General features: G+C 45.2%; 1 protein-coding gene and 2 pseudogenes across 1 annotated transcript; 2 read left to right on the forward strand and 1 right to left on the reverse strand.

Moving 5' to 3' along the window:
• Positions 1–5,300: 5,300 nt before the first annotated feature.
• LOC136452668 (uncharacterized) lies at positions 5,301–10,113 on the forward strand (annotated as a pseudogene).
• A 6,296-nt stretch (positions 10,114–16,409) lies between these two features.
• On the reverse strand, positions 16,410–25,187 carry LOC136452669 (putative receptor protein kinase ZmPK1; annotated as a pseudogene).
• Positions 25,188–35,846: 10,659 nt separating this feature from the next.
• Positions 35,847–38,531, forward strand: LOC136452670 (putative receptor protein kinase ZmPK1). The gene has a single exon (XM_066453258.1). The coding sequence runs from the start codon at positions 36,028–36,030 to the stop codon at positions 38,434–38,436; it is 2,409 nt and encodes an 802-aa protein (XP_066309355.1). The 5' UTR covers positions 35,847–36,027; the 3' UTR covers positions 38,437–38,531.
• The last annotated feature ends 33,558 nt before the right edge of the window (positions 38,532–72,089 follow it).

The raw sequence follows: 72,089 nt of genomic DNA on the forward strand, positions 1-72,089 counted from the left end.
GCTACAAGAAGAGTTAGTGGGAGCAACTATAGTGGGCATACAAGAATCATCAATAATATCACATGTTAGTCCCACATCACATGTAATCATCACTTGCTCCTTCTTGGCCTCCTCCTTCTTGACTTCTTCCACTTTGACTTGCTCAATGAGAGAGGAGTGAGCTTTTTCAAGCTTAGAGTGAGTTTTGCCAAGCTTCTCATGGGCTTCCATTAGCCTCTTATGAGTGACATTTAGCTCATCAAAGGATTGCTCAAGAGATTTTAATTTCTTGCGCAATTCTTTGCACTCCTTTCTCTTCATCTCATTGCAAGCATGCACTTGCTCACACATGTCCAAGAGCTCCTCCTTGGAGTACTCCTCATCATCATCATCACTCCTACAAGCATCACTTTTGCATTCATCATCATCACTCACATCATATTTTACCTTGGTAGGTTTTGCCATGAGGCATGTTGATGGAGTGTCGAAGATGGAGGGCTTGTTGTTGATGGTGATGCTTGCTAGTGCTCTCTTGATAGATTTCTTATCATCATCACTAGAGCTATCACTATCTGAAGAGCCATCACTATCCCATGTGACTACATAGCCTCCACCCTTCTTCTTTTTTTGGAAGGTCATTCTCTTTTCCTTCTCCTTTTTTTCTTTCTTATCCTTCTTGTGCTTCTTCTTCTCATCCTCATCATTGTCACTATTGTATGGACAATTTGCTACTACATGATCGGGGCTCTTGCAATTGTAGCATCTTCTCACATACTCTTTTTTCTTGGTGTGATCTCTTCTCTTTCTTGCACCATAGCCCTTCTTCTTCATGAACTTGCCCATCTTACACACAAAGAGAGCCATAGCCTCATCATCAATATCACTTGGATCTTCATCATCACTTGATTCTTTCTAGGATTTACCCTTTGTTTTTATATGATGATGAACTAGCCTTGAATGCCATGCTTTTCTTCTTCTTATCCTCTTCTTCCTTCTTGTCCTCCTTGTCATCCCCCTCCCTTTCCACACGGTATGTCTCTTGTGTCATGACATCACCTAGTACTTGGTTGGGGTAATGTCCTTCAATCCTCCTCTTATGATGAGCAATCTTAACATCTCAAATCTTGGAGGTAAGCACATTAAAAATCGATGGGAGCCATCATCATCCTTGATCTTCTCTCCCAATACCTTCAAGTCGTTGATAATGACTTGCAATCGATGGAATATCTCTGGGATGCTCTCATCATCCTTTATCTTAAAACTTATCAACTTGTCCTTGAGGATGTACAACTTGGCACTCTTCACCGCCGGTGTACCCTTATATGTTTCCTCCAATCTCTTCCACACCTTATTTGCTCTATCACAATCCTTGATTTGCTCAAACACCTTGGAATCAATGGCATTGTATATAGTGTTGAGAGCCATTGTATTGCATTGCTTGTTGATCTTATCTTGATTTGTTGGATCATCGGGATCAATGATAGCATAGTCATTCTCGATCACTTCCCAAACTTAATCATTGATTGAACCAAGATACATTCTCATCTTTCTCTTCCAATAACCATAGTATGTGCCATCAAAGAATGGTGGTTTGCCCCCCCCCCACATGGTTGAACACAACTTGAGCCATAATTTGACATCGAGGTTGTTAAGCCTTTGATCAAACGGTGACCACAGCTCCAATACCACTTGAAAGGTCCTAGTATGGCTAGAGGGGAGGGGTGAATAGCCTATTAAAAAAATCTATAAATCAACTAGAGCAATTTGATTAGTATGACAAATAGCGTAATACAAACTTGCTCTAGCTCTACAAGGGTTGCAAGCTACCTATCCAATAATTCTAGTTGCAATGATTACTTAGGCACACAAACTTGCTACTCTAAAGATCTCAACTAGATGAATGTAAACAATAAAGCAAGCTCTCAATTCTAATTACTCTAAAGAGCTTGTATCAACTAGTTTATAAGAATGTAATCAAGTAAGTAGGGTGATTATACCACCGTGTAGGGGATGAACCAATCACAAGATGAAGATCAAGCCAATCACCGGGGAATGCAAATGACAAGAGACAATCGATTTTCTCCCGAGGTTCACGTGCTTGCCAACACGCTACGTCCCCATTGTGTCGACCAACACTTGGTGGTTTGGCGGCTAAGAGGTGTTTCACAAACCTCGTCTACACGATAGGACATTACAAGAACCGACCACAAGTGAGGTAACTCAATGACACGAGCAATTTACTAGAGTTACCTTTTGGCACTCCGTCGGGGAAGGTACAACTCCCCTCACAATCACCGAAGGCGACCACGAACAATCACCAACTCGTGCCGATCCTCCACCGCTGCTTCAACCATCTAGGTGGTGGCAACCACCAAGAGTAATAAGCAAAATCCACAGCGCAACACGAATACCAAGTGCCACTAGATGCAATCACTCAAGCAATGCACTTGGATTCTCTCCTAATCTCACAATGATGATGGATCAATGATAGAGATGAGTAGGAGGGCTTTGGCTAAGCTCACAAGGTTGCTATGTCAATGAAAAATGTGCAAGGGAGTGAGCTTGAGCCGGCCATAGGACTTAAATAGAAGCCCCCACGAAATAGAGTCGTTGTATCCCTTCACTAGGCACACTACGGCCTGACCGGACGCTCCGGTCAGACTTGACCGAACGCTGGCCCTTAGCGTCCGGTCGCCCGATGGATGCCACGCGTCACTAGCTTCAAACACTGTTCGTCAGATTTCAACGGCTACGAAGCTGACCGGACGCTCCGGCAAAATTGACCGGACGCTGAAGCCCCAGCGTCCGGTCGTTTCCAATAAGCTCCCCGAGGCGTAATTTTTCGACCGGACGCGTCCGGTCCACCTTGACTGGACACAGACCAGCGTTCGGTGCAATACCCTAGGTACTGTGCAGACCCGTCAGTTTGACTGGACGCAAGCTGCCAGCGTCCGGTGCTTTCAGACCCAGCGTCCGGTCAGTTGACCGATGCCAGCATCTTTGCAACCAACTCGTTTTTCACTTCTAACTTCTTTATCCTTGCTCCAATGTGCCAACCACTATGTGTATCACCTTTGCACATGTGTTAGCATATTTTCACAAACATTTTCAAGGGTGTTAGCACTCCACTAGATCCTAAATGCATATGCAATGAATTAGAGCATCTAGTGGCACTTTGATAACCGTATTTCGATACGAGTTTCACTCCTCTTAATAGTACGACTATCTATCCTAAATGTGATCACACTCACTAAGTGTCTTGATTACTAAAACAAAATAGCTCCTACATTTTATACCTTTGCCTTGAGCATTTTGTTTTTCTCTTTCTTCTTTTCTAAGTTCAAGCATTTGATCATCACCATGCCATCACCTTTGTCATGATCTTCGTCATTGCTTTATCACTTGGAGTAGTGCTACCTATCTCATAATCACTTTGATAAACTAGGTTAGCACTTAGGGTTTCATCGATTAACCAAAACCAAACTAGAGCTTTTAAGGTGTCCACTAAGTGGCACCAAAAAAAGGTAACTTACTATCCTACCTTTGCTGAAATTCTTTCACCATTGTTAACTAACTTAATGAAATTGCAGGAAGAGGACAAGAAAGACAAAGACCAAAAAAGGGTCAAAGAAGGGTGCTGACAAGGAGTATGAACCTGCTCCAGCTAGTGAAACTACAGCAGCACTACCTAAGCCTTCACCAGCTCCACTAGCAGCAGCACCTGAGCCTTCACCAGCTCCACCAGCAATAGCAGCACCATCACCAAGGACTCCAAGAACAAGGGCAGCAGTAGCAAGGGAAAGAGAGGGAGAGGAAGCAGCAATAACAGCAAGGTAAAATCTGAACCTAAATTGTGACTCAGGAACTTGCCATATTGACAACAGCTCACTAAACCACTTTCAAATATAGGAGGTTGAACTTGGAAGCTCCACAACCCCTTGAAATGATCATTCCAGAGGCTAAATCTCTGTCAAACCCTGCACCAGCCAAGAAGATGACCCCGGAGGAAGCAACTAGCCACAAAGGTAAAGAAGTCTTCTGCCAAGAGAAACTGATGAAGCAATGAATCCTTGTGATCCATACTTTTAGAACTTTGTTACGTCATTGAAAGGTGCATGAACAACTTGTTATGGTATTGTAAGTTGAATGGATAACTTGTAATGTATTGCCTTATAGGCCTGAACAACTTGTGATTACTTTGCTAGGGTTGTGTCATGTATGCAGACTGAACTTGCTATGTTTGTATCATGTATGCAGACTGAACTTGCTATGGTTGTTAAGAGCATATCAGTGGTCTTGCAGTGATGATTTTTGGATATCATGTACAAGTGGAATAACAGAAACAATATTCCATTAACCATTCAACATTTTCACACATATATGCCCACTGATTGGTCAGACTCATACTAAAACACAGAGCTCATTACTCAACTAAGATACAGCTTGAAGTAGTTCAACTAACAAACAAGGGAACTAACAACTAGTGAAACATACATAGCTCCAACCACTACACCAGCACCCATGATCAAGCTCAAAGCCTTCACTGCACCAACTAAAGCATCCAGCTTCACCTCCATTGAGTTCTTCTGCACACGCACCAGTGCCCTTGAATTAGCTTCTTCCTCTACTGCGCCATATTGTTCTAGATTCATCACAATCTTCCTCTGGTCCACCAATATAGCCAGGTACTCTCGCTGCCACTCAAAAAACCTACAAGATCCTAGAACCTAAACACATGAAAACATATTTGATGTGACAATCGATTCAAAACCCTAACAAATTGGAACCCAAAGAATGTGGCTTACCCCTTCCATGTTCCTGGGACATTTGAAGAAGACACGGCCCTTGTTGCCTTTCTCATCTGTCTGGGCCATGAGCTCGAGCACCCTCTACAGCCCACACTCCTCGCACATGATGAGGGGGAGCCCTGTCTGCTTCTCGAGTGGGTACTCCCCTATCCTATCCGGCAGCTGCGGACGCCTATTGCGCGTTGATGAGCTCGCTCGACGGGACATGACGGCTAGGGTTGGAGAGGGCAATGGAGGGAGGGGCGGCGATGACAAGGACGGGGAGACGAAGGAAGAAGAAGTACGGAGAGAACCGTTCAGACTGAGCAGATGGGAGGAGATGACGCCTGTTAAGCAATACATGGCAGGGGCAGAATGGTCTTTTGCCTTCGGTCTTCGAGCGTCAACGGCCTGTTCCTAAGCTGGCTAGCTGATTAGCATGCCACGTCAGCAAAAATAGAAAAAAAAAATACTAGATGAGTTATTATTTTTTAGAATATTTTTGTACGGCACCGTAGAGTTGGCAATCAGAGACGGCCTCCGTAAGAGCGGGATGTCCCCTGAACCCCCGTCGACTCATCGCCGTCGTCGTCTCGCGGTGATGCCTCCGTCGAAGCCCAAGCGGCGGCGCGGCGGCGCCTCCTCCCGCGGCCGGAAGAAGCAGAAGCGCCTCGACGCGATCCGCGACGTCGCGCCGCCGCCACCTCCCCCGGCGCCCCTGGGCGGCGTCGGCGGCGGCGACGACTCCGACTCCGACTCCGACTCCGACTCCGACTCCATCCGCCGCAGCAAGCGGGTGCGCCGGGCGCCGGTCGTCCTCGACACGTCGCCGCTCCCTTCCCCACGCCGCAAGAGGCCTCGCCGCGGCGGCCGGGTGGGCTCGAGCGGGAGCTCGCGCAAGGGGAGCCGGGGCAGGGCGCGGCACGAGGTGGATGCCCGAGGGATGGAGGAAGAGGAGGATGAGGAGGACGAGGACGATGAGGGGAGCGTGGTGTGGCGTTCGCGGCTGAGGGATAGGGTTAAGGGGAAGGCCAAACTGGAGGGGCGGGCAAGGAGCCTGTGGTTCGAAGATGAAGAGTACGGGGAGGAGGGAGAGGGGCAAGGAGAGGAGGAGGAGGAGGAGGAGGAGGAAGAAGAGGCCAGGATGGTGGTGGTGGACGTTCGCGAGAGGGCCGAGGACGATGAGGTGATCAAGGAAAGTGGATGTTTGCAGTTGCAAGGGAGGGAAATAACAGATAGAGAGATCAATTTAACAATCGATTTGAACTTAGACACACATGACACCGTGGAGGGTGACAATGCAGTAGAAAAGGAAGAGGGAGGAAAAGGAGAGAAGGTTGGGGAGGAAGAGGTGGTGGCAGAGCAAGAGCAAGGCGAGGAGGGGCCAACAGTAGGCACTAGAAATGATCTAGAAGAAGGCACGGGAGGGGAAACGGTGGTGGAGGAATGTTTGCAGCAGGACGAGGAAACTGGAGGGTTGGAATTGCCTGTATCGAGAGGAAACGGTAGTGATGAACTACCTTGTGGTGAGAGCAATGAGGAGGTTAGGGCCAGCAATTCAGGCAGAATTGAGCAGCTTGACAAGAACAGTGAGAATACTGCAGAAGAGAGCAACCTTCCAGCTGAGCAGCAAATGGAACTGCATCCATCTAGTCCTGGTGTGCAAGATGAAGAAGTCAAACGGGATGGACAGTCGGTTCATTTCCAAGATGCGGTATTGGCTGAGGATGGTCCAAAAGAGAGGATGCGGAATTCCTCGATTTTAGCTGAAAACCAGGGAGTTAAGGTGGTTAAAGAAGGGAGGAAGTGTGGGCTCTGTGGTGGAGGGACTGATGGGAGACCACCTAAGATTGCATTGCATGATTCTGTTGACAGTGAAAATGAAGCCTATGAGGGGGCTTTACCTTCAGAGGAGCCCAACTATGATATGTGGGATGGATTTGGTGATGATCCTGGATGGTTGGGAAGGTTGTTGGGTCCAATTCATGACCGCTTCGTGTCTGGGTTCATCAGAACTGTGCTGTTTGGAGCCCCGAGGTCTGTACCTGCAGTATATACTCAAAACTCTTATGTTTCATTTGATATTTCTGCAAGTTGCTCCGATACATCTTATTGTTGTAGTTTGGTACCGTTGTACACAGGCAACAATGCTCTTGTCAACACTCTCAGTTGTCATTGTTTAAATTTCTCAAATAGTAAGCTGCACTATTTTGTTATGGTCTTATGGATCAACATTGCTTGCTCTGTATTACTGCTGCTGAATTCAAACAGAATGTGTTGCAACTTGCAAATGGAATAATTTTAATCATTCACTGTACTGCATGCTAGTGATACCGATGCAGGGTACTGTTGTCTGAGAATCCATTCTTATCTCCAAATTTCAGGTTTACTTTGCTGGTTTGGGCTGTCTAAGAAATGTAAGAGCTGCGCTTTGCCGTGGAAGGCTTCTCAAGTGCAGTCGATGTGGCAGACCTGGAGCAACTATCGGGTGTCGTGTTGATCGTTGCCCGAAAACCTACCATTTGGTAATTTAATGGTTCTTAAACATACTCCCTCTCTTAAACATACAATGCATATTTGTTTTGGAAAAGTCAAAGGTTATGAATTTCAAACAATAATTAATTAATACTCCCTCCGTTCCAAATTATAAGTCGCTTTGACTTTTTTGGTACATCAATTTTGCTATGTATTTAGATATAACGTATGTCTAGATATATAGCAAAATCTACATACCAAAAAAGTCAAATCGACTTATAATTTGGAATGGAGGGAGTAACATTTATTAGTATGCTTTTGTGTAATTATACAATTCAATTCATATTTCAAAAATACTTTCAGACTATATTGGGTTTGTGGCTATAAGTGATACAATTTGTAAGAAAACTGTATTGTGTGTTCATTGGACAATCAAACAGTGTTAATTGGTTGCAAGGTCGGTAGCAGATGAGGCTGCACTGTGGTTTTCAGCTGGAGCTCCAAGCTGCTGTTCATGGGTTAATCCAATAGTGTCTCTTTGTTGTTTGTTTCATCTGTTTGTGTTGTGCCTCTTGTAAGGAATATATGTTTGAACTAGTTTGTATTTTTTTTCTACAATGAAATGGTATGCAGCTCTCCTACGTATTTGAGAGAAAAAAGTGAAGCAGTGGGCAAGGTCTATCATTGAAGACTGAGTAAAAAAAAACATGCCTTGTATTGTTGAATGGAGGGAGTACTTTAGCTGTTTAGCGTGCTATTATTGTCCTAATATTTAGCATTTTCCATGTGTAGCCTTGTAGTCGAACAGAAGCCTGCATATTTGATCATCGGAAGTTTCTTATAGCCTGCAATGATCATCGCCATCTTTTCCAACCCCAAGGAGATAAGTATGTTGAACTACTGAGGAAAATGAAGATAAAAAAGATGAAGGCAGATATCAGAAAAGTGTCACACGATGCATGGAGAAAAGACAGAGGCTGAGGAGAAATGGTTAGAGAACTGTGGGGAAGATGAAGAGTTCTTGAAACGTGAGGGCAAGAGGCTAAACAGAGATCTTTTGCGAATTGCACCTGTTTATATAGGAGGAGGCTCTGAAAACGAAAAGTCATATCGCGGTTGGGAATCTGTTGCTGGGCTAAGTGATGTTATTCAGAGCATGAAGGAGGTGGTGATGCTACCTCTTCTCTACCCTGAGTTCTTTAGTTCTTTAGGTCTTACTCCTCCGAGAGGTGTTCTGCTTCATGGCCACCCTGGTACCGGTAAAACACTTGTTGTAAGGGCACTCATAGGGGCATGTTCTCAAGGCAACAGAAGGATTGCTTATTTTGCTCGAAAAGGTGCTGATTGTTTGGGTAAGTATGTTGGTGATGCCGAGAGACAGTTAAGACTTCTTTTCCAGGTAGCTGAGCGATGTCAGCCTTCTATCATATTTTTTGATGAGATAGATGGTTTAGCACCTTGTAGATCCAGACAACAAGACCAAACACATAATTCAGTTGTGGCAACTTTGCTCTCATTGCTTGATGGTTTGAAATCACGAGGCTCAGTCATAGTGATTGGGGCTACAAATCGCCCTGATGCTATTGATCCTGCCCTTAGGAGATCAGGAAGGTTTGATCGTGAGATATACTTTCCACTACCAACCTTTGATGATAGATCTGCTATTCTGTCATTGCATACAAAAAATTGGCCAAGTCCTATTTCAGGTGCATTCCTGTCATTTGTTGCTAGCCAAACTGTTGGATATGCTGGTGCTGATCTGCAGGCAATTTGCACACAAGCAGCTATAAATGCTTTAAAAAGAATCTGCCCATTGCATCAAATTTTACAATCTGCTGAAAAAGGAGTTCCTCATGGGCGAGTTCCTCTACCAACAGTTCTTGTTGAGGAAAGAGATTGGTTAGCTGCTCTCGCAGCTGCTCCCCCACCTTGTTCACAAAGGGAAGCAGGGATTGCTGCAAGCGATCTAGTTTCCTCACCTCTAGATTCCTGTTTTGTACCAAGCCTTCTTAAACCATTGGTACACCTTCTTATTTCTATGTATTTGGATGAGCGTGTATGGTTACTTTCATCCCTTCTTAAGGCATCTGGCTCTATAAAGGAAGTGGTGTTCTCATCCATGGAAAAGAATACTGTACCCCGCACTTTATGGCCAACTTGTCTTAATTCTTTGATGAACCAAAAAGATATAGCAGATAGAATTGGAACAATCTTGTCAAGCTGTGGTCTTGTAGCTGCACAACTAGGAAATCATGGTTCAATGTTGCTAAGTGATGTTGAAACACAGGAGAATTTTTGTGGCAGCAGATTAAATCCCACTGGTTTGCATGTGAAAGGAGGGCTACCACATAAGTTATCAGGCTTTCGAGTTTTAGTTGCTGGAGCACCGAGATCAGGCCAGCAACACCTAATTCGTTGTGTTCTTCATGGTTTTCTGGGCCAGATTGTAATACACAAGCTTGACCTTGCAACTATGGTCCAGGAAGGAAATGGTGATATCCTTAGCGGGCTGACACAAATTCTTTGTAAGTTACTATGTTTCCCTTAGTTTCTTTTACTTTGGAATTATTCACTACAAAACAACAATTGACACTTCATTTATATTTTTCATGTAAAGCTGGTGACAATATTTTTCACCTTAACATTTTTGTTTATTTACTTTATGCTGTCTATGCATGTGAATATATATGATGAGGTGATGACTACGAATGTGAAAGTGAATGCCTATGAAAAGAATCTTCATACAGGAACCAAGTATAGCTCGATTCAAGCTTTAGTTTAGATTTAGTTGGAGATACATTTTGTTGTTGTAAAAGCTGATTACCTAAGGACCTACAATTAGATGAAGTTGGAGATGCATGTATACTATTTTTATTTATTTATTTTAGTTACTTGAGTTTCCTCTTTTTTCTTTGAGAGTCTCTTGCAGACTGGAAATTACTTGCATTCATTACCTTTTTCCCATGCGTTTGGGTTTAGTACTGTGTATCTCATTTATCAATTTTAAAGAAACTTTACATATGCTTTGAAGACTGATTCCCCACACAAGTTTTGATGTTTTTATTGGTTTAGTTGAATTCTGACATATATTGCTATATCTGGCTCATGTGGCTCCTGCACCCTAGCCCTACAGTGGTTCTGGTATGCTGCCACATATGTGTTCCCAACACTGACAGGTTTATTGTAGTTGGAGTTGAAGAAATGCATAGGTTGACCACACGACATGAGAAACAGCAACATTGTATGGCTGTTGATATAGTGGTGATACATTAGTTTAAAATCATACAATACAACACAGCAACAAATTGACCCGAGGCCTTTTTATTTTCGCAAACAAGGAAAGTGATTTTATTCTTGTTCCTTTCCTAAGCATGCAAAATATGACACACACATGCTCTGAAAATTAACGCAGCACATAAATTATGATTCTTTATGGAATGAATGAAAGACCAACCTACATCTGGCTTGATGTAAATTTACAGACTTAGTTTAGCTTAACCATTGCCGACGGTGGAAAAGGCACGGCACCGGAGGAAGCGAAGAGGACGCGAAGGGAGGTTATGGGAGCGGAACTTGCACCTGGCTAAGCCTGGCTCCAGGAAAACGGATCGGGATGTTGTTCTTTGGGAGCCAGGCCAAGTGGTGTATGGCGGCTAGGTTTAGCCAGGCTAAAGCCCAACTACAGACAACCAAACAAACCTAAGTTGGCTCCAGCAGGCCAGGCCAAGGGTTGGGCACCCAACCAACACAGGTCTATAATGTTTTTCTCTCACAACAAATCAACGAATAATACTTTTCAGCCTGACTTTTTAGCGAAACGAACAGGGCCGAATCTAGATGAACTTTTAGACCATGGAATCAAATAGGGCATAAGGTATAGAAAGAGGAATAAGAAGGGATAAGAATAGTTAAAACTGCCATAACTTGGGATGGTGGTGGGGTAAGAACAGTTAGGAAGCATAGGGCAAAGGTTTGGAGAAAAAAAAAGATAATCTCAGCGAAAATAGGTCAGAATACTCCCTGTATCTTGACAAAGGTAGAGTGAGAAAAAAGTTGTTTCTCTTGCAGTTATCGTGAATTGTACTATTTTAGGGCCACTTACGGCACGATCTTTTGGTACGTCCAAGCAAAGTAGTACATGTAAACGATAAATTTGGATTGTACCAACACGACATTAACACGAGTAGTAGATTGCACCGTGCCTAGAATCTTGGCTACATGGCACGACCTACATCTTAAATTGTACTTTGTCCAACATGACATGAAATTATACCATTTATTGCACTTTTGCCTTTCTATAAGGCCTAGTGTAACAACAACTATTTAAGTAAATAAACATGGAATGTGTTTTTGCACACGGAATGTCTAGCCATTTGTTAGTTTTTGGAAAGACAAATGTTAGAAAAGCATGCTCAAAAGATGTGACTGAAATGAGATATATGTATGTTCCTTTTCATTGTTACTTATTAATTATGGTTGCTACCCAATAAGCTAAGTAGCAACATTGCTTTTATCGAGCACAAGATTTAGCTATATAAATTAAATTTTAAATATTAATGATTTTATAAAAACGGTGGGGGAGGTGGTGTTTTCTGCTGATCACCACAGCTAATATTGATATAGGATGTCCAATTTCTGTCAAGGGAGGTGGTGTATCTTATTGTACTATATATGAAAATAAAAATCAAATAAGTTTTTGTGACCTCTTGAAATCCCCTCGCTAAAGTTACCCTCAACACTGTTTATTAGCTGTGTAGTTATTTTTTTTTTAATTTTAAAAATGATTTAATAAAATATGTACTTATTCTCTTGTGTATGAATTCCGCGCGTGCATGTTCACTAGTAATAGTAAACTAGACACTTTCGTCCACAACATCCTACAGAATAGCCATGAAGCACACGACCGGATCTCGATAAAATTAAACTATGCAAGCTGATAAGTGGCCCAAGAAGATTAATAGAGTATCACCAAGGATTTGGCTGGCACGACATAAAAATGGGGCGATGGACCATGGACCGTGCGTGCCAAGAAAAAGGCTTGCCCGTGTGCATAGGAGTCATAGCCCGAAGCAGCACCAAGCATGGGCACTGTTGAGGATTTGAATTCGCCGGAAAACACAACCCCCGAAATTTCAGAGTTGGTCACCAAAATTTTATGTCAAAGTTTGCCTGCAAGATTCAAGAGCGAAGGATAAATTTTGACTTCGCTCGAAACAAGCAAAAGAGGCGAATAGATACAAGAGCGAAGACAGATTTTGGACTTCGCTCAACCCGCGAAGTCAACAAGATTCAATACAAGAACTCTTAAGTTGGAGGACGTGAAGACATCCTTGATGAAAATAACTTTGAAGATTAACAAGACGACATGAAGGCCCCGTTCGCTGGTCTGAAACTTGGCTGAAAAATACTGTTTTGGCTGAATTGTTGTGAGAGAAAAACATTGTTCCGGCTGAAAAAAGAAGCCGAACAAGTCATTTTTAAGATAAGCGAACGGGGCCGAAGAATGAAGTTTCGAAGAGTAAAAAGACAACTTCACCCTTGTAGTTTAAAGGAGTTGTATTGATTACAGAGAGTGGTAGAGTGGTCATTTGTATTTAAATTATGAAGGCTAGGGCCTCTATAAATACCCTCTCTGACATGTACCGTACGATCATGAAATAAATACAATATTGCATTTGTGTTCAACTTGATGTTTGTGTGAACAAGTTTTACCCAACCGGCACAACCTAAGAGCATCTCCAATAGTACTTAAAAAGCTAATGTCAAACAATTAGTTTTTTTAACCTTTCTCAAAACCTATAAAATAAAATCTCTTTTGCTTACTTTATTTCCCAGTGTACTATCAAATTTGAAAATCATGGCAGATTAAAAAATAATAGCAGCCAGAAATCCAATTATAGGGCTGATCGCGGCCGTGTCAGGAAAAAAATTCACCGCAGCAAGTCATCCTGCGTGACCTTGGGTAAAAACAGCACAGTTGGAGGGAGAAATTTGGAAATTTGCCCTCATGGCAGGTGGGCTTCGCCCAAATGCCATCAAGTTTGTGGGTTTTGCTGAAATGCCCTTATGAAACAAGTCCAACACGTTATAATGCCATTTTGAGATTTAAATCTATTTTTAATATTTTTCACCTAAAATTTTAGCCTGAACTAACCATTTTGCCACTGAGCTCGTTGATCCCTGCCCTCTCATCTCTCCCCCTCTCGTTCTCTTGCTCCCGTCGCATCCCCTTCCTCCCTCTCTCGAGGTGGCGCAACGCGGGTGGCCCTCCTCCCCTCTCCGTCTCCCTCCGTCTCGATCTACCACCGGGTCGTGGCGCGGCCGGCGCAGGGCAGGGCAGAGGCATGGCCTTGCAGGCCAGTCGTCCTCATCATTCCCCCTCTCCCTCTCTCCTGCTGTGGCCGCTCATGGTGCTCGTGCCCGGTGCCGGTGGGTCTCGGCGGTGTCGCGGTTGGCACAGAGCAGTCTTAGGTGCTTCCGTTTCTTCTTGTATTTTGGGATTTTGCTTTTGCCTCTCTGATTTGTCCATTCGATTTCTTCGATTCGTGTTTTAGGGTTTGACCTAGAATGCCTGTTGTTCCAATGTTTGCCTTCTCTGTGTTTATCTATAAAAAGGTTGGCACCAATTGGCAATGACACTACCAATTCGTGTTCTAGGGATTGTGTCTATGATTTTATTTTTGCAGCTTTTTTCTCAGTTTTTCCTCTCCCGTTCTTGCTTCGGTTCTTCGTTTTGAGATCGATTTAGTTCGTTCTTTTTTGCTCAGATTCATGCTATGACATGCGTTGATGCTACCCCTTAAGTGAATTTGATTGAATCGAGTCGAGCACGGAGAAATTGAACGAATTTCGTTTTTGGGGAGTTTTTCGTGTTCTTGGCCGTGATCTAATTTTTCTAGAGTTTGGGTTGAAATTGGGCGATGATCTCTTAGAGTATGCTCACCAACTCCCTTGTGATGGCCTGTGAAAAGTTTAGTCACGATTTGTTTTGATTTGGTCCAGTTTTTCATCGATTTTGTGGCCGTCGGTTTCCTGTTCTAGATTTTTCAGAGTTTGGGTTAATCCCAAGAGATGATTTGTTGGGGGTGAGTTCGTAGGTAGTTGAAATTCTCGCAAAATTTGGGAGCGAATCATGGAGTTTTGAGTCGGATTTCGTTGATTTTGTTGTCGCCCTTTTTCTGTTCTTGAAGGCATCGGTCTCCTGTTCTTCTGCTTGCACACAAGGTCGGACAACAGGGCCAGCGTAGTGCGCCACTCGTCCTTGGCTAGCAGTTCCGATCACTCACGTGCAGTAGGCAGGCAGCACCTGTTGTTCTTCGTTTCTTCCCGCTTGTTTGTCGTGGGAGGCCGAGCAGCAGGAGCCGCGTGCTTCCAGCGCTAGAGCAGCGCTCGGTCTAGGTGGGCACTCGCCCAAGCGCCCACGTCCAGCGACCGGCCGCTCGCCCAGGTGCTCTGCTCAGCGGTGAGCAGCTCCACCGCTCAAGCCCCTCTGTCTCCCACCGTCTCTCTCTGTGCCCAGCGGCGAGCAGCACCACCGCCCGCACTTCTCTCCATGCTCGATTCTGTTCGATTGCATCTACTCGCTTTCCCCGGTCGCGGACAGGGGTAAAACGGTCACGCCTGGTCAAAAAAGATGGGGTCAGAAATTTACAAAGTTGGAAAAAACACGAAATGACAAAATAGCACGAAACACATCTTTCATAAGATTATTCTGAGGAAGCCCACAAACTTAAAAGCATTCTAGCAAAAACCACTCCTCGTGAGGGCAAAATTCTCATTTTCCCGGTTAGTGGTGAGGACTGAGGAGGCCCACCTAATCGGCCCAGTTGCCACTAATCTCACCATCCAAAGCAGCCCTCAACTCCAACGACTGCGGCGAGGGACCTTCGATCTCGCCGTGGCCCGACGCGCTGCCGCTCGTCCGCCGTCAGCGCCCTCTCGTTCGGCTCGGCTGCATCGGCAATGCTCGTAAGCCCTCTCGTCCAGACTTCCACTCTAACTTCCTTGCCTCCCCTGCGTTGCTGCTGCTGATGGCAGTGCGCTTGTAGATATTGCCCAAGCTCCTATGGAGCAGCGCAATGTCACGTTAGCTTAAGGTCCATTTAATTTCGAAACAAAATGACCCCCGCGCACTCGATCAATTTAGAGCTATAATCAATGCTTTTTTACAGATTCAGGCGATAAGATTGGTGTCAGACGACGCTTGTCGTAATAGTGCCTTCTGTATACCTCGATTTTCTCTAGTTTGAGAAAAAGAAAGGCCATCACTTATTTGTTTTTTTTTTCCGAATTCAGAACTGGATCAATTATCTTGCTAGCCTGCTAGGGTTGGCAGTAGCATTTGCATCCGTGCAGTGATGGCAGTAGTATTTGTACCCGGAAACTTTGTAGGTGGTACGGGGATGGAGTATGCGGTTGGTGACTCAACTTCAATAAAAAAAAAACTGGACCTACGAGGGTATGACCACCCCCGGCATTGCATTAAGAAGAAGACCTTCTCACGTAGGCCCAGTGAGAACAGGCCGGTCCTTAGGCTTGTGCTTTGGCGTGGGACAGACGAAGGGATTTTTTTAACCCCACACTAACCCAGGACCTAAGGAGTGCCGCCGGGATGCTCTAACCAGTTGGACTAGAGGCCCTTTGACGTGACTCAACCCCAATCAATGATCGAGAAAAAAATTGACAGCGACCGCAAGGAGGTAGGCCCGATCTGCTGCTTGACAGCGATGGCGACAGTAGCTGGATCAATAGGATTCGCCGCCAAAACAGTGGCGCTGTCCTGGCAGAGATTTTCTCTCTCCGGGGCACGCAGTGCAGAAGCGAGTGGCGGCTAGGGTTCATATGTGAACTTAGACTCGTGATAACATGTAGGAGGAATATAATTGGATGGAATTGAATTGTATTGCCGAGCCTCGTGGGTGGATTATATTGGAGTACTCCACTTATGGGGCAAGACACCTCTCTTAGAGATAAGGCAAGCTGAGATTACATCGTATTTGGAGATATCCCAACATAAACACAAATATCACAATTTGCCACGCTTTACCATATATTTCATAAGTCAGTTTAGTTCATCTTAAATCATTGTTCCTGTAGTAACATGGTCAAAGGTACACTTGGCATGAAACTTGTTATTCCTGCCGCTCAAATCTTTGCATCTGTTGCAAGTCAATATGAATAAGCAGGATGGTAGTCGTCTTCATCATCACATGACATGAGCACCTTGACAATTTCATCCATCGTGGGCCTCGTGCGTCTTTCTTCGAGGCATGAAAAGGCTATTTTCACCATTGCAATTGCTTGCTCTGCATGAAAGTGGCCGTACAATCTATCATCAACAATATCACTGACATTCCCGGTAGATAGAATATGTTTAGCCTCCTGGACAAACTTCAGAAAATCTATTTGTCTTTCATCTAACATTATGCCACTTGAAGCCCTGATTCCAGTCACAATCTCCAGAAGCACGGCCCCATAGCTGTACACATCAACCTTTGCATTGATTGGCATATTCAGTGCCCATTCTAGTGCCATGTAGCCCATCGTGCCTCTCATATGGGTGAAATTGAAACTAGTGCTATCTTGCTTCACGAGCTTGGCCAATCCAAAGTCTGCTATCTTGGCTTCGAAATCTCGAGTTAGAAGTATGTTTTCTGGTTTCACATCATAGTGAACAACCCACTCAAGGTATTCATGATGTAGGTAAGCAAGGCCTCTTGCTGTGCCCAGTGCGATCTTGTATCTTTGGCTCCAACCAAGCAGGCTTTCAGTAGTTCTCTCACCAAATAGGTACTTGTCCAGTGACTCATTCTCCACATACTCATATACTAATAACCTCTTTGTCCCTTCTGAGCAAAATCCCCACATTCTGACTAAGTTTATGTGATTGATTCTTCCAATAAGGGTCACTTCTGCCCAGAATTCTTCCTCTCCCTGGCGAACATCTGTAAGCTTCTTTACTGCCACTATTTTCTTATCTTCAAGCACTCCCCTGTAGACGATTCCAGCGCCTCCTCTACCAAGCTCTTCTTTGAACTTTCCAGTTGCTTCCCTCAATTCCCGGTATGTAAATCGCCTGAACTGGTTTGTAACCAGCTTGTACCCATCCTCCATTGATTTGGGTATGTTATGCTTCTTGAAGAAAAGGTACCAGCCTGTCACAATAACAAGCAACTCTAGAGCTCCCAGTATTGCAGCAGCAAAGACATAGAAGTATGTCCAATTTATGCTGTCCTTCTTTATTCCGTACATACTTGCTGATCCTAGCATAACCTCAGAACCTGCGGGTCCACAGGTGAGGGTTTTTTGTTTGGAGATTGAGTACGTCGAAATGTTAAAACTCATTGGTACTTTCATATAGTTGTCTCCAGGGAAATATGGGAACACCTAACCATGGTAGAGTAAATCTTTAGTGTAACACCAACCATCCCCACCCTTGTATGTGAAAGACAAGCAGGTGCTGCTGTTCCAGCAGATGTTCCGGCATGCTTCGAATGGGATGGACTTTGATAGGGTTTGGATCCCTACCGGTGCGAGCTCTCAGATTATATGAGTGTGTGGAAGGAGGACAGGGGAGAAGTCGCGAGGCACGGCGTCGGGGCGCCGTGATCGCCCGCGCGAGAAGAGGGAAGGAGGCGGCTAGGGCTTTGGGGTCTCCCAGCTCCCTAAGGGAAGCTGAGAATTATGATTCTCTTCTTAAAGTCCAATCGTCTTACAAGTGGCCTATTTATATGAGTCCTCTAATAATAGAAAATAAATAAGGATAATAATATGGGCTTGGAGCCCCACCCCTGCGCCTAATCTAGCCACTAATGGGCCTCCTCCTCGTGTACGTCTTGTCGGTCATAACATCTCTCCCTACCTACGCAAACAGCTCGTCCTCGAGCTGGAAGTCGGGAAAGTGGTCGCGGAAGTCGTCGAGAGACTCCCAAGTCGCATCTTCATCGGGCAGGCCGCGCCACTTAATCAACACGCGCCAGACGCCGCGGCACTGCTGTTTCTGCAGTGCCCGCTCAGGATCCTGCAGGACCCGACCATCCAGGACCGGTGGAAGAGAGGCCGGGGCTGCCGGAGGATCGCCGCGGTGCTTCTTCAACAGCCCCACGTGGAACACGTCGTGGATCCGTGCTCCGTCGGGCAACTGAAGGCGGTAGGCCACCCGCCCAATGCGCTCCAGAACCTGAAACGGACCAACATAACGGGGCCCCAGCTTGCGCCTGGAGCGGGGGTCCAGGGACTGCGCCGTCCTATGTAGCAGGCGCAGCCAGACCCAATCCCCGACGATGAACTCAACATCGCGGTGATTGGCGTCGTAGAACCGCTTGGAGAGCTGCTGCGCCTGCAAAAGCCGCTGACGGACCTCGGTGAGGATCTCATCCCGGCTACGTAGAAGAGCGTCCACCGCGTCCGTCCGCGCTGTCCCCGGAGTGTATGGCAAGAGGGGCGGCAGTGGACGACCATAGACCACCTCGAACGGAGTGGCGCGAAGGGCGGTGTGGTAGGAGGTGTTGTAGCAGAACTCCACCCAAGCGAGCCAGTCCACCCAAGCACGCGGCCGATCACCCGTCACACAGCGCAGGTACATGGCCAGCACCTTGTTCACTGCCTCGGACTGACCATCTGTCTGCGGGTGATAAGCCGTGCTCATGCGCAACTTGACGCCGGCCATCCGGAAGAGGTCATGCCAAACATGTCCTGTGAACACGGGATCCCGGTCGCTGACGATGGAAGAGGGGAACCCGTGTAGCCGGATGATGCCGTCGAAGAAGGCATGCGCGACGGAGGTGGCGGTGTAGGGGTGGCCGAGCGCGATGAAGTGCGCATACTTGGAGAAGCGGTCGACCACCGTGAGCACGACGGATTTGCCTCCAACCTTGGGAAGACCCTCAACGAAGTCCATGGAGATGTCCGCCCACACCTGGGATGGCACCTCCAGCGGCTGCAGCAGGCCGGCCGGCTGCAAAGTCTCCGTCTTGTTGCGCTGGCAGGTCATGCAGGAACACACCCAATCCTGCACCAGCACACGATCACCGGGGATGTAGAAGTCGGCACGCAGCCGGTGGAGCATCTTCTGCACGCCCTCATGCCCCACCGAGTGCGCCAATTGCAGCACCTGGTGGCGCAAGTCGCCGTGGTCGGGAACGTAGAGGCGATGATCATGCAGCAGCAGCCCCTCCTCCAGGCGCCAAGGCCCCTGCAAGGTACCGGCCTCCAGGCACTGGCGTAGGAGCACCGCGTCCGCTGCGGATTTCGTGGCGCGGCGGATGTCGTCGATGAGCGCAAAGGAGGGGCCAGAGGTGGCACACATGGCCGCCCCCTCCCCGCTGGCCGCCCTGGAGTCCAGCTCGACGTCACGGCGAGACAACACGTCCGCCACGGTATTAAGGCGCCCCGGGCGATACTCGACGGTGAAGTCGAACCCGAAGAGCTTGCTGATCCATTGGTGCTGAGGGACGGTCGACAAGCGCTGGTCCAAGAGAAACTTTAAACTGTAATGGTTAGTGCGAATAAGAAAGTGGCGCCCCCACAGATACGGGCGCCAGTGGCGCACGGCCTGCACCAGGCCGATGAGTTCCCGTTCGTAGGCCATGAGCTTTAGGTGGCGCGCGGCGAACGGCCTGCTGAAGAAAGCGAGAGGTCCCGCGCCGTGATGGAGGACGACGCCGAACCCCACGCCTGAGGCATCGCAGTCCACCATGAACAACTTGTCGAAGTCGGGCATCTGGAGGACGGGTCCCGTGGTGAGGGTGCGCTTGAGCGCCTGGAAGGCCTTCTCGGCCTTCGTGTCCCAGACGAAGGCATCGCGGCGCAACAGCCGCGTGAGGGGAGCTGCGATGAGGCCGAACTCCCGGATGAACTTCCGGTAGTAGCCGACCAAGCCCAGGAAGCCCCGAAGGCCCCGGACAGACCGCGGCATGGGCCACGCCTCCACCGCCGCCACCTTGTCAGCATCCATGGCCACTCCATCCACGGAGATGACGTGGCCCAAGTAGGCAATGGAAGTTGCCCCAAACGAGCACTTCGAGCGCTTCAGGTGGAGTCGGTGCGCGCGAAGCTCGTTTAGGACAATGGTGATGTGCTGCAGGTGCTCCGCCCACGACGAGCTGTAGATGAGGATATCATCGAAAAATACCAGCACAAACCTTCGCAAATAGGGCCGGAGGACGTCGTTCATTAGGGCCTGAAATGTCGCCGGGGCGTTGGAGAGGCCGAATGGCATGACCAGGAACTCAAAGTGGCCGTGATGTGTGCGAAAAGCCGTCTTAGCCACATCGTCCGGGTGCATCCGCACCTGGTGGTAGCCCGAGCGTAGGTCAAGCTTGGTGAAGAAGCGAGCCCCATGGAGCTCGTCGAGCAGCTCATCCACGTCTGGAATGGGAAACTTGTCCTTGGACGTCTTGGCGTTGAGGGCACGGTAGTCGATGCAGAAGCGCCAAGACTTGTCTGCCTTGCGAACGAGAAGCACGGGCACCGAGAACGGCGAGGTGGTAGGCCGAATGATGCCCTGGGTGAGCATGACCTTGCACTGTCGCTCCAGCTCGTCCTTCTACAGCTGCGAGTAGCGATAGGGCCGCACGGCGATCGGAGGAGTGTCCGGTAGTAGATGTATGCGGTGGTCGTACGGCCGGGCTGGCGGTAAGCCCTACGGTGATGAGGACATCACTACTTCATCGCATACAAGCCAAGTAGAGGAGGAGGTCCAGCATGGGCGTCCAATTCATCTTTTTCATGGTGGAAGCCGAGTCCAGCTCAAGTTCGAGTCCGGTTCGGGCTCCAGGACCAGTCTGCCTTAAACTGGTCACCCAGGACGCATCTGGACTCCGTTTTCGACGATCCACATATGGATGGAAAGCTAATTGGATAAGGAAACCAACCCAATTGGTTTCACGGCAAAAGGCCTTCGGAATCAATGGGAATCGTCGAAACAAGTCAGCATCCAGAATCTATCAGGGTGCTACGACACCGTCTTTTGGTCCGTTGGACCGTGTATCGTGTTTGGGCCCATTAGGGGCCGCGTCCAGGGGGTGACGCCCAAGACTCTATAAATACCAGCCGTCGCTCTCCTTAGGGTTTGGGTTTTGTTTAGTTCTTGATTTCCTCGTGAAACGGACATCGTTTTGCTGCAACTGTGTCGCTAATGCTGCTTGCTGTGAACCAGGGCCCTAGTTCTTGATCTTGTTCGCCTGTGGCGATTAGTCCTTTCGAATAAAAACTTGAACTCCTTCTCGTTATCATAAGCCTCATATTTATTTGCAATTTCAGATTGTGTTCATCCTGTTTTTGCTTGTGTTCTCGATTCGCTTGCAGGAAAGCCTTCTCGGTGAGGTCAATCGCGTGGTGTAACAGTTGCGGGGGTCCGAATCAATCTTGTTTCGAAGCCTAGATCGTGAACGCCGAGTCTCCACCAATCGACGCTATCATACCTTTCGGAAGATCGGGCCTAGTCTACATCATATGGCTCCTCAAAGATGGCGTTGTGCTGCTGCAGGAGGCGCTCCAGCAGCGGCTACTGAGAGTCGGTGGAGGCAGCCACCAACTGTAGGTGATGCGCGGCACGCGCCGCGCTGCCCGCGCCCACGCCAGAAGGCCATCGTCATGGCTGCGAAGTCCCACAAGATGGGTCCTAGCGTCCGTAGGAAGTCGGCGCCGAGGATGAAGTCAAAACAGCCCAAATCGAGGCCAACGCAGGTGACGGCGAACTCCTCGACCCTAATGGTGATGGGGACATTACGGACGATACCCTCGCACCGAAGGCGATCACCGTTGGCAACTGTGATCCGCAGCTGCTCCCCGCCGGTCGGTGCGAGGCCTAGGCGGTGCATGGTGGCGTCGGGCAGGAAGTTATGAGTGGACCCCGTGTCCAGGAGGGCCACGAGCTGCTCCCCTTTGACCCTCACTGGCAGCAGCATTGTATTCTCCATCCGAATACCTGCAAAAGCATGGAGAGAGACGACGAGGGCGTTAGCATGCGTCTGCTCCAGGGCGCCTAGGTCCTCCTGCTAGATAACATCGTCCTTAGCCTCGGCGGCTACACCGTCGTTGTCGACGTAGTCCGCGGCTTCCAAATAGAAGAGGTGCTGGCAAACGTGGCCAGGGACATAGGGCTCGTCACAATTGTAGCAGAGCCCTTGTCGACGGCGCTCCAGCTGCTCAGCTGGTGTGAGGCGACGAAACGGGTGCGCCTCCGGTGCGGCGCTGTTCGCTGGAGGTGCCTGGGGTGCGCGCGTCGGCGGTGGCTGGCCCTGTCGTGGAGCCGGTCAAACCACCCGTGGTGGTGGGAGCTGCTGGATGGCCGTCGCGCGACGCTCAAACGCTCGGGCATAGTATATGGCCGCCTGGAGATCCTGGGGGCCTCGCAGCTCCACGTCCACCCGGATATGGTCTAGCAGGCCGCCCACGAAGAGCTCAGCCCGCTGGCGAGAGGAGACGCCAGGGCATGGCATACCAGCGCCTGGAAGCGGTCGGTGAAGTCCTGTACTGTGGAGGTGAAGGGCAGTTGACCGAGCTCGGCCAGGCGGCTCCCGCGGAGCAGAGGGCCAAACCAGAGAAGACATAACTCCTGGAAACGGTCCCATGGCGACATGCCACCGTTGTCCTGTTCGAGGGCGTAGTACCACGTCTGGGTAGCCCCCCGCAGGTGATGCGAGGCCAGCCATGTCCGTTTGGTGGCGATCGTACGCTGACCCCTGAAAAACTGACCGCACTGGTTGAGCCAGTTCAAAGGGGTCAACGGAGCCGTCGTACGTCGGGAACTCCAATTTGGAGAACTTGGGCAGCGGCGGGTCCTGGATAGCGGGCATAGTTGCCCCGCCAGGCATGGGCGGCCCACCAGCGTTGTCGGCCGACGAAGACGGGGCGAAGAACGACGGCATGAGACTGCCGCCATGGAAGAGGGGGCCGTCCACCCCACCATAAAGGACCCCCGAAGCCGGGATCCCGCTGTGCGCCATGGTGGCGCTTGACGTTGGATGTGGCGGCAGGTGCGGCTGGGTACCGGTCCCCGTGTAGACCGGCTCCAAGGAACCGGCGACCCAGGCGGGCAGTGGGGATGGCGATGGGGGAAACCAAATTTTCTGGATCGGCACCCCCTCGGAAGACGTCGTCGTCGTGCCCGGGGAAAAGGTCGCAGCAGCGCCGGGGTATGACATAGGAGGCGCGATGACCCCCGTCGAGGGCGGTGGAGGCAACAGCTGCTGCTGCTGCGGCGGCGGATAGGTGAATTGGGACGGCGGCAGCGGCGCATAGGGGCCTAACAGGAAAGCTCGGATGCCCGCAACGGCCTGCCCTAATTCCAATATGGCAGCCGTCATCTCCGCCGGGGTGAAGACGAGCGGCGCAGGGTCCGGCGGCGAGGAGGCTGGGTTAGCCAGCGCCCCAGAGGCGCCCTGCGCGCCCACAGGCTGGAACAGCGAAGGGGAGGACGATTGTGGAGGGTGGGTGGTGGTAGACAGTTGGGTGGAGGGCGGCGGCGGGGGGTGGGATGCGCTACGTTGAGGAGAAGACATGATCGATCCTGAGCAAGCTGATACCAGATTGATAGGGTTTGGATCCCTACCGGTGCGAGCTCTCACATTGTATGAGTGTGTGGAAAAAGGACGGAGGAGAAGTCGCGAGGCACGGCGTCGGGGCGCCGTGATCGCCCACGCGAGAAGAGGGAAGGAGGCGGCTAGGGCTTTGGGGTCTCCCAGCTCCCTAAGGGAAGCCGAGAATTATGATTCTCTTGCTTAAAGTCCAATCGTCTTACAAGTGGCCTATTTATATGAGTCCTCTAATAATAGGAAATAAATAAGGATAATAATATGGGCTTGGAGCCCCACCCCTGCGCCTAATCTAGCCACTAATGGGTCTCCTCCTCGTGTACGTCTTGCCGGTCATAATAGACTTATTGGAGGATAGATCAAAGCCATAGTAATCAGCATGAGGTTGCTCAATAAATGTAAATTCCTCATGTGCTTGGTTTCCGTCAGTCAAGAACATTGGTTTGCATCCTTTGTTCCAATTTGTTGGATCAACCATCTCATAATCTGGGGGACATCTACATCTGAGGCCACCCAAGTAATCACAGAGCCCATTCTTTCCACATAGTCCATGCACATAGCACATCTGTATTACAGCTTGCCCCGTGATGTCCCATTTCCCTGTTGATGCATTCAAGCTGTACATTCTGAAATTGCCATCATAATCAATTGTGATCCTTCTCTTGATTCCTGGACCTGAATCTGAAGCCTCTATCTTAAACCCGTCACTTGATATGAAATTACCCATGTCATCTAGAACTGCTATCCTGGTGCTGTTAAACCTATTGCGGCCATTTTTTTTAGCGTCGTAATCCGGACTTGGCCAGTAGATGCTTGTGATCTCTGGGCTGTCATACAACATCCGTAGGACATTATCCTTGTCGAAGTATAGGTGATGGTAACCAGAGACTAACCTTGTGTCCTTTGTCAGGTTCTGCCCCGGAAGCAAGGTGTCAGTTGGCGAATCGAAGCTCTGCCACACGATCTTGTTGCTGGAGTCACTGAACACAAGGTTGCCACTGTCGAGGAGGGTGACTGTCGTGTGCTTGCCTGACGATGTCTTGCTCTCCCACACCGTGGAACCATTGGTATCTGTGAGGATCAGGTTGCCATCGCGGTTTAGCGATACCCTGGAGCCGTATTTGTTCACGGGAGAGTATCCTCCTCTCTCTGCGGAATAGGGATTCGCTGTCCAGACGACAGTTCTCTCGGCGACACTGGTGGTGTACCAGATGGAAAAAGGTGAGAGCATTCGTGCCAGCCTCATGGAAGCCGCAGGAGAAGTAGCGTCAGGCGAGAGGAGGATGACCTTTTCATGGTCCTCTCCTCTTATGTGTGAGCCGGTGGTCATGATTTACCATGGCGAAGCGCCAAAGCAAACCGGAAAGGTCAGCAACGGAAGAACGGCGAGGTAGAGCAGCTCAGCCATTCTTCTCCTCAGAGAGCTTGGCAACGGAGGTAGAAGAGGGAGAGGTTGGTAGCTTTAACTCTGGTTGTAGCAGAATCGTCCGAAATAACATGCTTTTGAAGGTGTTCGTCTTCCACTAAATACTAAACATCTCGAAAGTTAGCTATATCGGACAGTTCCGTCGAGCACACCCCACGGAACCACAGAAGAACTCGAATCAATCCACGTTTTACCTATAGAATCTAACAATGAGTACGAGCTTACAACACTTAGTCCATTTTATACCACAAGAGTTCTTGAAAATTATTTATTACAATACCAGAGTTCAGAGTGCGATAATTAAACAACGGAATGAAAATAAACATCTAGCGAAAACGATATAAGGATCCGTTTATGCTCACCAGAAGAATCCTCTACGTAAGAGCTACTCCTTAAGTTACACCTGCAACATGATAAAATAAACCCTGAGTACATAATGTACTCGCAAGACTTATCAAACTAGTGGGAATAATTTTCTGACTCCAAGGAATATGATAGGCAATATGGGTTTATTGTTTTCTTTATGTTTGCAAAAAGCATTGCTAGAAGTACGTCTTTAAGATCAAGTTTAATTAGCAGTCATGATTACTTTATTAGCTAACCATTCTAGGTTAACAACAGTTCTACTTTCAAGTAAGGGTTGAGCAATCAGAACCAATTTACCATCTTTCATATTTCAGTTCTTACTACGGTGCTAGACCATAGCCCAGTCGTACCGTCTCACGGAAACGACGATTCGTGAGCCAATATATCCCAGCTAGGTACCCCGAAACACATGCTCCATTTGTACCTCAGGCACAAACAAGACCAACCCATTCCACTCCTGTCATGGGGTCTAGGTCTCAGTCTAAACTTGGACTCCAAACCCCCACACTTGAGACCCGGTCTCAATATAGTGCTTAGACCTTCACCTTTTTCCCGCCTCTAATCAGTCGGTCCGGAAAGAGCCGAAACCCACGACAAGAGCGTAACGAGCCTTCCCGCTCCCATAAGCAAGTATGTGCTCAGGATAATAAGTCTGTGACCTGACTACCATCCACAGCAACGGACGGTCCTCAATCGACACGGACAGGGAAAACAGTGTAACCAAGCTGAGCCCTATGGCCGCGGGACACAACTCGTCATACCCACCATAACCCATACATATCTCTGCCCAGTCTTCATTTTCCTTTCATCATTTTTATCATGGGAGTAGTTATAATAATCACCTATTGTGAGTAACAGCAGGTTACTCACGCTGCCAAAAATCTAAGCATAGCAGCTACTCGAACCTGTACTAGTAGGACGCACAGGACAATTATATCTATGCAGGTGGTTTTTATAAGATTTCTGTAACGTAAATGCACATAACATATATATACAGTGATTATAAAAAAATAAGGGGTTATGTACTGGGGCTTGTCTTAGGTAGGCGCGGTGTCAACTGAGTCAGTCGATGGCGGCTCCGGGACCGCCTCCTGCACGAGAATCTCCTCCTCGTACTCCTCGACGATCTCCTCGAACTCGTGCTCGTCGGTGGTCACGATCTCTGCCGACTCGTTCTCTATATACATGCGATGACGATGATGCAACTATTTAGTATTTAGGCAACAACAACTCTTAAAAATAGAAATATGCATATAAAGCTACTAAGCTAACTCTAATGACTAAGATACTAAGCTAACTATCATCTTTACCAAGCAAAGTGTTGGGTTCAACTAACAAACCCTTAGCTTAACAAATTAAGGATATATCTTTATTTCTACTAGTGATTGAATGTATATTGAAACAAAGATCATTTAACTACCCTAATGCTTAGTCTATTCTAAGGCTACAAAAATTACAGTGAGCACATAATAATACAATGAAGCTACCATAAAAATTTTAGGACTAAAGCTATCACCGATTTATCACAAAAATTCCTACAATATTTAACCTAATACTATTAAGCACTCTCAAATGACTTAATAGCCCCTAGTATCAACATGTATATGCATACATTAATTACACCAACAGATAGATCACAATTCTAGGAACCTAACCAAATTTATTTCATAATTTTTAGGCAGATACAAGATTTTATATTTAATTAAACAAAACTGGCTCTCGAATAAAAATATAAAGCTATTTCTAATTCTTAACGAAAAAGAGAAACCGAACTGGCCCAGCGCGGCCCACACGCGTGGCCTGCGTGACCCAGCGCGCGCGTGCGCTCACGTGGTGGCCCATAGATACGGCCCACGCGGACACCGGCCCGCGTCAAGGAAAGCCTGCGTGCTGGCGATTTTGCAAAAAAGACCTCGAACTCCTCCTAATTTATAACTAAGTACTAACACTATTTTCTCCTCTCTCATACCTTCTCATTTAACCCTCTGACCTTTTCCTAATTCACCCGCGCGCACCCCCAATGACTCAGCGCACGGCGGTGCGGCGGGCGATTACACGATGCAACAGCGCCGGCCACCAGAGGCTCGCGTTGGCCCATCGGTCGGGCCGACCTTCGACTACGGTCCAACCACCTACACCAAGCAGCAACGCGGGGCGGCGGAACGCGCTGGAGCGAGCTGGAACAACGCGCGGCCATCCGCGGCGGCGGCGCACTCGCTTCGATGAGCTGGGGCTGCTACGGACCTAACTGGCAGCGCGTGAGCATCAGGAGGCTACCATGGGCCAGGACGAGGTGACGGTTGGAGTGGAGGATGGTGGAGGAGGGGTGGCCACGTGCGGCCGAGCCGTTCGGCGGCGCACCGTGGTGGCGTGGTCGCGTCAACAGCGACGGAGAGGCGGTAGCGGTTCCTCTGGCGTGCGCAAGGTGGAGAGGGAGGCAAGGCGAAGCTAGTGGTGCAGGTGAATTGGACCGAGGCGGACGGTAAGGAGACTGCCCTCGTCCATGGCCGATCGTGGCCTTATCGGCACGACGACGGGAAAGCTCCAAATTAGAGCTTGGCAGTGCATGCTTCATGGTTGGGTGGGGTTGGGTAGCTAGAGAACTCACTAGCGGGGTTGTAGACGGGCGAATTGATTGGAGATGACGTCTCGCTGTCTAACGTGCTGGCGCGACTCCGACGGCGACAACAGAGGGAAAGAGGGAGACGGGTCCGAGCTTTGGCCGTCTCACCTTGGCAGCTAGCAGTCGGACGGACCCTGCGACCGTGTCTACGCACTCGCTACGCGACACGCGACCAGACCACGTGCGCGCGCAGGGAGGCAAATGGGGGCGCAGCCTGCACGGCCGCAGCGCCATTAAGGCGAGGCGACGGCGCGAGCGCAGTCGGGACAGCCCACATGCACGCGGTGGCAGAGCGAGCGGTAGCAGCGCAACACGGTGTCGTGGTGCAGGGCGGGGCAAGCGGCAGCAGCAGCGGCTCCGTGCGGTGGGGCCAGCGGCAGCCGGGCCACAGCCAGGCCAGAGGCAGCCATGGCCGGCCACGCGCGGCAGTGTGCGCACACGCGACCAGCGTGGTGACGCCGAGCGCCCGAGCTTGGTGACCGCGTCCACCCGGCGAGACAACCCGAGAACGTGTTGTGCACGCATTTTAAAGCAGCGCCTATAACAACTAAACGGTTGCTCTTAAGCCTAAACCATCTTCACCATGCTCAAGAGAGCATATCAGGCTACCAACCCAAGCTAAAACACGACATCATCTCTTAACTCGATTTCACAAAATAAATTGCCAAACATGACATTGTCTTGGTGTATATATATACTTAAATTCTTCTAAGTCCTTGAGCTGAATTTGATTTCAAGTTTTATTTTTAGGCTATTAGAAAGGTTAGCTAGCAATGTTATTTTTTCGTAGCAAGTATTTCATTATCATCTACAAAGTTTGTACTTCAAACTTTATTTAAGTATCACACACATGTTCTATTGTATTTTTGTTCAATAAAAATTGGTTTTTCACCCTACTTAACATGAGTTATTGAATAAGTTTCCATTTAATATTTTTATTGGTCATTTTAGGCTACAAGAAATTCATCAACACTTTCTATCACATGTATTATTATATAAACATGATGCTCATAACATGATTTAGTAGTTTGTTTAGGACGTAACATCGAGGGTGTTACACTGGTTTAGCTCCTTGCAGTTTAACTAGATGATGACACGCATCAGTGCATATACTATCTTTGATGCCGACCTCAACTAGTTGAATACTGAGCGCAGAAGGCAAAAACCGCTTGCGGATCCAGGTGTACACACTGTATTCCTGTGCAGTTTCACTTTGGTTTTAGATGATGTGAACTGATGGGACCGTTTGTGCATTTGTGGAAGAGGACCAAGACCGCAAGCTGGAAAGAAGACAGAATAATTGTCTAATAGGCTGGTGGTTTATGTTTTTGAGAGGATATCCTTCAACCTGTGGTTTATGTGAATTCGAGTGCCCTGACATTTGCATAAACCAAAATTTTTTACCAGACGATTAAAAAAAATGTTTATCAGAGTCAAAGCTAAGAGGAGTAATTGCGTACCGTATTGTGTGTGTATTTTATCACCAAATGTTCGATACAGTAATAACAAATCAACAGGTCAGAACTCGCCCATGTCACGTGTTTAATATTTGATCGATTTGTCGTATAGCCAACTAGAATGCTGCAATTGCTTGGAACCCTAAATTTGTTTCTTCTTCTTCTTTGATGTTAATATAATGTTATGTTCATCTCGTGACCCAAGTCGTATTGTTCGAAGCCATTTTCCTGGGTTAGTACTGGGCATCTTGGAAGAAGACGAAGATCCGGCTTCCCCGCCGTTAACGCGTGCGCCGACAGCCTCGTGCGGAAAAAAAAGTGAAACTCACATGTTATAAAGCTGTATGTTTATCTATTAGTTAACAGAAGCTAAGGACAACTTGAACCGTCTTGTTTTTCCCCCAGAAAATTCTGGAATCCACGGTATGCGTTGCGTTTGTTAATCTTTGTCAAGATGTCGTTCATCTGGAAGCCGTGTCAAAGTGTAGTTAGGGTGCCTTATTGTGAAAAAAATCATAACTGAAAGATATCTTTACGATCTGGCCGCATTGCTTCTAATTTGACAGAACTTCTCAACTTACTGGTCCACATTATTTTCCTTTAGTAAGCCTTTACTATAAATAATAAAGCACCCAGTCATCTTCCTCTCCACTTCACCATGTCATTATCTCTTACCCATTGGGCATCTTTTCTCTTTATATTAGATTTTTTAGATAATGGAATAAGCATCCGGCTTCATACTCTTTATATTAGATAGATAAGGATCCTATGGGCAGCATCTTAGAAAGAACAGTCGACGATTTTGATGCCCTGGTCTGGTCCTGCAGGAGCAAACACAATCGAACGAATATTGGGAATGGTCCTCCTCTGCTAGGTCACACCAATGATACTCCTATGTATCTTGGCAAAAGAAAAAAAAAGAGTGCATACACCTATGTATCTTGGCAAAAGAGAAGAAAAAAAGAGTGCATATATTTCTCAATTAATCACAGTACAATCACCTACTACACATCCACAGGCGTCGGCAAGGTCTAGTCTAGCCATGAATTGCATCTTCTTGACCTGTTTCACGGCCATAAAACTGTCACCGAGTCCGTCGTTTTCTTAAAGAGTGCTCAGCGCGGGCTTAAGATAATTGCGGTTGTTGTGCCCAAGGTTATTCTATCACCGTACCGGAGCATTTCTGTTGTGAACAAAAACAACTGGCCATGACCTTTTAGCATGCGCAACTTATTAGTTCACATTTAGATTTAGCTAATTTTGGTTTTCGGCATCTGTCATGACGTTGGATTATTCTTTTACTCGTCGCCGCGGCAATGGGCAGTCAGAACCAGCGGCCTCCATTTGAAGAAGGCGACGACCCGGTTCCGGACCTCCCACGAGACGCATGGCTTGCAAGTGGTAATATATCTCTTTGTTCTCTTGATTGTTATTAATTGTGCATTTAGTGATAACATTAACCGCATCATCCCTACCTGTGCCTGGTCCGGAACAAATAGTCTAGAAGGGGCGTCACCGTGCACGACCAAGCGACGCCAACAGACCAACCACGGTCAACCTGTATTGTATGCTTCCCAACCATCTCCCTCGACTATTAACCTCGTCGACTTTAATATTGACGGAGAAAAAAGTCGACTAGGAAGACACTCAAACTATAGGAAAATATAGGAGTAATAAAGAAGGCTAAATAGATTTTTTTTGAAACTAGGCTAAATAGACTCTTTAGAACTAATTTTTCTTTTCTTTTAGTGGATTAACGCTAATTTTGGTGAGTGCGCCTCCTGACGGTGTCGCCGTGCCGAGCCTCCTAATTAATTTGCAGCCTAAAAATTCAGCGTTTTCTCAGGCCTGGCCTAGAAATGTAGCCTCAGCAAAGGCCCAGACTTGTTTGAGCTTTTCCTTTCCAGGCCGTGCCACCTACGTCTAGACAGGCCACAAAATTGGGCCTATACGTTGCTTCGGTCCTCTTAGGCCTTTTGCCCATTTTTAGGTCGTGCGAACCACTAGCTGCTACGGCTCCATCTTGTCTGGCGCCTCGTCGGTTGCTACTTGCTAGCAGAAAAACGACATCTTTAAAATTTGATATCTTATTCAAACCATTTAAATCACCTTCCCGAGCGATTGTTAAGGTGGTTTCATCTCTTTTAGTTAAAATTTCAGTGCTGGGTCATTTCTGTAATGAGGGCGAGGAGTTTGTTTCTAGCTCTGTGCGACAATATCTCAGTAATTGTTGCTAACGATTTGTTAGCCAATGAGTAATGAATTGATACCTAGTTTAAAAAAAAACGGTAAATAGATAACAAGATTTGTAACAAACCATAAAAAATGTCTCTAAGCCTCTATTTTTTGAGAAAAATCCTAGATTAGGATAAAAAAACACATATAAAATCTCACAAAAAATCTCTAGGAGCTACCAAAAAAATTAGGTCTAGTAAAATGGAAAACTATCTAGAAAAATTAAAAGTCCCAAAACATTATAATTGATGTATAAATATGTTTTAAAATTTTCACAAAAAATATGAGATGGAACTAACAAGGATGCAACATACATTTAATGTAGAATACATTTAGCAAGACGACATATTTTTCTAGATACCTTTTCCTATTTTTCTAGAAATAAATATAATATTGGAAGCTTTTAGATATATTTATATTAGTTCCAAATATATATTATTTCGATTTGTCATGTCTCAGTCAATCTCTATGTTTTTTCTTGGTATTTTTAGAAGCTTAGAGACATTTTTGTGGTTTAAATATCTTATATGATATTTTTGGAGCTTTTAAACTAAAAAACATGATACCACCCTGAAAACAAATTCTAACCAGGGCTAGGAGGTAATTTGAATAGTTTTAAAAGTTGAGTAGGTAAGATGTCTGGTTTTAGGATTCAATATAAAAAGGAAAAACTAGATGATAACGATAGTTTATCAAGGTAAAGTGAACATTTTCTAATTGCTATACTCCTATACACGTTTTTTGAGTGGATCACTATCTTTATTCATTCAACGAAATATAGTTACAAATGGCATCGGGAGGCTGTGGGCTAAGGGAGAGAGAGCGTCTTCCTTTTTTTTCTCCACATGGGCCATGTCTTGTTTTGCTTGGCCGCCTTAGTGTCTCACGTAAACAAATGTGCTCGCAGCGGCTTATGGCAGCCGCAGCAGCTGTTTCTTTTTCTTTTTTCTTTTTTTAGTTTTTATCAGCAAAAAAATATTTTTTTGTGAAGTTAGAACGCTTTTTTATTTAATACTATAAAATGAGCAGGGTATATGCTTTTTGTAGTAATCTAGACAAATGATCGGTGGAGTTTTGGCTGACAAGAAGGAGCGGCTAGGCCCCTATCATTGGTAGAACTGTAGAAGGAGCTTACTGTTTGTTGGACCGGTGGTTTTTACGATTGATAAGTTGGCTCATGTTGTTTTGTTATGAGAGAAAAATAATGTACCATGACTGATAAACCGAGCTGATAAGTTCAAGCGAACAGGTAAAGTGAAAATTGTTCATCTGTTAAAAGAAAATTGTTAAAGCCCAATGAAAAACGTTATCCTGTTATGCTGGAATATTTTTCTTTTCCGCCCGAAACAATTTTTTCTAAACATAGAACATTTGTCTCATGAATCTAATATAATGTTTCAATAAAAAATATTCTCGCTTCAAGAGAAAATTGATATAGGTTTCAAAAATATTCTGCCATGACCCATTAATTCTTGGTCATTCTGTAATTGCTGATGATTCAGCTATGTTTGAGTAATGAAAATCCCTATTTTTCCAAAAAAAAAAAAAAAACTCATTGGAAACCCCATGCGCCAAAGGTACTGGATTTGACAAAACTCCTAACAGGTATAATAATAAGCCACCTCAGCAAAATCCTAGGTGAAAGAAAGAGAGTAAATCGGTTGACTCTTTCGTCGACCGTCTCATCACGCAAGCCAAGACAGCAAGCGCCGAGCACGCGACTGGTTGGCGCCAAGCTAGGCGCCTCCGCATGAGTTTGTGGACCCACGGCCGCACATGGCCATTGCCCAGCCTCGCCCATGCCGCATAAACTGAGATGAGTTTGGAGAACAAGCAGATAAAGGAAGGACGGGCACAAGTGCTGGGCCCACATAAATAAAAAATGTCTTTGAAATTTGTGAAGAGACTAATTGGCGTATGAATAGTCTTTTAAGCTAGTCTTAAGGTGACATGGTTGAGCTATTAGGCAAGCTTATTGGCCCCCCGTCCGTTCCCAGGAATGATGCATATGCAGAATTTCTGGCCTAAATTGTTAGTTAATTTATATAAGCTCTGGTGTTATTTTGCCCTAACTGAACGAGACCTAAATGAAACTGGACTAGAGGGAGTATTTAGCCTTTCACTAGCGGTGATACAATGTGTTTCTGTGTACCGAGGCGCATGTACTAACTTGCTCAGCATATATGATCGGCTGTACTTTTAGAAATATTAGCCTGTTCGCTGTGGCTTTAGGCCTTGTTCGCTTCGATAAAAAGACAAGTTGAAAAGTACTAGCCGTTGATTCATTGTGAGAGAAAAACACCCCCCATATACAGCCACAGCAACTGCTTGTAGTTATTTTGGCTGCCGTATGTATTATTACATGAACTAAAAGCCTGCAGCTGCAGCGGTTTAAAGCCGCAGGGAAGATTTAGTAGTACCAGATGACATCAAGGCCTGCAGGTGCTCTAACACGTTCACACGTGGCACGCTCGCTAGAAACACATCACATGTCTAGGCGTCTGGAGGTTGGGAAAAAATTACAAAAATGACGCTCGAAATATTGAGGCCTCGAGGGTTCAGCATCGTGAGAGAGAGCCGGCCGGCCTCTCATCCACACACCGTCGAGACCGGTTTCATTCAGAACTTGATATAAAGAACCGTCTGCACTAGTCCGTATACATGGCGTAGGAGTTCTGCACAGAGTAAAGGTCATCTCCCCAAGATATTTAAAACCATTCCTACATTTTTTTTACGTTTCGCTAAAATTTAACTACCGCTAATGTTGATTTACGGTGAGAAAAAAACAACGTTTATTCGCTGCAGTGTTGAAGCAGGTGCAAAAACAGTTTCGCTTTCTCGCTGCCTAGCTGATGGTGATACTCCTCATTTATTCATCATTCGTGCATGTACGGATGTACCCTCCTAATTGCTTTAGCCACCACTTCTCTCTCCTTTTTTTCTTCCTCGCATGTGTCTTCTGCCGACCGTGGCCGCCTATAGCCGAGCAGTACGGTGACGGGGCAATGAAAAAACCCAGAAATCGGATGACATGGCACCAATTTCATTTTCTTTAGAACAAAATATTGAAAATTATTGGAGGAAGGCACAAAATTGGCTTCAAACTCATTTTGCCGCGTTGCTAAACTCATGGTTTTGCAACTCTTTTTTTTAACAGCTCTTTATTTTACAAGGTCCATAGAAAATGGGCAATGAAACAGACACCTGATTCAAGAAATTCATCGCCCGATAGCTCTGTACCACATATTCATATGGCGGTTCGTACCAATCAGTAGGAACCTAAACATAGCGCGGAAACACAACTCCAGCTCGCTTTTGCACGCAAAAATTGAAAATAGATATACTATCATAATGATGTTAATATCTGGGGATATTGGCAACGTCATGCATGATATACACAAGTTGCTTGGTCAGAACTCAGAAGTCCATTATAAAGATATAACCATCACTGTCACCGTAACGAACAGGGCACTGCAACTGGTAGGCGGCAAACAGCTCTGGCCCCTGCCTGTACAGCTAGCAATGCTCAAGTGAGTCTCAACACGACAACACGTCCCCCTCCCAAAAGGATGGTCATAGCCTCGTTGAATAAACAATAGGCTGATATACCAAATCATTCTTGATTTCTCACTCATGAAAGAACGCCCAAGAAAACAAATATACCATCACAAATATGATGATGTTGACAAATATGCGTAGCTTGTCGGTTGACCCCAACAAACTTCTGTTGCCAGTTCGAACGGCCGGCATCTGATTGATAGCCCAGTGATATCAAAACTATATATTATATAAGAGGAATTGAAGGGCCAAGATATTTCGTTGAAGCGAAACACCTGAAATGGATAAAAGGTAAACAGATTTATTTGCATTCAGACCTCAGTGACTCAGTCAATCCAACCCATCAACCTTAAAAGAAGAGGGGCTTAGAAAAATTACATAATTCTGTCACATTCATCCCTTTCTATTTTTTCTAAGCCGCCATGAATGACACGTTAGATAACCAGTGTGAAGAAATACCTACTGTTCCTGGCTCAGGCGTACAAGTTGCAGCATCCGTTAACGTTTTGACTTTCCGAAGGCAGCCGGCATCACAGAAAGTGGGTACTGAAACAAGACAAGATAAATTCAAGATCCATCATAAATGGAGGAACCATACCATGCCTCAAGAGTAAGACCCCGAAACATGGCCAGGTTCCTCTCTCTATTCCTTCTTCCCTTGCTCACCCTTCTTCCATCCTCACATGCTTCACCCCAGCAGATGCTATACACTGGTTCATCCTCACTGGTAGAAGACTACAAACAAAGTTTCCTTACCTCACCCAATGCTGATTTCTCCTGTGGCTTCTATGAAGTTGGAGGGAATGCTTTCTCCTTCTCTATCTGGTTCACCAACACCATGGAAAAGACAGTCGTGTGGTCTGCAAACCCCAAGTCCCCGGTGAACGGCCGTGGCTCCATGGTTTCGCTCAACCATGGTGGCAACTTGGTCCTCACTGATGTCAATGGCACCGTGACATGGGACAGCAAGACAAGTTCTGGTAGGGGCACAGCAGTTGCCCTTCTTGATACGGGCAACCTTGTCATCAGAGACTCCAACGGTGCAGTTCTATGGGAAAGCTTTTCTTCACCAACTGATACCTTGCTGCCTTTTCAGCAGCTCACCAAAGCAACACGGTTAGTCTCTGGTTACTATAGCCTGTATTTCGACAACGACAATGTGCTGCGCCTCATGTATGATGGACCAGATATATCAAGCATCTATTGGCCAAGTGCAGACTACAGTGTGTTCCAAAATGGGCGAACAAATTACAATAGCACAAGGGTTGCGGTCCTCGACGCTGAAGGTTATTTCCTCTCAAGTGATGGGCTGAACATAAAGTCATCTGATTGGGGTATTGTAATCAAGAGAAGGCTTACAGTTGATTATGATGGAAACCTCAGAATGTACAGCTTGAATGCATCTAGTGGGAACTGGATAATCTCATGGGAGGCCATAGCAAAAATGTGCGACGTGCATGGGTTATGTGGACAAAATGGGATATGCCAGTCCTCGCCCAGATTTCATTGCTCATGTCCACCAGGACATGAGATGATTGATCCACATACTTGGAACAAAGGTTGTCGGCCACAATTCAGCAAAAGGTGCAACAACACAGAAGAGTTTGAGTTCATCAAGCTCCCTCGAACTGACTTTTATGGCTTCGATCTGACCTTCAACCAGTCCATCTCACTTGAAGAATGCAGGCAAATTTGCTTGGATGCCTGCTCCTGCTCTGCTTTCACATACAAGAAGGGACCTGGATTTTGCTATACTAAAGCTGTTCTCTTCAATGGGTATAGCAACCCAAGCTTTCCTGGTGACAACTATATAAAACTACCCAAGAATTTGGGCATATCGACATCCTTAGTCTCCAGAAAGTCTCATCTCATGTGCAACCGGAATATTCCTGAAATTATAGAAGGATCTGCAAGTATGTACGGCATGAACAGTGTCGATAAAAATTGGACAACTTATTATGTGTTTGCAGCAATACTGGGAGCCCTAGTACTGCTCTTTACTAGTACAAGTTGGTGGTTTCTTTCCAGCAAGCAAAACATTCCCAAGTCAATGGAGGCAGGCTACAGGATGGTAACAAGCCAATTCAGGATGTTCACACACCGCGAGTTAAGGGAAGCAACTGGGAAGTTCAAGGAGGAGATTGGAAGAGGGGGCTCTGGAATTGTTTACAGAGGAGTACTTGAAGATAAGCGAGTAGTGGCAGTGAAGAAGCTAACAAACTTCTCACACAGTGAGGAGGAATTGTGGGCAGAAATGAGTATAATTGGAAGGATTAACCACATGAATTTAGTAAGGATGTGGGGGTTTTGTTCTGAGGGTCAACATAAACTACTAGTGTATGAGTATGTGGAGAATGAATCACTTGACAGGTATCTATTTGGTAATGTAAGTAGTGAGAGACTAATTGCATGGAGCCAACGATTCAAAATAGCTTTGGGAACAGCAAGAGGCTTGGCCTATCTCCATCATGAGTGCCTTGAGTGGGTGATCCACTGTGATGTAAAACCAGAGAACATACTCCTGACCCGAGATTTTGAAGCTAAGATAGCAGACTTTGGACTAGCCAAACTCTCAAAGAGAGGCAGCTCAAGTTTCAAGCTCACACACATGAGAGGAACAATGGGGTACATGGCCCCAGAGTGGGCGTTAAACTTGCCAATCAACGCAAAAGTTGATGTCTACAGTTATGGTGTTGTCCTTCTTGAGATTTTGACAGGTACTAGGATATCAAGTGGGATAACTGTCGATGGGATGGAAATCGAACTTAGACAGTTTGTGCAGGTCTTGAAGCAATTTCTGGAGAGTGGAGATGTGAAGGATATAGTTGATCATAGACTGCAAGGTCATTTCAATCCTGAGCAAGCAATGGTAATGTTACAAGTTGCTATAGCTTGTCTTGAAGAAAGAAATAGCAGGCCTACAATGAACGATCTTGTAAAAGAGCTCTTGGCATGTGCTGACCAAGATGATCACCCGGCCTACTCATGGTGAGTTGCAATAAGCAATCCTGTTTTGGTTTGCAAAATGAAGAATTGAATTCTCGAGTAGTATTCAAATTAAGGAGTATTTGCTAGAGAAAATGAGTCAGTCCTTTTGTTGTATGAATCCTTCTATGGACAAATTCAGATCCTTCAATTGCAATGGTTCAATGGAACCCTGAAGCATTTTTTTTTTACTTCGCACTTCTGGTAAATATTACCATGGGTTGATCAGTTGGGTCTTTATGCACAAAGCTTCATATTTAGTTTGACTATATACAGTGGCGGATCTACAAACCAGGCGCACGGGGGGGGGGGGGGGGGGGGGGGGGGGGGGGGGGTGCCTAAATAATAGAAGGCAAGAAATCTTACTAGCCCTACACTAGTAGATGCAATAGATATGACAAATAACACAATCTTATAGGTTTGACACAAGGGATAAAATCATGTATTGCTTCTATTATTGCAAGTTATAAGCTTTGCCGGCAAGCTGCTCCTGTTGCAGAAGTTCAGAGCTCATAACCGAGCTTGAGGTCCCATGTTCATCAAATAATTTCTCCTAAATTCACATATACGTTATTCAATCTATTTTAAGCAATGTGTTCTGGACATAAATGTCTACAGATCTTGTTTGAGGACATGGATCAAAATCTACACGGTTTAGAAGTTGCAGAGCTCAAATACAACTAAAACACTGTAAATTTGGTAACAAATTCAGAGTTCAATCTTCAGCTGTATAAGAGATTCAAGCTGACGGATTTTAATATAACTCAGTATCTCACTGTTGAAGCTGATATGTTCAACGATCTAAATATGATCTAAAATATCATGATTTCATATGTGAACGACTCAATCGGTCTTAAGCTAAACTATTCCAGTGTTCCAAATAAATCAAGGCCGCGGGCAGAGTAAAAAAACTACTTACGTAGCAGTCAGCAATGCCTGTAGCAAGCAGCAGGCAGCAGGCAGCAGGGCGCCGCGGGGACGGGCCGGCCAGCCGGCCGCACGCGGGCGGCGGGCGGATTGGAGGCCAGTCGCGCGGCTGCTGGTCGGGGCGCGGATGCTCGGTCGCGGTCTCGCGGAAGCCGGACTGCTGGAGGCGGAGTAGTAGAGATGAGCGGCCGGGCGGCTGCCTGTTGGAGCGCTCAGAATTCGGCCGCCGTTCGGGAGTTCCTCCGAGTCGGGAGCTGGAGAGGCGACGTGCAAGATTCAGCGGCCTGCGGGGCTGGTGGGCTGGTGGGCTGGAAGGCTGCGCGTCGGGGAGGGCTGGTGGCTGGCTCTGAAGTGCTACCCCTTATAATTTTGGGCCGCGCCCCGGGCTGCAGCAGCCCCAGCCCGGGCCGCGAATCCGCCCTATACCTCATGGTGTCGCAGCTCGTGAATTTTTCTCGTGGAACCACGTGGTCCGTATCATATCTAGGTGCTAAATAACGACCACGGATGAATGGATGATCTGATATAACCCAAACCAAAGACATGGTAGCTTCGGTACAAGGTTTTCGTTACGAGGGCAGGTTTGCGTCACGAGGGCATGCAGAATCATCCAATCCTACATCCTGTTCGGGAGGCCGTATCGTATCGTGGATTATTTACTGCTAGCTGGTTTGGTGTGAGAGAAAAACACTGTTCCTATCTGGAAATTTACGATCGTTTACGAGCAAGCTCCTAGTACCGAAGCTAGCCCAAGTGTTTGGTTTGGGTCATGTCATCGATTCATCCGTCGTGGAGTCGTTCTGTGTAGCACCTACGGATACGGACCATATGGTTCCGCGAGAAAGGTTCGGACGAACCCATGCTAGACCATTCTAAACCAGAGGTGGAACCAGGGGGCTAGCAGGGGCGGTGCCCCCCCCCAACACAGTACAAAAATATTAATACCCCTATAAATATTCATTTTACAGCATAACAATGCATCAAATTAGCTGTTTTTATGATAACCTTGTGATTTTTCTTTTATAAATACTAACTACATATGTAAAAATATTAAAAAATTGTTAAGAAATACGTTTAGGCATATATTTATCACTTTTAGACATGTCATCATATTTACCCGGCCCCCTTAATCAAAATGGCTGGGCCTCTGATCCAAACCAAATTCATTGCTTGATCGCACCGCTGCACTGGGCAGATCCCCGCTCGTGACGCCGCAAGCCACCTCCCTGCTTGCTCGCACCGCCGCATGCTGTGTCAGGCACGGTTTCTCCATGCTCGCTCCCTCTACCGTGCTTGGGCAGATCCCTGTTCGCGTCGCTCGCTAGCCAGCCAGCTGCTCGTGTTGTGCCACGCTGCCACCGCTAGCGGATTTGCTGGGGTGTGGAGGGGGATGGAAACAGGAAGTGGAGTGGAGATAAATAAAAAGGTATAATATTTACTCGATATGCTGACATTTGAAAAGCTAGACAGGGTTTTAATGAGCTTAAAATAAGAACAAAAATTCTCACTAGCTAAAGTGTGCATTGACAAGAGATATTTTAGACCATATTGCTATATTTTAGATTCAAAAACCTCTACTATTTGAGGTAATCAACGATCTTTTCAGCTTGAATTATGTTGCTCACTAACTGAAGGGTGTAACAGAACCAGCCAAATCATAAGAACGTAAGTACAAAAACAATCACCGAAGCGATCAAAATTCCTGTACTTAAGCTCCCATAATCCCGGTAGTCCGGAAATCACGAAGGATTTCAACCAACTCGACATGCAAACCAAGACCATAGTGATTCAACACAACATATCATTCGTTACAACATTTCACAAGTAGCATTCGGATTACATCCATCAGAGTTCAAATAAATATTACAAACCAAGTTTGAATTTACGGAAGCAACATAGTTTAGTACATAACTTCATAGTTTCAAATACATTGCCAGACGTCAGTCGTGTCCCACAAAAGCATAATCAGGTACAAGAACTAGTAGAGACCGCGTCCAACGGTCTAGTCTTCATCCCCAGCCGAGAGAAGGCAATACTTGCAGCAACCAAAGTAGAACTGGTCATCTGCAACAGGTGGGAGATAAACCCTGAGTACGAGAAGGTACTCAGCTAGACTTACCCGTCAAAACCAGAAATAAAAGACACCAAGGATCATGTAAGGCTTATGTGGTGGGCGAGCTTGACACAGTTGCATAAAAGAGCTTATGATTATACTAACCAATTTAAACTTAGCATTAAGCTTATCATCATTTACCTGTCCACTAGATTAGCACCTGTACTAGAGCACTCACTTATTAGGAGCAAACAATATTAACCATAGCAGGTATAATAAGGCTGTCATCATCATATCATCATTTCCGAACCATTAGGTTATTTAGTGTATCTACTTTGGAGATAAGTCCGTCAAGTTCTCACTAACTGGGAGAGACGACGACTCGAATCGAATTACAACTCAGCTAAGGGGGTATTCCTAACTCTCACCCTGGCATACTTTGCAAGAGTAGCCGTAGGTCACCTTTGGAACAACTCAGGAATCAAATTCGCGGGTTCGATCAGCGCCAGCACTCTCGAGAATTACCCTTCTGCCAGGATGATCAGGACTTTTAAATCACCTGCCCTTGGACTCACGCCTACGGCTCCCTTCCGAGGCACACTTTATACTTATTGACTCCCGGCCTGAGGTGAGCTACTCGGCTTCGTGGTCGGTTTCCAGACCCGGCCAACTAAGAGAGAGGCATGCGTTCAACATGAACAGGAAAGGCTCCAAGATTCAGTCCTTAAGCAACACAGACGGAGTCACTACAAACCGGCAAGCCTCCGCCCGGTCTTCAATTCAAATTAAGACAGGTTCTTTTCCACGATAGCAAATATAGCCAACCGTGCCATATGTATATCCCTATAGCTCGCAGGTGACAGGAAATCACCTGACTTCTACCGCGTTAAAGCAGGGCTAAGCACTACACGAGCCTGAGCTACATAGGATTCAGGGTATCAATATCTAGACAAGGATTGAATAACAAATACAGCAAGTGTTTGCATCCAACACCTAAACTTAATGCAACAATATACATATGTAACAATAATACTTTAATTGCATTTCGGAAATTAGGAGGCTTAATATGCTCCGGGGCTTGCCTTTCACAAAGTTGCACGGACGGTGATCCGGGCACTCAACGGCGACCTCGTTTGGCACTTTGCCTGAAGGCGACACCTCCAGAACTTCCGGTGTCGGCTGCTGCTCGCTCGGTTCCTCGAATTCCAGCAGGGACACTCCTTCCGGTACACCTATTGCATGCCGATGCACAAGATAAATATCATGAATGCATAAAGAATGACATGATGCTCATGATGAATGAATCATAGTAAGTGTTTAACGAAAACATCACTGGACACTTGTTTACCGAATAAAATAACTCTATTCAAATCACTTTAAACATGTATCTAACTTAACTTAAAGAATAAGATTAACTTACCTAACTTGCATAACCTAAGATAAAGATGTTCATCTTTAGTTAAAGGCCTAACACTTAGGAACATTACCACAAACTTAGAAATAGTAAAGGCATACTTAAAACAACAGTTAAAGTTTCATATGCACACGGGTAGTTCCTTAATTCAATCATAACCAGAGTTCTACAAATCCAAATGACTTGCATGAGGACATTCTGGAAAGCTTATGAAATTCTCTACAAATCATTTGTAAACATCAAAGCATAATTCTTACATTAACCAATTTGAATTCCAGTAAATCTAGAATCTGTCTAGAAATGACATGGTTACTAAATTAATTATTTAATGATGATGTAAAAGCATAATTGGACCAAACCAAGTTTACCAACATGTTTTACATACCAGAGAAACATTAGACAGTATAGTGCCAACTTCTAAATAAATTATTTAATATCCTTTTCAAATTTATTTAGTTAATTAGGTGATTAAAGCAATATATAGTAAAACTATTCAGAAAAATCTACAAAAATGACAGTAACTATCTCATGCTTCACATAGACTACCATAAAAATATCAAAGCCATTGAGCAAGCAGAACTTGTTGTACCCAAAATAACAGGTGGCTTGTCTATTTTTAGCATAATTAGGAAACCCTAATGAAAAGTGTCAAACAATAGATTTCACATTTTTCCTAGCATCATTCTAGCATAAGAATAGCACTCACCAAATTTTACCTTTACTGGATTTATAGAAAAATTATGAAAATTCACACAAGTATCAATCAGTGATAAAAGAAAAATCTATAACTCAAAAACCATACATGCAATGACTCTCAAATTTTAACCAGAGTCTCTACTAAGCTAAACTAGCTTACCCACAAAATTTCATAATTTTTGGATCACAGTAACTCAAGATACAATTCAAACAAGTTTACATGCATTTGAAAACACATTTCAAGTCCCTATTTAATTCATCCAAAATTTCTACAACATATGCTCATATCATATTTTTCTTAAATACTAGACTTCCTCAAGATCCTAACAAAATTAGAAACACTCAATTTAGATCTACCAAACTCAAGATATGGATTTCACAAAATTGCATTCAAATCTGTAAAAATGAACTATCTTTCTTATACACAGTCGCTGACAACTGGGGTCCACCGGTCAGCTGGGCCCACGTGTCATAGACACAGAAACAGAGGAGCTGACGCGGACCGGCGCGGGAACGGCTGAGCTCGCTGACGGCGACCTTCCCGGCGAGACCAACGACACGACGAGCATCACCATGACATTGCGCACCTAGAGAACTACCTAACAAGACCTATCGTCGGAGCTCAAGACGACGGCGGCGACCATGGCGGCAAGACAGCGTGGCTTGACAGCAATACGCCGGAGCCGGCCACGATGACTCAATCAAGAGCTACGACGAGCTTCTACCTACGACGGTGGTTCAATAGCACCAACTAGCGTGATCGGAGGTAGTTGGAGGCGGTGTGGCCACGGTGTCGGAGTGAGGCGGCATACACCGGTGAGGTCCGTGCGCGGTGCTGTGGCTTACTGAGCGCTCCTAGCTAGCCAACGTGGACGCGGTGGTGCGGTAGGACCACGGTGAAGCTGTGGCAGAGATGGAGGAGGGACGCGGTGCGCTTCGGCCAGCAATGGCGACGGCGGCACTGCAGCGGCTACTGCGTTGCTTGCTATGGGCGAGCACGGAGGCGAGGGAGAAGGCAGGAAACCGAATGAGAGCGCGGGAGGGAGCGGGCGAGTGCGGAGCGTGTAATGCCATGCTGCAGCTCGACGTGGCCTGAGCGATCAGGACGCCGACGACGTGTGGCGCCACGCGGCGGCCGAGCTCTGAAACGGGTTGGCACTGTAGACTCCATCAGTTAAGCCATCAGAGAACGACAGGCTGACCTGACGACGCAACTTGAAGGCGATAAAACTCTTAATCCGTAGATCCTAAGCGTATACAATCTGAACCAAAGTTATGGCCCTTCATACCATCTACAATATCTGTTAAAGGATCAATCTCTAATTCACAACCAAAACGCAGTAATATCATGCCAAAGTCAAGCCTGCGAAACTGGAAAACGAGAAGAACTTAGAAAAATTCCTAAGTGTTGGAAATTGAGTTTTTTTCAGATTTTTGTGAGCTCAAAATGACTAAGCTATGCACAAAATTAGCTCAAGACCCAAACATAAAAGTTGTTGATCTACTCAAATACTACAACTTTGTTTAAAGGTTCACTGCCATGCAAAGGTTCTATCACCTAGTTCAAACTAGGTCAAACATGGCACTTAAAATAACGTCATACACCATATCAATGACTTAGAGACTAAACTAGACTTAGTCATGAATACCAAAGTGGTTCCTTATGCTACTCTAAACATGTTTAAAGCATTACCAAGGTTCTACACACCTTTCAAACATTGGTCACACAAGAATCAAGCACTGTAAGTACTGAAACAATGAAAAGCCAATGAAATGTTACATTTGTTTCATAGTCCTGTTTCACATGTTTCATGATCTTGTTGCATAGCTAACTAACCATGTTTAACTAAAGTGAGTTGCACATGTTGCACACTTTTCATTTCATAGAACAACACACATAAAATATACAATATGTTGCAATGTTTCAAAAACATATTTCATGCGATATAAGCTCATAAATGCATGAATGATGCTCATGATCATGAATGCTCAATGATGATTGTGATCATGAAATGTCAAGGTTAAGTGCATGCTTAACACCGAGGGTGTTACAGAATGGTATCAGAGCCGACTCTCGCAGTTTCACGGGCGCGTGTGTCGCAGTTGCGCAGGCATGGTGCGCATGGCTGGCGTGGATCCAGCGTGGTCACACAGCAAGGCACATGCGCTGGCTCTGGATACACGGACGTGGCCAAGAGAGTACGCTCCTGGCTTGTGATTGATCGACGAGGACGTCGATCTCTTAAGGGGGTGTGGATGTAACATCCTGGCCCAGGGCTTAACAGGATTAATAGGATACTCATACCAATAAGTTGCAACTTCTTTTCCGGAAGTCCATATGTAAATAACTCTGAGGTTAAGCGTGCTTGGCCTGGAGCGATGGGTGACCAACCGGGAAGTTCTTTCTGGGTGCACACGAGTAAGGACAAAGTGCGCAGAAAAGACCTGTGTTGGTCTATGAGGACAGTCTATATCCTAGAGAAGCTGTCAGATGTAAGCGGGCCCGGCCTCTGGTTAATGAGAGCAGACGTGCAAACTCATGGCAGAAATGACATTATAAAACATAAAGCACACCTGTCAATATTTTGGGGTGGGAGTGTTAAAACGACGTCTAAAAATCTCAATGGGGGTGGGAGTGATAAAAAAGATAAATAAGCAATTAAGTCTATGGTTTTGATTAACTTGGTAGATAAAAAGGTATAATATTTTTTAGATAGGGGAAAGAAAATCCGACTTCATCCGCTAAACAGAGTAAAAATCAAATTAACTTATTACAAACTCACACCACACGTCTACTTGAGCTTACAATGTAAACATGACTTAGAACTCAATTCCAGAAACAAAAGGCCATCCATAAAGATGCGAAGAACCACATAGCTGTAGTCCCCATTTTGCGACATGCCTCCAACACATGCTCCTTCTCTAGCTTACACCGTTGCAATAATGCATTCCCCTAAATAGTTCCCGCAAAAAGAGTTTTGCCAGATAGACTAACAAATCACTATTGCACCTGTTAGGAAAAAAAAAGATCTAAATGCTTATCTTTCCTAGGATATACCGGTCATCAAATAATAAGGTATGAACATTTAATGGAGGTATAGTCGAGAAATCGTCAAATGATTTCTCGACTATTAAAGAAACAACAAGTTGTACCTTGATCTTTTCTAATTCTTTTTAAATAAATTATCTTTTGTGAGAATGACCCTCTTTAAAGAACCAAAAAACATTTTATTTTTAGAGATGTCTTTAGTCGTCAAACTATTCGTGAAACTTTGATCTTTATTGACAAGGAATTTATACATAGAGTTTTAATAGTTGACTGTTTCTCCAGTTGTGAGTCAAATTTCTCCCATATCTGTGCTCGTTGAGTTGAAATTAGAGTAGCACACTTCATAACAAACTTGCTTCAAGAAATATAATCACAAACGGCTACGGGCTCAGATGATTATGTAATATACATATGCCGCCCATAGCATTTTATTTTTATTTTTTCAGAGACTGAGAGCGCGCTGCCGCCCATAGCCATCAACAGGAAGTTAGGAAGCTAAAAATAGGGAAAGTTTGTTTCTGCACTCTAAGAGTAGATAAACCATCATGACTTTATTAAACATTTTTTGGAGAATCTCAGTGGCAACGTCATGATAGTGTCTGGTCAGAAGTTCATGCTAAAGATTATCATAGCTACACCATCACAAAGAGGCAATGGCTAGGCCATCTCCGTCATCGTACCTGCTCTTCTCATTGTCTACGTTTGTTTTTTGTCTTGATTCTTGCCATTACAAAGATCACGCTTTTCTAAGTTATATCACTACAGTTTATCATATGGAAACACTACCATTTTAATTCATCATATACCAGAGATATACCATTGACTATGCCTGTTGTGACCTTTATTTGGAACTACTACAGATGTTCCATATGGCCCAAAATGCCTCCGTTATACTCCCGCTTCCCTATCTCTGAGTCTTTATTCCCTACGTGCCACTGAAACAGTTTGTTGACTATTGTATCACTGCTTCAAACTCATATGGCCCTTGTGCCACTATTGTCGGCTTCCGTCTCATTTTAACGGGTTGTTGGATAGGTACATAATGAATTGCTGACAGTCTGAGCAAACGGGGTTGGAACATATGAACCCCTCTGTCCTTGCAGAACCCAATCAGAATCCATGCTCGCCTAGTTCTTTAGTGTTTGTTACGATACTACTACAACTACTATATCATGTATGGTTTGGAACTGGTAATCTGGAGTTACAGACTCCGGTGATCAAGGTTGCCGCCGGCCGCCCTCTAGCCGCAGCTAGCCAATGTTCTCTGGCAACAACCAAGACGAAAGACAAGTTCAACTTCCCCTCTCAAATATATTTGTTACAGCTGTGCTGGGCAGCGGTACTCCGGTTGCAACAGGGCTTGGTTCCTCAGGTGCGCCATTCTGGGCCGACGACTCTTGGGTTGGGCTTCTTACTTCGCTTCTTCCTTGGGCTCTTGGTAAAGACGGGTGCAGGCCTTGCTATCGTAACATCTCCCCCTCCTTTACCAACGGCTTGTCCCCAAGCCGTGAAGTCAGGATAGAGCCTGATGATCTCGTCTTCATCTTCCCAGGTGGCAAGAGCTGGTGGCACATCACGCCACTTAATCGGCAACTGGCGATGTAGACGGTTGGAGCGTGGATGCATCCTTTCATCGAGTACTTGCTCCGGAACCTGTACATCAGGAATGTCTGAAGGTAAAGGTGAATGTTCAGGCTCGACAGTACCTGTGACTTTCTTCAGTAAAGACACATGAAAGACTGGATGCACCGTAGAATGATCAGGGAGCTTCAACTTATAGGCCACAACCCCGATCTTGGCCTCAATCAGATAAGGACCAAAGTAGCGGTATGATAGCTTTGGACTAAGCCATTGCACCACTGAGGATTGAGCATACGGCTGAAGTTTGAGCCAGACATAATCTCCAACCTCAAAAGAACGTTCAGTTCTATGTTTGTCAGATTGAGATTTCATACGCTGCTGAGCACGTACCAGCTGTTGTTGCAACAGAGCTTGAATAGTTTTCCTTTGATTGAACCAGTCAGCCAGATCAGGAACAAGAACATCCAGATTTGGATCAATGCCAAAGTGACGTGGGGTATGAGCATACAACACCTCAAATGGAGCATGTTTCAATGCTGAATGGTAACAAGTGTTATACCAATACTCTGCTAAGTGTAACCATTTGGCCCAATTTCCAGGACAAGAGTGAATGAAACATCTTAGATAACCTTCAATGCATTGATTAACTCTCTCAGATTGGCCATCACTTTGAGGATGATAAGCAGAATTCATGGCCAACTGAGTACCAGAAAGCTTAAATAACTCTTTCCACAGGAGACTGGTGAAGATTTTATCCCTATCTGACACTATAGCAGTGGGCATTCCATGCAGTTTATAGACATGTTCCATGAACAGATGAGCCACTTGGAGTGCAGAAAATGAATGTTTAAGCTTGATGAAATGAGAATACTTAGAAAATTTATCTACCACCACCAGTATGCAATTGGAATTAGAAGAGATTGGGAGACCTTCGATGAAGTCCATGGTGATAACCTTCCAGGTCTGATCAGGAACAGCAAGGGGTTGCAATAATCTAGGATAGGGAACCCTTTCAGCTTTTGCTTGTTGACATGTAACACAAGCATTGACAAAATCCTTGATAGATGTCTTCATTTTAGGCCAATAAAATAGATTCTTGACTCTCTGATAGGTAGGGATGAAAACGGATCGGATACGGACGGATATCACCGATATTACATTTGTTTTAATATTTCTGTCCGGATTCGGATTCAAATACGGATAGTGTCAACTATGTCGGATAGGATACGATTGGATATCGACATCATAAATATGCGATTTGAGTATTCGGATACGGATACGGTATCGGATGTTGGATATCCGGACTCGGACACGGATAGATCTCAACCCCTCTAAACGGATTCGGTTTTTCAAATACGGTCGGAAAATATGCGTACCGTTTTCATCCCTACTGATAGGTAACAAGGAACCAGAGTGTCCTCCAAGGGAACTGGCATGGAACTGGTGAAGTGCCTTGTTTTGTAACTCTTCTGAATGACCCAACCAGATAGCAGATTTGTACCTGATGACTCCTTGCTGCAAAGAGTAATGGCCTTGGGGGCTCTGTATGGCCAAAGTAGACAACAGTTCCTGAGCATCTTGGTTGTCCTTATAGCTATCTTGTAAGGATTGAAACCAAACTGGTTGAGCAACAGAAATTGCTGACAGGACAACATAAGTGTGAGTAGCTCTGGACAAGGCATCTGCGGCTTTGTTAGTGTCATCTTTTTTGTAACAGATTTTGTACTGATAGCCCATCAGTTTAATCATAGCTTTCTGTTGCCAATATGAATGCAGCTTTTGATCAGTGAGGTGTGTCAGACTTCTGTGGTCAGTCTGGATGATGAACTCAGCAGGCTACAGATAAGCTTTCCACTGGTCAATAGCAAGCAAGATTGCTAAGCTTTCTTTTTCATATGTTGACAACCCTTGAGTTCTTAGGCCAAGAGCTTTGCTCATATAGGCTATGGGGTGACCTTGTTGATGCAACACTGCACCAATACCACAATCAGAGGCATCAGTCTCCACTACAAATGGTTCATTAAAATTTGGCAATGCAAGTACAGGTGCTGATACAAGAGCTTGTTTAAGAAGTTGAAAAGCCTTGAGAAGGTCATTAAGAGGCCTTGCTATGATGCCAAAATTCTTGACAAAATGCCTGTAATAGCCTGCTAACCCCAAGAAACTTCTTAGCTCTTTAGCAGAAGTAGGAGAAGGGAAATTTTAGACAATAGCAACCTTGGAAGGGTTAGTAGCTACTCCATTAGGACTTAAGACATGACCCAGGTAATGAAGCTGTTGTTTGGCAAAGGAGCACTTAGAAAGTTTAACCTTAAATTGGTGTTGCTACAACAACTGAAAAACTTGTTCCACATGTTTCAGATGGTCAGAGTAGTTACTGCTATAGATGAGAATGTCATCAATAAATACTACAACACACTTCCTCAGCAAAGGTGCAAGTATGTAATTCATGATAGCTTGAAGTGTTGAAGGGGCACCTGTCAACCCATAAGGCATAACCTTGTACTCATAGTGACCATGATGAGTTTGAAAGGCAGTTTTGTACTAATCTTCATGTTGCACAAGAATCTGATGAAAACCAGACTTAAGATCCAGTGTGGTGAACCATTGGGCTCCATGCAACTCTTCAAACAATTCATCTATTATTGGCAGAGGATATTTGTTCTTAACTGTATAGGCATTGAGTTTTCTATAATCAACACAAAGTCTCCAATCTCCTGTCTTTTTCTTGACTAAGAGAGCTGGTGAGGCAAAGGGACTAGAGCTTTCCTGTATCATCTTGTTCTTGAGCAGATGAGCCACCTGCTTCTCAATCTCGTCTTTTTGAAATGGTGTGTACCTATAGGGCTTCTGTCTAAAGGGTTGTGCACCAGGTATAAGAGGGATTGAATGTGTATGAGACCTAACTGGTGGTACTCTAGTTGGTTCAGCAAAAAGTTCCACATATTGATCAACTAGCTGCTGAAAACCTTTAGGCAGAGGTACAACTTGAACATGTTCTGAATCTTCCACAGCATAAACCTGAACAACACCCCAAATTGCCTCATCCTTTTCCAAAGCAATTAACTGATTGGCAGTAATTTTAGAAGGTGTCGGGTTCATAAACCCGGGGTCCCTCGCGGACTGGCTTCCCAACAAAGGCTCGGCCCAAGCAGATAATGCACAACTCATGGGCCGGCCAAAGTACCTAAACAACAGGTCAGAGGGGCGATCCAATCTCCGACCGGAAGGCCTGGCCGAGGAGGAATGGCACCCGCTTCCAACTCCGGCCCGCCTCTTCAACCGGAGCGCTCGCTTCGGTCTCCAGCCCACCTTCGAACGTGTCGCAGAACCGACCAATTTATAAGAGCACAAGTACAATGTCAGTCTGCAAGCGGTCGCACTGTCATACTTGAGCCCATATAAATCCGGTAGTCTATCGAGTACCACGACGGGTCTCGATGAACGATCCACATACAACCAAGATCGTACATGATTCAACATATATGTCATATATTACATAAAGTTCACAGATACATTTCCATAATCAGATTATGGATAAAGTTATTACAAACCAAGTTTGATAGATAGTAGAGGAAGCAAATTAAAGTTTAAAAGTAGCATTTGACAACATAGTTCAAATACAGTGCCAACACATGATCATAATCCACAAAAAGCATAATAGAGGGATTATTAAAGATGCTTGCCCAAGGCTTACTCCTCATCCATGGTGGGATAGAAGCAACTCTTGCAATATCTGTGATATACTGTGCCATCTGCAACAATGGGAATGAAACCCTAAATATGAGAATATACTCAGCTAGACTTACCCGTCATAAATTAGAAATAAATTGACTCCAAGGATCATGCACGGCTTTATAAGTGGAGGTAGCTTGACAACATTTTACATAAAAAGCGATTAACTCAATTATACAATTATACTTCGGTCATCAAGTTAATTATAGCTATTCATCTCTAGATTAACAACTATCCTGTGCCAAACATGTGGTATATCATTTTAGAGCATACAATAGTAACCATAGCAGGTGTAATAATTCCATATTTATTATCAACTTTCATAATACCATTACTACGATGTTGGGAGTAGCCAAGTTTCATACTATCCGGGAGAGACGGCGATTCGAATCGATTTCAACCAGCTGGAAATTTATTCCTAACACAAACCCACACTTCCCCCATCGAGGTTGCGTCGGGTCATCTTTGGTACAACTCAGGTACACATTTTGCGGGTTCATACAGCGTTGCGCAATCAAGGACTGACGGTAGCCAGGTCGCTCAAACCATGCCTGCCCACGGTCCCAGACCAGGTCGCTCAGGTCATGCTTGCCCACGGTCTAATGATCCGCTCCCCATAGAGGGCACACAACAGAACGAGACCCGACCTGAGTTGAGCTACTCGGCTTCACGGTCGGAACGAGTTATCCGGCTAGCTAAGTGAGAGGCATGCGTTCAATCTTGTCAGAAGCGCCAACAACGGTACATTCCTTAATCTACATAAACGGGGATAGATCCACACCCAAGACCTCCATGTCTTGTTGCTTCTCTATCGACATCCCACCCAGTCTTCATTTATATTACCCCATGGTTCTTTTCCATGATAGCAAATATAGTCAACCGTGCTTCGATATCCACCTATATCTCGTAGGTGATAGAAAATCACCCGACTTGTACCGCTCTAAGCATGGCTAAGCATATATTTGATCTTAGACCTACATAGGGTTAAAGGTGTATTTCTGGACAAGGAAATTATATGCATCAAGTGGTTCCAATCAACTCTTATAACCTAATGCATCAATCATAAAGGACTCGAGTAATATTTGGTAAAACACTGGGAGACTTAGAATGCTTCGGGGCTTGCCTTTCAGAAAAGAAGTGGGGCGATGATCAGGGCACTTAGGGAGCTCTTCTGGATTCTGCTCCTCATCTCCAGGAGCTATGGCTTGAGGATTCTCCTGCTGGTCCCCTTCCTCTTCTTTGTTGAATTCCAGCAACGTTATCTCCTCGGTCGATCCTATATGCATGATTATGGAATAAGATATTACGAATGCATATATGACGACATGTATAATATGATAAGCAGTGATGAATGCATACTTGTAAGCATTTTCAACAGCATGGTATTAAGGTAATAACAAGTACATCCTAATTTACCGAGTAGGTGCATATCTCTTCTCTATTACTTAAGCAAACACTCATGCGACTCATTTACCGAACTACAAAACAGCAGCTACTTGTTTTAACCATAACTGGAGTTATATATATCAAAATCATATGATTATGGACATTCTGGAAAGCTTATGAAATTGTCTACAACTTTCTTTTAATACTCTTGGTGTGATTCAATAGTTATCTAGGTCAAACAAATCAGTCAATCCAATCTGTCTAGAAAGTAAATATTTTAGACAACAAATTTGTAACAGCTAGAACTCTAAAACCCTAAGTCCTATGACTGTGAAAATTTAACACAAGGTAGATTAGTAAGTTATCTACAACTTTATTATTAACAAGTTTTACAGCAAAGACCATTATCCACATGAAATCATCCATACAATGAAAACTATACATGCAGCCTTGTATTTGAATTATAAAGGGATAATTAGTTAGTTGTATACAATCAATTGCTTCTAAGCCTTATTATTGACATCAACAATTACTATGCATCATAAGAACCATAGAAAATATCATGGTCAATCCCAATCTATTTATTTAAATGCCTTTATTAAATTAGGTAATTAGGGTAAATAACAAACATACACAAAATTTGCACAATAATTTCTAATAAAATTACAGTATCTTCCTGGTGCTCACAATAGACTACTGTGAAAATTTCATACCATTCGGACATGTATAACATCCTATACAAAAATGACAAGCTAGCAAGGGTTATTTTAGCAAAAATAGTTAACCCTATAGAAAAGTGTCAAATAATAGATTATATATTTTTCCTAGCTTTATATTAGTGACATACTACTGTACAAAAATTTGCATGGCAATATGTTACATATTTTTATCCCTACACTTTTCCTCAGAAAATACCATTTATTAATAGATAAATAGAAAGATCATATTTAAATCAAGTTCACTGCAAGTTTAATATTTTTCCTAGCTATATCATGTTCACACAAGACTAAAAAAATTGGAATCACAATTTTATTATTTTTCTAATTCAAGATATCTAATTTACAAGATTGTAAACATACAAAAAGCACCCATTTAACTATATTTAAATCACCATGAAAAATACCAAAAAATACACATTTAATATTTTTATAAAAAAATACACTTCCTAAGGAACACAACAAAATTTGGTTCACCAAAAATGGACATCTAGAACTCAACTTATCTTTTTTCAAAGTTTGCATCAAATCTGAAAATAAATGAACTATCCTTCATCTCAAAGTCACTGACAACCGGGACCTGTAGGTCAGTTGACCCCACACGTCAGCGACGACAAAAACAGAGGAACGCGTGGGACGGCCGGAGTTCACCAACGACGGCTTCTTCGACGATGGCACCGGAACTACGGTGCCCCCCACGACCAGGCGCACACACTATGCTAGCTATTTGGACGGATTAGCGAAGCTAAGCTCGACGGTGGTGGCCATGGCGATGCGGAGGAGTGGGACGACGGCGATACGCCGGCGGTGACCCTGATGACTCGATATAGGGCTCAGCCAAGCGTCTACAAGCTACGGTGAAGCTAGCTCACCAACTATTACGGTGACTGGCGGTCGAAGGCAGTGCGGCCACGACGATGGAGTGCGGCGGCGGAGCACCAGCGAGGCCGAACGCGGCATAGAAGCCTTACCGTGCACGGAGAGCGAGCAATGCGAGCGCGGTGAGACGCTGGGATCACAGAGAAGTTGCTGCGGTGGCGGAGAAGCGATGAGACATGGCGTAAGGCGAGCGAGGTGGCCGACAATGGCGACGACGGTGCTGTCCGCTGCTGCGGCTGCTGCGGGTGGGTGAAGGAGGAGGTAGAGAGCAAAATGAGAGCGTGGGGAGGGAGCAGGCGAGTGCTGGGCGCGATGTAGTGTGCTACAGCCTAGCCGATCAGACCGGCGGCGACGCGCGGCCTCATCGCCTCCAAGCGGTGGCCAAGTGCTGGAGTCGGTCGGCCACCGAAGCCAAGCCGATCAAGCCATCAGTGTTCGACAGGCCGACCTGATGATGTGATTTGCTAGCGATCAAACTCTTAATCCGTAGCTCCTAAGAGCAAACAATCTGAACAAGAGTGGTAGACCTACATGCCAGCTAAAATTCTTATTTAAGGATCAAGGTCTAATTCTAAATGGTTAGTGAGTAAAATCATCTCAAAGTGAAGCCTGTCAAACTGCAAACGCGAAAAGGACTTAGCAAAATTCTAAGTGTTGAAAAACAGTGAAATCTTCATTCTTGTGAGCCAATTTCAAGCATGTTAGGAGCTGAACTAGCCGATGACCCAAAAATAAAAGTTGTTCCTCTCATCAAATACTATAACTTTGCTTTAGTGAACACATCCATGCAAAGTATCTATCACATAGTTCAAACTAGGTCAAACATACTACATTCAAATAATGACTAACACTTGAACTATGACTTAGTGACCAAACTTGCCCTAGTCATGAATACCAAAGTTGTTCCTATTGACATTCTAAACATGTTTAGGGTATTACTATGGTCACACAAGCATTTCATACATTGGTTGCATAAATTACTTCACAGGTCAACATGCATATTATCACTTAGGAGCTTAATTAGACAAAGTGATCTACATGAACATTGTTCCATTAGTCATCCTAAGTGTAGCTAAGTTGTTTTAGTGACTAACATCAACCATTTACATATATTCACTCATGATCATAACCATACATACAAGGAAACATAAAATAACAAGCATGTTTCAATCATATGTTTCAAATGTAAAAGCTTATATATGAATGCTTGATGCTCATGCTCATGCAATGTAGGTCAAATTATGCAAGCCTAACACCTAGGGTGTTACAACCTCTCCCCCTTATAAAAATCTCATCCCGAGATTTGTAAGACCTACCATTCTTGGAAAAAGGCGGGATAAACCTCACGTAGATAATCCTCTCGTTCCCTTGTGGCATCTTGTTCACTGTGATTATTCCACACCACCTTATAGAACTTAATGACCTTACTCCATGTTACTCTTTCTATCTCTTCTAACACTCGGATTGGTTTCTCTTCATTGGTCAAATCCGATTGGAGCTTCATGTTGGTGGGTGCAATGGCTTCCTCAGGTACACGAAGACATTTCTTTAACTAAGAAACATGGAAGACATTGAATATGGCACTCATTTCTGGTGGAAGTTGTAACTTGTAAGCGACCTTCCCTTTCCATTTAGTAATCTTATATGGCCCTACATATCTAGGCACAAGCTTCTTTTCACTCCAAATCTATGTACTCCTTTCATGGGTGACACTTTTAAGTATATATAGTCTCCCACTTCAAAAGTCAGTGGTCTTCTCCTTTTATCAGCATAACTCTTTTGTCTTGACTGAGCTGCTTTCATATGCTGTTGAATAATGCGCACTTGTTCTTCAGCTTCAGTGACAAAGTCAATGCCAAAGTACCTTCTTTCACTGGGCTCAACCCAATTCAATGGAGTTCTACATTTTCTACCATACAATGCTTCAAACAGAGCCATCTTGATGCTTGCCTGATAACTGTTGTTGTAGGAGAACTCGGCCAAAGGTAGCCATTTCTCCCATGAACCCTTGGAAGATATAACACAAGCTCTCAACAAATCTTCTAAGATCTGATTCACTCGCTTAGTCTGTCCGGATGTTTGTGGATGGTATGCTGAACTTCTGATTAGCTCAGTCCCCAAAGCCTGGTGCAAGTGTTCCAAAAAATGAGCTATAAATTGTGGTCCTCAATCTAAGATTATGGTCCTAGGTATCCCATGTAGTCTCACGATATGAGAAATGTACAAATCATCGTACCTCCTAGCTACATACCTTGTGTTCACCGGTATAAAATGTGCTGACTTGATGAGACGATCTACAATGACCTATATGGAATCATGACCTTGCTGTGTCAACGGAAGGCCTGTGATAAAGTCCATACTGATTTCTTCCCATTTTCACCCTGGAATAGGCAATGGCTGAAGTAATCCGACAGATTTCAAATGAACGGCCTTTACTCTACTGCAATTGTCACACCTAGCAACATAAGCGGTGATCTCTTTCTTCATCTTAGTCCTCCAAAAATGGGTCTTCAAATCTTGATGCATTTTGCTACTACCCAGATGGATGGACAACTTAGATGAACCACAATACCAGGGACCATACCCTATACACCTACAGAAATAGTACTCTGTGACCTCGCTGGTACAACAGAACTCCAAGTAGTGTTGTAGGCACCGACATTTTACCCTATAGTATTATGGGCGCCATTAACTCCCATACGGTAAGGCTCCTCCACATGCCTCTGGGCATCGACAGTGTTGTGGGCATCGATATTTACTGTACCAGGTGAACATGGTAAAAACCCCTTGCATGCCTTCAGGTATCAACAATGTGGCAGGCGCCGATGTCTGCCATAACCAAAGAAGACAACACAACCTCCCACGTGCATATGACATTCAATAGTATTGTGGGCACCTACCATCATCCTGTACCCGCCAGTGTGGGCAACAAGGCTTAGAAGCATACGCACTCTCTCCCTCTCACTTGTAAGGCCATCTCCTTCATCTATAAAAGAGGATGGGCTCTCTCCCAATAATTGATTAGATCGATCAAGTTCGCTAGTACACAACAGCAGAACCACCAGGTTCAAACCATGAGCACATGCTCGAACACTTAGCTCATAGCGGGGCTCCCGTCACTCTTCGCTCTTTCGACTGGAGTCCAACTGGACCTCTTGTACCCCCCATCTTTCTCCTTCTCATTTGTAACCCCACTACAAACTTTGAGCACCTGGGCTCAGGAACAAAGTCATCGACCGACTCAAATTGGACGTAGGGCATGTTGCCTGAACCAGTATAAATCCTGTGTCACTGAGTGCTAGGTCACCTCTGATCACAACGTACGACAAAACTACAAATATTTACATGTTGGTCACTTTCTGGACCGATAGTTGGCGCCATCCGTGGGGAAGACGCTGTATGTTCAACACTTTTTGGTCATCGGATGGCCCACTTTTCTACCACCTTCGCCATGGCAGGCTCAAGTGATACTACTCCCTTTGGCTCACTAGAGTTTCCCGCACTCCCACCTATTGGGATGTGGGTTCCACCCGTCTTTGAGCCATCCTAGGCCTTCCTCTTTGGAAGCCTAGACTTCATCACCGACTGGCTAGACATATTACACCTCCATGAGGAGGCACTCGTTCCAACGCCCATTGGAGGGGCGCCCTCCATCAAATCTAGGACACACAACGACTTCAATGATAAGGCATCTATGCTTCATTTCGAGCAAACTCTCTGTTCAAACCCTGCTGTGAGTAATATGCATATTGTTATTTACTCTCTATTTACTATCTCTCGCTGATTATCCGGAGGGACCGTATTGATCGCACCACAAACACCATACGATTGGTTCCCCTACGGCCTCACGTCCCCCATGGACGTGTGTGCTCGAGGGCTTCGAAGGACGCTGGCGCCATCCCCTCTCACATCCAAATTCATGGGAATGGTGAGCTATGCTCCTACCACTTTCCATGAACTCCTAAATGATGAGGGTGAGAGCGATGACTCTAGCATCGGCCAAGCATCTACAAGCTACGGCAAAGCTAGCTTACCAACTATTACGGCGACTGGCGATCGGAGGCGATGCGGCCACGATGACGGAGTGCGGCGATGGAGCACTGGCGAGGCCGAACACGGCACGGAAGCCTTACCATGCGCGGAGAGCAAGCAATGCAAGCGTGGTGAGACACTGGGATCATAGAGAAGTTGCTGTAGTGATGGAGAAGCGATGAGACACGGCGCAAAGGAGAGTGGGGTGGCCGGCAATGGCGACGGTGGCGCTGTCCGCTGCTACGGCTACTGTTGGTGGGCGAAGGAGGAGGCAGAGAGCAAAATGAGAGCGTGGGGAGGGAGCGGGTGAGTGCAAGGTGCGATGTTGTGCGCTACGGCTCGATGTGGCCTGGTCGATCAGACTAGCGGCGACGCACGGCCTCATCGCCTCCACGTGGTGGCCAAGTGCTAGCGTCGGTCGGCCACCGAAGCCAAGTCGAACAAGCCATCATTGTTCGACAGGCCGACCTAACGACGTGATTTGCTAGTGATCAAACTCTTAATCCATAGCTCCTAAGAGCAAACAATCTGAACAAGAGTGGTAGACCTACATACCAGCTATAATTCTTATTTAAGCATCAAGGTCTAATTCTAAATGGTTAGTGAGTAAAATCATCTCAAAGTGGAGCCTGTCAAACTATAAACGCGAAAAGGACTTAGCAAAATTCTAAGTGTTGAAAAACAGTGAAATCTTGATTCTTGTGAGCCAATTTCAAGCATGTTAGGAGCAAACTTTAAACGTGATGGCTCCAGCATCGTCGTCATGGCACCTAGCCACTGTCTGTCCCAGGAGTGCGCTATGGCGGATGCTCCGGGACAGCCACCTATGGTTGTGGAGTCTATGCAGACTCACACCCCTCTAGACCCATGTGTGGGGGCCCTCGTGTTTGCATAAGAACATGCCAAGGAACTATGATAACGGTGGCAGAACCAGCCACCGCCTGCATCGGCATGCTCGGTGAGGCACGTTGCGCCCCATGCGCATACCCGACGGGCGACGCCCAGGGTCGTGCCTGCCAGATCCAACACGACATCATGAATGAGGGGAACAATCCCCCATAGTTCGCTCAAGCTACCCCTAGGAGCGGGTGGTCTACTAGAACCTCTAGGTGCTGGTAGAAGCCACCACCGTTCAACAGGTGGAAAGCTCCACATCGCGACTCGGACACACGCCCTCTCTCTCCACCAGGAGAGTGGGGACACGCAAGATGGATTGCTCTATCTGCTCTTCACTACATTCGCCAAGTGCGGCTTAGGAGGCAGCGGCCGCACCACGGTCTGACCTAGCGCCTGCTCTACACCGACCGTCGGTACACGAATGGCCCGGTCCACACCAAGATGCTCGTAGCGTCATCAACAACTAACATCAGGCCCGACATGATGATGATGTCCATCAGGCGATGATGAGGGCTAGCGACATGGGTCCTAGCCGAGCCATCGAGGGGAGTAGTGAAATGTGCCCCAAGCATGGTCGCCGGCTAGATGACCGGAGTCCTAGCCTTGAGGGTCTGGGACCATGGGCCTTTGACCAGTGTATCCAAAGAGCGCCGTTCCCATAGCACTTCTGACCGCCCACCAACATCACCAAATACACCGAGGAGACAAACCCTGGTATTTGGCTTGAAGATTTTTGGCTCACCTACCGAGCCGGAGGGGTGGATGATGACTATTTCATCATTCAGTATCTCCCCATCTGCATAGGAGAACATGTTTAGGCATGGCTTGAATTCCTCTTGCACGACAGCATCTACGACCGGGTGGACCTCAAGAGGGTCTTCATCAGAAATTTCCAAGGGACGTATGTTCGCCCTAACTATTGGGACCTCAAGAGCTACCAGTAGGAGCCCAACGAGTCCCTGTGGGATTACATCCACAGGTTTTCCCAATGATGCAACTCCCTCCCTGATGTCGTCGACACGGACATCATCAGCGCATTCCTCTTCGGGACGACCCGTGAGTCCCTAATCCACAAGCTTGGCTGCCTGAAGCCCCATACCACCCGCAACCTGCTCGACGTCGCCACTAACCATGCCTTCAGTGAGGAGGCGGTCGGAGCATTATTCAACAAAGGTCGAGACAAAAGGCAAGGCCAAGCACGCAGACCAAGACAAGGGCCCCTCCACAAAGAGGGGCAAGAACAAAAAGGATCGGTGCTGACCGGACAACACCACATTGGTCGCCATAGCTGATCGCATGGGCAAGTAGCCCCAACAGGGCCTACCTAACCACTTCAACAAGCTCATGGATAGCCCATGCACCAACCATGCCTACCCCATCACACACCTTTACTATCGCAAAACCGACCAATTTATAAGAGCACAAATATAATGGCAGCCCGCAAGCGGTCGCACTATCATACTTGAGCCCATATAAACCCGGTAGTCTGTTGAGTACCACGACGGGTCTCGATAAACGATCCACATACAACTAAGATCATACATGATTCAACATACATGTCATATATTACATAAAGTTCACAGATACATTTCCATCATCAGAGTATGAAACAAAGTTATTACAAATCAAGTTTGATAGATAATAGTGGAAGCAAATTAAGTTTGAAAGTAGCATTTGCCAACATAGTTTAATACAGTGCCAAAATACAATCATAGTCTACAAAAGCATATAGAGGGATTAGTAAAGAAGCCTGCCTAAGGCTTACTCCTCATTCATAGTGGGATAGAAGCAACTCTTGCAATACCCATGATAAACTGTGCCATCTGCAACAATGGGAAATAAAACCCTGAGTACGAGAAGGTACTAAGCTAGACATACCTATCATAAACTAGAAATAAATTGACTCTAAGGATTATGCAAGGCTGTATAAGTGGAGGTAGCTTGACAACATTTGCATAAAAAACGATTAACTTAGTTATACCATTCCGTTATCAAGTTATTTAGAGCTATCCATCTCTACATTAGCAACTATCCGGTGCCAAACATGTGGTATATCATTTTAAGAGCATACAATAGTAACCATAGCAGGTATAGTAATTCCATGTTTATCCAAACCATCATATTCCATAATACAATTACTATGATGTTGGAGCTAGCCAAGTTTCTCAACTATCCAGGAGAGATGGTGATTCGAATCGATTTCAACTAGCTAGGAATTTATTCCTAACACAAACCCAGGAAGACTAGATCAATGGTCACCTTAGATCACCTTTGGTACAACTCAAGTCTACAAGTTGCGGGTTCGCCCAGCGCCGCATAATCAGGGATAACCAACTTCTAGGATGTTTGAGCCCAGCCTACCCTTGGGCTCATGTCTGGCTTCCTCGCACATCCTTACTACCATCTAGAGTGCGCACTTTGACAGAGTAGGACCCGGCCTGAGTTGAGCTACTCGGCTTCGCGGTCGGAACGAGTTATCCGGCAAGCTAAGTGATAGGCATACGTTCAATCTTGTCAGAAGTGCCAACAATGGTACGATCCTTAATCGGCACAGACAGAATCACATGAGTCAACCTACCATAGACTCCGCCCGGCCTCGATTTACATTACCCCATGGTTCTTTTACATGATAGCAAATATAGTCAACTGTGCTTTGGTATCCACCTATATCTCGCAGGTGACAGGAAATCACCTGACTTCTACCAGTCTAAGCATGGCTAAGCATATATTCGATCCTAGACCTACATAGGGTTAAAGGAGTATTTTTGGACAAGGGAAATTATATGCATCAAGTGGTTCCAATCAACTCTTATAACATAATACATCAATCATAAAGGACTCGAGTAATATTTTGTAAAACACTGGGAGCCTTATAATGCTCCGGGGCTTGCCTTTCAAAAAAGAAGTGGGGCAGTGGTCAGGGCACTCTGAAAGTTCTTCTGGGGTCTGCTCCTCACCTTCGGGAGCTGCGGCTTGAGGAATCTCTTGCTGGTCCCCTTCCTCTCCTTTGTTGAACTCCAGCAACGTTATCTCCTCTATTGATCCAAGATGCACGAATATGGCATAAGATATTGTGAATGTATATATGCAGACAAGTATAGTATGATGACCCATGATGAATGCATTCTTGTAAGTATTCTTAATAGCATGGTGTTAAAGTAATAACAATTGCATCATATTTTACTGAGTATGTGCATATCTCTTCTTGATTACTTAATCAAACACTTCAACAATTCATTTACTATACCACAAATAGTAGCTACTTGTTTTACTCATAACTAAAGTTCTACTTATCCAAATGCTATGATCTTGGACTTTCTGAAAATCTTATAAAATTGTCTACAACTTTCTTTTAATACTCTTACTGTGATTTAAGAGTTATATAGGACAAACAAATCATTCAATCAAATCTGTCCAGAAAGTAAATATTTCAGACAACAAACTTGTAACAGCTAGAACTCAAAAACTCTAAGCCCTATGACTGAAAATTTGACACAAGGTAGATTAGTAAGTTATCTACAACTTTGTTATTAACAAGTTTTACAGCAAAGACCATTATCCATATGAATCATCCACATAATCAAAACTATACATGCAACCTTGTATTTAAATTATAAAGTGATAATTAGTTAGTTGCATACAATTAATGGCTTCTAAGCCTTACTATTGACATCAATAGTTACTATGCATCATAAGAACCATAGAAAACATCATGGTTAATCACAATCTAATTATTTAAATGCCTTTATTAAATCAATTAAATAATTAGGGTAAATAATAAATATACAACAACTGTGTACAATAAATTCTCAGAAAATTACATTAGACTCCTAATGCTCAGAATATGCTACTGTGAAAATTTCATACCATTTGCACATGTATAACATTCTATGCAAAAATGACAAGCTAGCAAGGGTTATTTTAGTGAAATTAGAAAACTCTATAGAAAAGTGTCAAACAACAGATTCTATATTTTTTCTAGCTTCATATTAATGCCATGCTACTGTATAAAAATTTTCATAGCAATAGGTTACATATTTTTATTTCTAGAAATTTCCTTAGAAAATGTCATTTATTAATAAATAAATAGAAAGACCATATTTAAATAAGTTTACAGCCAACTTATTATTTTTCCTAGCTAGATCATGTCAATATAAAACCCACAAAATTGGAATCACAATTTTAGGAGTTTTCTAACTCAAGATATCTAATTTACAAAATTGTAAACATTCAAAAAGCATTTATCTAAATGCATTTAAATCTATTATAAAAATATTAGAAACTGTACATATCATATTTTTACAAAACACTACACTTCATAAGGAACACAATAAAATTTTGTTCACAAGATTTGGATCTCTATAACTCCACTTATCATTTTTCAAATTTTGCGTAAAATCTGAAAACAAATGAACTAGCTTCAGCCCTAAAGTCACTGATAGGCGGGACCCATATATCAGTTGACCCCACATGTTAGCAACACTGGAAGCAGGGGAGCGGCGCAGCTCGATGCGGCTCGGCCCCAGCTCATCGCTGGTGAGCCCTCCGGCAAAACCAAGTGCACAGTCATGATATACAGAACAAACCGCATCTAGTGACCTAGGTGGTGGTAGCGCAGGTGTGGCGAAGCATGCTCATCGCCGGCCATGGCAGCACGGCGGTGCTGCTCTACGGTGCGCCAGCCATGTCCGGCCTTGGCAAGTCTAGGCAAGGAGTGCACCAGCATCACGGTGACCATACGGACCTATATAGGTGACCTAGGCGGCTCGAGGTGGTCCGACGAGCTTCGGCCACATGCACGGTGGCGCGGAGTGTGAGCGTGGTGGCACGAGTTGCCGTGTTCTGCGCCGGTGAGACCACTAACCGCGGTAACATCATCACACCAGCTAACACACATCCTACCCAAGCCCTAACACAAACAATCAGAAGCAATGCGCACATGAGCCAAGCAGTGGTGAGTTCACCATGGAGGCGGCCATGGCGGCCGAGAACTCCAGCGAGGAAGAAAATGGCGAATACGCCCTCACCGAAGCTTGTCAGCTGCTGCAATCAAGTTGAGGAGGTAGAGGGGGATGTGGTGTAGCTATGGGTGAGATGGAGGTGGTGGCAGTGCGATGGAGCACACGTGAGGCGATGGCGGAGGTGGTGCGGTGCTCGGCGGCGCTGTGCTCTTCCGTGGCGAGAGGAAGGGCGAGCACTGGAGAGTGAGAGAGCGGGCGGGAGTGAGTCGAAGGAAGCGCAGGGTGGTGCAGATAACAGGCGCCAGCTCGTGGCATCGATGGCTAGGTGTCGGCCAATGGTGGCCACGCGGTGGCCATGCTCTACTGCCGGTTGGCCATGTTCGGGCACGGTGCAGCGTTCATCAGGGCACGATCAGAAGCCTGACAGCGCGATTTTAAGACGCTAATTCTCTCAATACAGATTGATTCAGTGACTGGTGCTAAAACAAAACTTGTAGCCCTAAGTACCAGCTACAATAATGCTTAAGAAACCAAAGTCCAAATCTCAATGGTTAGTGAGTAAAGTCATCACCAAGTTGAGGTTGTCGAACTGTCAGCGCAATAAGACTTAGAAAAATTTCCTAAGTGCTGAAAACAGTGCAAAGCTGATTTTTGTGAGCCAATTTCAAGCATGTTAGGTGTTGAACTAGCCTATGACCCAAAAACAAAAGTTGTTCCCTTCATCAAATACTACAACTTTGCTTTAGTGACCACATCCATGCAAGGTTTCCATGACATAGTTCAAACTAGGTCAAATCTACTACATTCAAATGATGGTATGCACTTAAACTATGACCTAGTGACCAAATTAGCCCTAGCCATGAATACCAAAGTTGTTCATAGTGACATTCTAAACATGTTTAAGCTATTCCTAAGGTCACACAATCATTTCATACATTGGTTACACATAAAGCTTTCTAGGTGAACATACATAGCATCACTTAAGGACTTGATCATGCAAAGTGACCTTCATAACCATTGTTCCACTAGTCATCCTAAGTGTAGCTAAGATGTTTTAGTGACTCACATCAACCATTTACATGTATTCACTCATGATCATATGCATATTTACAAAGAAACAAAAAATAACAAACATGTTTCATATGTTTCAATCATATGTTTCAAATGTAAAAGCTTAAATATGAATGCCTGATGCTCATGCTCATGCAATGCAAGTCAAATTATGCAAGCTTAACACCTAGGGTGTTACAGCCCCTCCCCCTTATAAAAATCTCATCCCGAGATTTGCAAGATGTACCATTCTTAGAAGAAGGCAGGACAAACCTCACGTAAGTAGTCCTCTCTTTCCCACATAGCATCTTGTTCACTATGATTATTCCATACCACCTTATAGAACTTAATGATCTTACTCCATGTTACTCTTTCCTTCTCTTCTAGCACTCGGATTGGTTTTACTTCATAGGTCAAATCCGATTGAAGCTTTATGTTGGTGGGTGTAATAGCTTCCTCAGGTATACGAAGACATCTCTTCAACTGAGAAACATGGAAGACATCGAATATTGCACTCATCTCTGGTGGAAGTTGCAACTTATAAGCGACATTCCCTTTTCGTTCAATAATCTTGTATGGCCCTACATATCTAGGTGCAAGCTTCCTTTTCACTCCAAATCTCTACACTCCTTTCATGGGTGACACTTTCAAGTATACATAGTCTCCCACTTCAAAAGTCAATGGTCTTCTTCTTTTATCAGCATAGCTCTTTTGTCTGGTTTGAGCTGCTTTCATATGTTGTTGGATAATACGCACTTGCTCTCCAGCTTCAGTAACAAAGTCGATACCAAAGTATCTCCTTTCACCGGGCTGAATCCAATTCAACGGAGTTCTACATTTCTTGCTGTACAATGCTTCAAAAGGAGCTATCTTGATGCTTGCTTGATAACTGTTGTTGTAGGAAAACTCGGCTAATGGTAACCATTTCTCCCATGAACCCTTGGAAGATATAACAGAAGCTCTCAGCAAATCTTCTAAGATCTGGTTCACTCACTCAGTCTGTCTAGAAGTTTGTGGATGATATGCCGAACTTCTAATTAGCTTAGTTTCCAAGGCTTGGTGCAAGTGCTCCTAGAAACGAGCTATGAACTATGGTCCTTGGTCCGAGATTATGGTCTGGGGTACCCCATGTAGCCTCACAATCTGAGAAACATACAATTCAGCGTATTTCCCCACGTGATATGCGGTGTGCACCGGTGTAAAATGTGCTGACTTGGTGAGACAATCTACAATAACCCATATTGAATCATGACCTTGCTGTGTCATTGGAAGGCCTGTGATAAAGTCCATACTAATTTCTTCCCATTTCCAACTTGAGATAGGCAATGGCTAAAGTAATCCGGCAGATTTCATATGAATAGCTTTTACTCTACTGCAGTTATCGCACCTAGTGACATAGGCTGCGATCGTCTTCATCTTAGTCCACCAAAAATGGGTTTTCAAATCTTGATACATCTTACTGCCACCTGGATGGATAGACAATTTGGATGAATGAGCTTCATCTAAAATTTGTTTTCTAAGCTCATGGTCCTTTGGTACCACAAGTCGGTCCTCAAACCATAGCACACCCCTTTCATCTAATCTAAAATGCTTAGTTTCTTGCTCTTGCATCTTCCTCTTGATGTGAAATATACCTACATATGTCTTCTGCAGTTCTATGATTTTGCTCTCAAGTGAACAACTGATAGTGATATTGTGTAATACAATAGGATGTAACAAATTAAATCCATCTTCCAACAATGCTTCCACAGTGTTGCAATGAGATTTCTGACTAAGTGCATCGGCTACAACATTGGCTTTCTCGAGATGGTAGTGCACTTCCAAATTGTAGTCCTTAATCAGTTCTAGCCATCTTTGTTGTCTCATGTTTAGCTCAGGCTGGGTAAAGATGTACTTGAGACTTTTGTGGTCAGTATATATATGACATACATTGCCCAACAAATAATGTCTCCATATCTTTAGTGCATAAACAACTGCTGCAAGTTCTAAATCATGCGTAGGGTAGTTGACTTCATGTTTTCTCAACTGCCGAGAAGCATATGCAATAACTCTTCCTTCTTGCATGAGCACACACCCCAAACCTATACCTGATGCATCACAAAATACATCGAAAGGCTTTTCAATGTCAGGTTGTGTTAAAATTGGAGCTGTAGTTAATAGAGTCTTGAGGGTGTGAAAAGCTGCTTCACACTCTGATGTCCAATTGAACTTCTCATCTTTCTAAAGTAGCCTAGTCATGGGCTTAGCTATCTTGGAGAAATCTGAAATGAAACGATGATAGTAGCCTGCTAACCCTAGGAAACTCTAAACTTCATGAACCAAAGTCGGGGCCTTCCAATCCATGACCTCTTGTACTTTCGATGGGTCTATAGATATTCCATCTCTTGATAAGATATGACCTAAGAAAGGTACTTTACTCAACCAAAATTCACACTTGCTAAACTTTGCATATAACTTATGCTCCCTCAATCTGGATAGAACAATCTTCAGATGCTCTGCATGATCTGCCTCGTTCTTCGAATAAATCAATATATCATCGATAAACATGACCATGAACTTGTCGAGCTCAGGCATGAATACCAAATTCATCAGGTACATGAAGTAGGTAGGAGCATTCGTTAGTCCGAAAGATATAACCAAGTACTCATATAAGCCGTACCTAGTAGAGAAAGCAGTTTTAGGTATATCCTCTGTCCTGATCTTTATCTGATGATAGCCTGATCTTAATTCAATCTTGGAGAATACCTTTGCTTTTGCCAACTGATCGAACAAGATGTCAATGTGAGGCAACGGGTACTTGTTTTTGATGGTCACAGCATTGAGTGGCCTATAATCCACACACATTCTCAAGGACTTGTCCTTCTTCTTTACAAACAATGCTGGACATCCCCATGGAGATGAACTAGGTTGAATGAGACCTTTGTCCAATAGATCTTGTAGCTGAATTTTAAGTTCTGCTAACTCATTTGGTGGCATCCTATAAGGCCTTCTTGAGATAGGTGACGTACCTGGCACTAACTCAATCTTAAATTACACATCCCTATTAGGTGGTAAACCCGGTAACTCATCTAGGAATACATTAGGAAACTCACAAACCACTGGGATATCGCAAAGGGTAGTGGTTTGGATAGCACAAGCTAAGTGTTGGAGTTTAAAATTTTGGGAGAGTGGTACTAGAAAAGCATTTCCTCCCTTGGGTTCTCTCAACATAACAGTCCGAGTGCTAGTGTCAATAAGAACACCATGATCGCTCATCCATTTCATTCCTAAGATCACATCTAAGGATAATCCAGGTAATACTATCAAATCCAGCGTATACTCCCTCTCTTGTATAGAGATGAGCACATTTCTGACTATCTTATTTGTAGAAATAGTAGCCCTGACTGAACTTATATTATAACCACCCTTGCTTACTTCAATTATTTTCTGATCATGTCCAGATGCAAATGCTTGGCTCATAAATGAATGAGAAGCTCCTGAGTCAAATAAAACAATAGCAGGATCCTTGTTGACAAGAAACATACCAGCCATGACAACTTCTTCTGCGAGCACTTCCTCAATATCGGTATAGTGCACGTATCTAGGACGTGTCCTTAAGTTCACCTGCCTCTGATTGTTCTGATTTTGATTGCCATTCTTCTTAGGGTGGGGGCATTCTTTGGCCCAATGACCCACTTGATTGCAGTTGTAGCAGGGTTGATTACTCCTAGGTCCTGTGGAGCTTCCCTGGCCGCCATTCCCTTTGGGTAAGGCAATAGTGAACGCATTACGGAACACTTTTTGAGGCTTGCTGTTCTGAGCCTTTAGTGGCAAAGGCCTGAACTTAGGTGCAGGTGGGCGGAACTGTGGTCTAGCTATTATAGGAGCTCTAGACTATGAAGATCCAAAGGCACCTGCCTTAATTGCCCTCTTGCGGCCCTTAGCTGCCGCATGCATATTGTTATGGTTTTCTTGGGTCAAAGCATCACTAATAAACTCATTGTAGGTGGTGCGCTTGGAATTGGCCATAGTCTTTGTTGGGTTCATAAACCCAGGGTCCCTCGGGGACCGGCTTCCATGCTAAGGCTCAAACCAAGAGTCTAAAAAACAACAGGGCAAAGGGATGGCCTAGCAGTCGACCGGAAAGTCTGGCCCAAGAAGAGCGACACCCGCTCATCAACTTCTTCGGCCCACCTATCCGATCGGAGCACTCGCTCTAGGCTCTAGTCACCTCCGAATGGCCTCTAAGATTGGAAGGTCTGCCCCGAGCCCTACTTTTGACTCTAACCCCATGTCTCTCCGACCATGGTATGTAAGAACATTGCTTCCTACTCTGACCCCACGTCTCTGACCGGGGACCCCATAGGAAGCCTATTTACTGCTCTTCTCCGACTAGCGCGGCCAGGGCCGGCTAGGGCCATCCGACTAGGGATGCCCGCTCGGAAGGAACCAGGGGCGAAACGGAGAAAGTAGTGCACAAAGTCAAAACCATGATACTGGGACCATACCCTGTATGCCTGTAGGAACAGTGCTCCACAACCACCCTAACATAAATAGAATTGTAGGCACCGACATTTGTCTCTACAGTATTGTAGGCGCCATTGAGCTCCCATACGGCAAAAAGCCCCCCATGCCTCTGGGCATCGATAGTGGGCACCGGGGTTCACCATACCTGGTGCACGTGGTAAGGGCTCCTCACATAACAATAGTATTTTGTAGGTACCAACATCCACCCTTCCTAAAGAAGCCAACGCAACCTCCCATGTGGACCTGACATTCTATAGTGACATCAACAGTATTGTGGGCGCCTACCATCATCGCTACCCTCGTCGGCTTGGGCAACAAGGCATAGAAACATCCGTATTCTCTCTCTCTCACCTGTAAAGCCATCCCCTTTATCTATAAAAGGGGATGCGCTCCCTCCAACAAAGGAGGTCGACTTCTTCAAGTTCAGACCCGCTAGATCGATAGCTCACAACCCCTCAAGCACACGCTTGGACTTCTAGCTCATAGCGGAGTTCCGGTCGCCCTTGGCCCTTCCGGTCGGACCCGACTGGGCCTCTTGAACACCCCTCTTTTCTCCTTCTCGTTTGTAACCCCACTACAAACTTCGAGCACCTGGGCTCAGGAATAAAGTTATCGACCGACCCAAACTGGACATAGGGCACGTTGCCTGAACCAGTATAAATCCTATGCCATTAAGTGCTAGGCTACCTCCGATCACAATATACAACAAAACTACAAATATTTACTAGTTGGTCACTTTCTGTACCGACAGTCTTCATCAGCTTTGTGCTAAGACCCCGCTTGAAGCTCTCTATCTTCTTCTCTTCGGTATCGACAAAACCTAGGGCATACCTGGATAGGTTGTTGAAAGCATGCATGTATTCAGTGAGGGTCTTAGTCCCTTGTGTGAGCCTCATAAATTCAGCCACCTTCATACGCATCAGCCCTGCGGAATGTGATGTCCTTGAAAGGCCAACTTGAACTGCTCCCATGTTACATGCGCATTAGCAGGTAGAGAGGACAAGAAATGTGTCCACCAAATCCCTACCGGTCCCTGCAATTGATGGGATGCATACTTAGCCTTCTAGTGCTCGATGACCCTTAGCAGATGAAACTTTTGCTCAATAGTGTTGAGCCACTCATCCGCCTATAGCGGTTCCTCTGCCACCTTGAAGATATGAGGCTTTATATCCAGAAATTCCTTGAAGGTACTACGCTAGTTTGGCTCAGGCCCTTGTTGCTGTGGGTGGGCACGAGCTGTGTTCTGTGCAATGAGGCGCATAGCTTCCTCCATTGTCCTTTAGTTTCTCAGGAATTGGGCAAAGAACTCCTGAGCAGATGGCGATGGTGGTGGTGGTAAGTCACCATCGTTGCCATCATGGCTGCTGCTAGCTCCTACATGAGTGTGAGTCATCTGCAAAGTTGCAACAATAAGTGATTATTGGATGATGTTAGGAGGTTGCAGATGAATTTTATAATCATGTCAAACTAAAATTACTGGAGAGAATCTTAAATTCATACAATAAGAACAGAGGCATAATAATTCATTCTCGCAACATGACACCACCAATTTGATCACTTATCGGACTCATAGCGCATTAACATTCAAATCATGATCACTGATAAATGAACTAGAATTGCATTAGCGTTTAACCAAACGTGAGATAACATGCAAATACCAATATTACATGATAGTCCAATCACCAATACCAACTCAAACTACAGGTCCATTACATAGATAGCGTTGATACATCTAGTGTTTCCACTAGTCACTAAGCAATCTAATCCTCATTATGATC

This window comes from Miscanthus floridulus, chromosome 5, assembly GCF_019320115.1.
Source record: "Miscanthus floridulus cultivar M001 chromosome 5, ASM1932011v1, whole genome shotgun sequence".
NCBI classification, from domain to species: Eukaryota; Viridiplantae; Streptophyta; class Magnoliopsida; order Poales; family Poaceae; genus Miscanthus; species Miscanthus floridulus.

Coding starts and splice junctions, on each gene's coding strand:
- LOC136452670 (XM_066453258.1), top strand. CDS start 36,028: ATGGAGGAACCATACCATGCCTCAAGAGTAAGACCCCGAAACATGGCC.